This window comes from Malus sylvestris, chromosome 9 (assembly GCF_916048215.2).
Source record: "Malus sylvestris chromosome 9, drMalSylv7.2, whole genome shotgun sequence".
In the NCBI taxonomy this organism is placed as follows: Eukaryota; Viridiplantae; Streptophyta; class Magnoliopsida; order Rosales; family Rosaceae; genus Malus; species Malus sylvestris.
This window is the reverse complement of record NC_062268.1, coordinates 16,221,977-16,291,240: the sequence shown is the minus strand read 5'-3', so window position 1 is coordinate 16,291,240 and position 69,264 is coordinate 16,221,977. Positions and strand designations below refer to the sequence as shown.

The 69,264-nt window shown below is 38.4% G+C and overlaps 8 protein-coding genes, 1 long non-coding RNA gene and 1 other non-coding gene across 20 annotated transcripts; 5 read left to right on the top strand and 5 right to left on the bottom strand.

Moving 5' to 3' along the window:
• Positions 1-7,159: 7,159 nt before the first annotated feature.
• LOC126581911 (probable inactive 2-oxoglutarate-dependent dioxygenase AOP2) lies at positions 7,160-9,844 on the bottom strand. Of its 6 annotated transcripts, none has more exons than XM_050245852.1 (5): positions 9,747-9,844; positions 8,827-8,929; positions 8,246-8,711; positions 7,818-8,142; positions 7,160-7,710 (listed from the first exon to the last, which is right to left on the bottom strand). In XM_050245852.1, the coding sequence occupies exons 3-5, from the start codon at positions 8,614-8,616 to the stop codon at positions 7,474-7,476; spliced, it is 933 nt and encodes a 310-aa protein (XP_050101809.1). In that variant the 5' UTR covers positions 8,617-8,711; positions 8,827-8,929; positions 9,747-9,844; the 3' UTR covers positions 7,160-7,473. The 6 variants fall into 6 exon arrangements, with proteins under 6 accessions (XP_050101809.1, XP_050101811.1, XP_050101808.1 ...); XM_050245854.1 differs by having other exon boundaries at positions 8,246-8,707; XM_050245851.1 differs by having other exon boundaries at positions 8,246-8,929.
• Positions 9,845-19,608: 9,764 nt separating this feature from the next.
• On the top strand, positions 19,609-20,184 carry LOC126633839 (uncharacterized mitochondrial protein AtMg00810-like). The gene has a single exon (XM_050304387.1). The coding sequence runs from the start codon at positions 19,609-19,611 to the stop codon at positions 20,182-20,184; it is 576 nt and encodes a 191-aa protein (XP_050160344.1).
• A 4,555-nt stretch (positions 20,185-24,739) lies between these two features.
• LOC126633838 (probable LRR receptor-like serine/threonine-protein kinase At3g47570) lies at positions 24,740-25,516 on the top strand. The gene is made up of 3 exons (XM_050304386.1): positions 24,740-24,830; positions 24,915-24,996; positions 25,117-25,516. Exons 1-3 carry the CDS (start codon positions 24,740-24,742, stop codon positions 25,514-25,516), a joined length of 573 nt encoding a protein of 190 aa, XP_050160343.1.
• Positions 25,517-29,651: 4,135 nt separating this feature from the next.
• Positions 29,652-34,119, bottom strand: LOC126581902 (U-box domain-containing protein 52-like). 2 transcript variants are annotated; one of them, XM_050245835.1, is made up of 10 exons: positions 34,043-34,119; positions 33,753-33,946; positions 33,042-33,139; positions 32,592-32,713; positions 32,244-32,501; positions 31,840-32,113; positions 31,614-31,715; positions 31,095-31,523; positions 30,174-30,944; positions 29,652-29,985 (listed from the first exon to the last, which is right to left on the bottom strand). In XM_050245835.1, exons 2-10 carry the CDS (start codon positions 33,922-33,924, stop codon positions 29,761-29,763), a joined length of 2,451 nt encoding a protein of 816 aa, XP_050101792.1. In that variant the 5' UTR covers positions 33,925-33,946; positions 34,043-34,119; the 3' UTR covers positions 29,652-29,760. The 2 variants fall into 2 exon arrangements, with proteins under 2 accessions (XP_050101792.1, XP_050101793.1); XM_050245836.1 differs by having other exon boundaries at positions 29,847-30,032; positions 33,753-34,105.
• An 8,775-nt stretch (positions 34,120-42,894) lies between these two features.
• On the top strand, positions 42,895-43,674 carry LOC126633837 (protein disulfide isomerase-like 1-4). Its single transcript, XM_050304385.1, has one exon. It carries the CDS (start codon positions 42,895-42,897, stop codon positions 43,672-43,674), a length of 780 nt encoding a protein of 259 aa, XP_050160342.1.
• A 3,062-nt stretch (positions 43,675-46,736) lies between these two features.
• On the top strand, positions 46,737-50,404 carry LOC126581906 (protein phosphatase 2C 7-like). 5 transcript variants are annotated; one of them, XM_050245842.1, is made up of 5 exons: positions 46,737-46,919; positions 47,025-48,473; positions 48,813-49,172; positions 49,288-49,393; positions 49,885-50,404. In XM_050245842.1, exons 2-5 carry the CDS (start codon positions 47,640-47,642, stop codon positions 50,217-50,219), a joined length of 1,635 nt encoding a protein of 544 aa, XP_050101799.1. In that variant the 5' UTR covers positions 46,737-46,919; positions 47,025-47,639; the 3' UTR covers positions 50,220-50,404. The 5 variants fall into 5 exon arrangements, with proteins under 5 accessions (XP_050101799.1, XP_050101800.1, XP_050101798.1 ...); XM_050245843.1 differs by having other exon boundaries at positions 47,005-48,473; XM_050245841.1 differs by having other exon boundaries at positions 46,996-48,473.
• A 1,972-nt stretch (positions 50,405-52,376) lies between these two features.
• LOC126581908 (DNA-directed RNA polymerase I subunit rpa49-like) lies at positions 52,377-56,374 on the bottom strand. The gene is made up of 4 exons (XM_050245847.1): positions 55,714-56,374; positions 55,077-55,226; positions 53,123-53,437; positions 52,377-53,022 (listed from the first exon to the last, which is right to left on the bottom strand). Exons 1-4 carry the CDS (start codon positions 56,137-56,139, stop codon positions 52,597-52,599), a joined length of 1,317 nt encoding a protein of 438 aa, XP_050101804.1. The 5' UTR covers positions 56,140-56,374; the 3' UTR covers positions 52,377-52,596.
• A 2,744-nt stretch (positions 56,375-59,118) lies between these two features.
• TRNAL-AAG (transfer RNA leucine (anticodon AAG)) lies at positions 59,119-59,199 on the bottom strand. The gene has a single exon. It is a non-coding gene; the product is annotated as a tRNA-Leu (tRNA).
• A 650-nt stretch (positions 59,200-59,849) lies between these two features.
• On the top strand, positions 59,850-63,613 carry LOC126581916 (60S ribosomal protein L18a-like protein). Its single transcript, XM_050245859.1, has 5 exons — positions 59,850-60,108; positions 61,688-61,746; positions 62,351-62,477; positions 62,562-62,679; positions 63,296-63,613. The coding sequence occupies exons 2-5, from the start codon at positions 61,737-61,739 to the stop codon at positions 63,362-63,364; spliced, it is 324 nt and encodes a 107-aa protein (XP_050101816.1). The 5' UTR covers positions 59,850-60,108; positions 61,688-61,736; the 3' UTR covers positions 63,365-63,613.
• Positions 63,614-66,301: 2,688 nt separating this feature from the next.
• LOC126581921 (uncharacterized) lies at positions 66,302-67,742 on the bottom strand. The gene is made up of 2 exons (XR_007609197.1): positions 66,834-67,742; positions 66,302-66,625 (listed from the first exon to the last, which is right to left on the bottom strand). It is a non-coding gene; the product is annotated as an uncharacterized LOC126581921 (long non-coding RNA).
• Between the last annotated feature and the right edge of the window lie 1,522 nt (positions 67,743-69,264).

Genomic DNA, 69,264 nt, shown 5'->3' with positions numbered 1-69,264 from the left:
GAATCTTCCCTGGAAACATAAGATGTTGAAGATGAGTACTCGAGAGCAATGCCAGGTAAGTAATCAGGTAAGGGGTTCCAGGCAGTCAGTTCCTGGCTGGAAGCTTGATCCAAGTGCTGACTGATTGCTCTCTTTCTCCTTGTCTTGCAGGTAAAAACAAGGCCAAAGGAAAAGACAGGGAAAAAGCATGATATGGGATACTCTTGCTTTTAACCCTGATGATATGAGATATTCTTGCTCTAGTATAGCTTGTTTGCAGAGGTATTATCGGGGGGAAAGAAAGCTGAATATTTCGAAAGGCTTCGTTGGGAGTGCCCTCTCAGATATGATGAAGGGTTGAGCATTTTTGCAGGTCTGCCTGTCCGTTGGGGATGGAGGTCGACATATATAGGAGTCTCCCTAACAACAGGTAGTAATGCTATTCATTTACCCTGCTTGGTCATAGCACGGTAGTGGGAGCTGCCAGTTTTACATGTTTTAACTCTGTCAGAGCACTTTGAAAAAGTGGTCTGTGGTATCTGGCTCTCGAGATTCGGAGAACGATGCCTCTTCGATTTTTGAGAAAGCAATCATGCTGGGGGTCTGGCTCTCGAGATTCGTAGAGCAGTGTCTCTTCGATTTTTGAGGAAGTAATCATGTTGGGAGTCTGGCTCTCGAGATTCGGAGGGCGGTGCCTCTTCGATTTTGGAGCAAGCAATCCTGTTGGGAGTGTTGTCTCGAATGTGAGTAAAGGTTGGGCATGTTTGCTAGTCTACCTTGCCACGAAGCACAAAGGTTGACACACAGAGACTTTCCAATTATCCAGCAATGGTACTGTTCCTTTACCCTCTCTTCGCTTTTGAGAAAGTAGTCATGTTGGAAGTCTGGCTCTCGAGATTCGGAGGACGGTGCCTCTTCGATTTTGGAGCAAGCAATCTTGTTGGGAGTGTTTTCTCGAAAGTGAGTAAAGGTTGGGCATGTTTGCTAGTCTACCTTGCCACGAAGCACAGAGGTTGACACACAGGGACTTTCCAATTATCCAGCAGTGGTACTGTTCCTTTACCCTTATGGGTAATAATATGGTAGCTAGACCTTCAAAATTTATGTGTCTAAACTTTGTTAGTGATGTTTCTTTGCTATTCTTTTACCTTTCTTGGTCAGAGCGATGTAGTGGGAGCTGCAAGCTTCACGTGCTCAACTTTGGCAGAGAACTTTGGCAAAGTTATCTGTGGTACCCATGAGCTATTGTTGCGTGTGGGAAGTGGGTGATTGAACAGTAAGATTCATGTGCTTTCTACTTCACCAGAAGTCTTCGACAGAATGCCCATAATTTCTGCAAAGCTGAGTGTGCGTGTGACAGGTGCTGACAAGGCTAGAAAAGTAGGTGCCTCTTCAATTTCTGAGATCGGCCCTCGTGGTCTCTGAGCAGCCCAGCTTTTGAGAAAGCGAGCGCCTCTTCGATTGATTCGGAGAACGATGCCTCATCGATTTTTGAGAAAGCAATCATGCTGGGGGTCTGGCTCTCGAAGATTCGGGGAGCAGTGTCTCTTCGATTTTTGAGAAAGTAATCACGTTGGGAGTCTGGCTCTCGAGATTCGGAGGGCGGTGCCTCTTCGATTTTGGAGCAAGCAATCTTGTTGGGAGTGTTTTCTCGAATGTGAGTAAAGGTTGGGCATGTTTGCTAGTCTACCTTGCCACGAAGCACAGAGGTTGACACACAGGGACTTTCCAATTATCCAGCAATGGTACTGTTCCTTTACCCTCTCTTCGATTTTTAAGAAAGTAGTCATGTTGGGAGTCTGGCTCTCGAGATTCGGAGGACGGTGCCTCTTCGATTTTGGAGCAAGCAATCTTATTGGGAGTGTTTTCTCGAATGTGAGTAAAGGTTGGGCATGTTTGCTAGTCTACCTTGCCACGAAGCACAGAGGTTGACACACAGGGACTTTCCAATTATCCAGCAGTGGTACTGTTCCTTTACCCTTGTGGGTAATAATATGGTAGCTAGACCTTCAAAATTTATGGGTCTAAACTTTGTTAGTGCTGTTTCTTTGCTATTCTTTTACCCTTCTTGGTCAGAGCGATGTAGTGGGAGCTGCAAGCTTCACGTGCTCAACTTTGGCAGAGAACTTTGGCAAAGTTATCTGTGGTACCCATGAGCTATTGTTGCGTGTGGGAAGTGGGTGATTGAACAGTAAGATTCATGTGTTTTCTACTTCCCCAGAAGTCTTCGACAGAATGCCCATAATTTCTGCAAAGCTGAGTGTGCGTGTGACGGGTGCTGACAAGGCTGGAAAAGTAGGTGCCTCTTCGATTTCTGAGATCGGCCCTCGTGGTCTCTGGGGAGCCCAGCTTTTGAGAAAGCGAGCGCCTCTTCGATTTCTGAGATCGGCCTTCGTGGTCTTTGAGCAGCCCAACTTTTGAGAAAGCAAACGCCTCTTCGATTTCTGAGATCAACCCTCGTGATCTCTAAGCAGCCCAGCTTTTGAGAAAGCAAACGCCTCTTCGATTTCTGAGCAGGCGCCTATTCGATTTCCAAAGCTCCGTCGAGTGCAGATTTTTATAGAGGCTGACATTAAGTTCCAAAGCACACTTGAATCTCCACCAGTAGAAGCTTCATTCTTGCACTTCTAAGATCTTGATTTGTCCGACCTCTTCTCTCTTCAACACCTTTGAAAATGTTTGGCCCCTCCGACCGTCGTTTTGACTTGAACCTTGTTGAAGAGGCAGCCCCGCCTTCTCCAGACAACATATGGCGCCCATCCTTCGTCTCCCCTACTGGTCCTCTTACCGTTGGGGATTCCGTGATGAAGAATGATATGACCGCTGCGGTGGTGGCCAGGAACCTTCTCACTCCCAAAGATAACAGACTACTTTCCAAACAGTCTGATGAGTTAGCTGTTAAGGATTCGCTGGCTCTCAGTGTTCAGTGTGCAGGTTCTGTGTCTAATATGGCCCAACGCCTATTTGCTCGAACCCGCCAAGTTGAATCCTTGGCGGCTGAAGTGATGAGTCTCAAACAGGAGATTAGAGGGCTCAAGCATGAGAATAAACAGTTGCACCGGCTCGCACATGACTATGCTACAAACATGAAGAGGAAGCTTGACCAGATGAAGGAAACTGATGGTCAGGTTTTACTTGATCATCAGAGATTTGTGGGTTTGTTCCAAAGGCATTTATTGCCTTCGTCTTCTGGGGCTGTACCGCGTAATGAAGCTCCGAATGATCAACCTCTGATGCCTCCTCCTTCTAGGGTTCTGTCCAGTACTGAGGCTCCAAATGATCCCCCTCCGGTGCCTTCTCTTTCTGGGGCTCTACCGACTGCTGAGACTTCTCCTAAGCAACCTTTGTGAAGGCTCCGTCTTGTGTGTTTATTTTGACTCATGTATATGTACATATTTGTAGCTTATCGGGGATATCAATAAATAAGCTTTCCTTCATTTCAACGTATTGTGTTAAATACACCAAAGCCTTCTTCGCTAAGTTCTTTGAATTTTCTTTTGTTGAAGCTTGTATGTTGAAGCTTTCTGAGTGGAGCATGTAGGTTGGGGTAGTGTTCCCTTAATTTCCCGAGTGAGGAAAACTTCTCGATTGGAGACTTGGAAAATCCAAGTCACTGAGTGGGATCGGCTATATGAATCTTAGAACGCCATTGTGCTCGATCCTGTGTCATGTCCTCCGTTAGATCCAAGTACTCTAAGTCTTTTCTTAGAGTCTCTTCCAAAGTTTTCCTAGGTCTTCCTCTACCCCTTCGGCCCTGAACCTCTGTCCCATAGTCGCATCTTCTAATCGGAGCGTCAGTAGGCCTTCTTTGCACATGTCCAAACCACCGTAACCGATTTTCTCTCATCTTTCCTTCAATTTCGGCTACTCCTACTTTACCCCGGATATCCTCATTCCTAATCTTATCCTTTCTCGTGTGCCCACACATCCAACGAAGCATCCTCATCTCCGCTACACCCATTTTGTGTACGTGTTGATGTTTCACCGCCCAACATTCTGTGCCATACAACATCGCCGGCCTTATTGCCGTCCTATAAAATTTTCCCTTGAGCTTCAATGGCATACGGCGGTCACACAACACACCGGATGCACTCTTCCACTTCATCCATCCAGCTTGTATTCTATGGTTGAGATCTCCATCTAATTCTCCGTTCTTTTGCAAGATAGATCCTAGGTAACGAAAACGGTCGCTTTTTGGTATTTCTTGATCTCCGATCCTCACCCCTAACTCGTTTTGGCCTCCATTTGCACTGAACTTGCACTCCATATATTCTGTCTTTGATTGGCTTAGGCGAAGACCTTTAGATTCCAAAACTTCTCTCCAAAGGTTAAGCTTTGCATTTACCCCTTCCTGAGTTTCATCTATCAACACTATATCGTCTGCGAAAAGCATACACCAAGGAATATCATCTTGAATATGTCCTGTTAACTCATCCATTACCAACGCAGTATAAGGATCCAACACTTGGTGAAAAACCATAGTCACAATCAGAATAAAAATGGAAGTTTTCTAGGGAGGTCTGGGTTGTTGGTTCAAATCCAGTTCGTAACATGGTGGTGGGGGGTTGGGTGCTTCAAATTGAGGGAGAAATAAGAGCTTAGGGGAAAAGAGCAAGGGAAGTAAAGAGTAGCGGAAAGAGAGAAAAGACGCGAAACTCATTTGGCCGTTGAATTAGTATCAACGGATGAGATTAATCCGTTAGAAGGATCCCTATGGAAATAATCCGGAGAGGATCTGAGTTGCAAGGAAGGGGGGTCAGGGAAGATGGGTTGCATGGTGGGTGTGAGGGTAGGTGCGGAGGAGGAGGTGGAGGATGGGTGCGCGGTGGGTTTGGGAAAGACCATAGTCACGATCAGAATAAAAATGGAACTTTTTTGGGGAAGTTTGGGTTGCTGGTTCAAATCCAATTTGTAACATGGTGGCACGGGGTCGAGTGCTTCAAATTGAGGGAGAAAGAGGAGCTGAAGGGAAGAGAGCAAGGGAAGTAGAGAGTAACGGAAGGAGAGAAAAGACGCGAAACTCATTTGGTCGTTGAATTAGTATCAACGAATGAGATTAATCCATTAGAAGGATCCCCCACGTAAATAATCCGGAGAGGATCTGAGTTGCAAGGAAGGGGGTAGGGGAAGATGGGTTGCAGGGTGGGTGCGAGGGTGGGTGCGGATGAGGTGTAGGATGGGTGTGCGGTGGGTTTGGGGAAGACGGGATGGGGTCGGGGAAGATGATGATTTTTTTTAAGGGTAAATTAATATTTTAATAATTTTTTAATAGAAAGTGGGCCCGTCTCAAAACCACGTCATCATTTAACATAGGAATTGACAGACAACTGACAAAAGGTATGACATTGCAACAAATTCGAAGATAAGGTATGACATTGGATTTTTTTAAAGATGAGGTATGAAACTATTAATGACCCAATAATTGAGGTAGTTTTATGTAATTTACCTAATTTTATTTGAATTCATCTAACCTCTTTCTACACCTAACGTACTCTTTCCACCCATTTGATTTTTAACTAAACTATTATTATCTCTTGAAACCCAAATTTACTACCTTAGATGCCCTCATAAACTCAATTCAATATGTAAATTTATCTTTACACCCATTTTATTTTTAACTCTATTAATGACAGTAAATTGTATTGGAGTGGTTCATCCTCAAGTTTCCTTAAGTCTCAAAGCTCAATTTTCTTCTCTTTTCTAGATTTCACCATAAGATGGTGGAATGCAATTGCAGAGACGGGTCCCTTATGACACAAAGTAGAGGAGCAGAGCTTATAGGCTTCCATATGAAAACTGCACCAAGTAATTGGCTCAAGGACTAGGATTCTCTCTCAACCTCTCACATTCTTTATTTTGTCTTTCTCTTTCTATAAAAAATTAATATAAGATATTGACGTGACCTAAATCCTAAACTAGCAACAACCCCATTATAGGGGTTCACCTGCACTGCACATCAGTACAGCCTATGGTTGTCCTGTAACTACCTACCATCTCACCCATTATCACATCCGGATAATGAAACTGCCCAGAAATTTAGGAGGAGGGAGGAGGGAAATGATGGCAGCAGCAGAGAAAAATAATAAAAATATAAAATATAAAATGCATGAAATTTGACCAAACGAAGAAGGAAATGGAATCGAAAGTCCTTGCAATGTCTGCAAGTCCTTTTAGTGTTTTGGGGTGTAGAGAGAGACCGAGAGAGTATTTGCAACAATTTGATGTTGCAGAAAGTTTAACAAACTATGCGGAATTGATGAAAAAAAAAATTGAAACTCAAATACTCATCTTCTAAACTCTAAAAAAATTGAAATCAAACGAACAAAAAATTCATAAATTGAGTCATACTTTAGTTAGAAGATTCAAAACTTCAAAATCACCATCCGTCAATAAAATAAAAAGAGTATTTTTCTCTATAATACCTATTAGGGTTTTAGCTGAAATGAAAGTAGGATAAACAATGAATTATGGTAGGGTATAATTATAGTTTGGGTTTATATACTAATTTGAGTTTTATTATTAATTTCATTTATACTTAATAATAATTGTGTAATATGATAAAAAAAAGACAATTAACTTTTAAATTTAAGTTGGATGTAAAAAAAATGTTACATGGATTTAAATAAAAATTTCCTATTATTAAATTCGTTTTTTATCGGCGACCTATTTTTTTTGGGTGGAGGGTTAAAAACTCTTTATTTGATTCGGATAAATAGAGTTTATTACACATTTTCCCATTATTTTAGTCCTCGTTCCACTTTGGTCCTCAAACTTTTTTTTTCTTTTTGCATTGCTTCCTCATAAATGGAGTTTCTTTCTAAATATATAAATCTTGTAGTGCACATGAGATTGTTTGTTTGTACAAACGATATTATATACATTAAAAAGAAATGACAACCTCATAATGGATTAGCAATGACAGGAAGCTGTTTAGGAGGGCATTCAATGTATCCATCAACGTACCCCATCAAGTCACGACTTTTGAGGATTGGGAGAATCTAAGCCAAATATAAAGGATAGTTGGTTCGATTCAGCTTTATGTTGACGACAATAGTCTTGGATGAGAAGGGGTTCATGGAAGGAATTGTAGGATAGAGTTTGAAACATAGCTAACTCTTCCTGGATGAGAGTTTAGATGAATCACAAACGGTTGAAAGTAAATAAACGAACAAATAGAATATAACTATAAACATTTTTTTTATTAAACGAGATTGTCGAGATGGCTACAACCGAATGATTACATCTTGATTGACTTTTACAAACACTTGAATACTAATGTTTTTCAACACCTGATGCCGTTACAACTAAAACCATACAACTAAAACCAAGTTATAACTTGGTCCAACACACATAGGGCAACAATAACGATTTTGATGCTAAAAAACATTGAGAAATCAAGTAATAAGACATCACCGTATCCCGAGACAAGGAAAAAAACGTAAATACATTTCAATTTAAAGGGAAGTAATATTACGAAAAGTAAACTAAAAATAATCAAACTCCGCAGAATGCCTCCGGTGTGGACTCAATTCCATTTTTCCTTTGTGCTTCGATATACTCCACTTGGTCTAGTGACTTGTAACGTAAGGGGTGTTCTTCGTCCACAAGCTCCTTGGGTACGGTTGTTACCCCTATCTTTAGAGAGAAAAAACCAACCGAGTATCTTGCCTCGTCATTTTCTCTTACGTTGACTCTGTGTCTACAAGCCCGTATTCTGCCGTTACTCCATACCTATATTAACCGAAGAAAATATTAATTAGACCATGGAAACTTCCTCTAAGTAATGCATGTTGCAATATTAATTGTGTTTGTCAATTCAAAAGTTGTCATGTACATACCTTAAACACATCACCAGCTATGAAAAGGAAGGATGAAGGTAGATGTGGATCGAACATCATCCACTCGTCATCGTCAGTGTTTATCTCCAGACCGTTGACATGATTTTGATGAAGAATTGTGTTGAAGTTCTTGTCAGTGTGACTCACTATACCCACATCGCTTCCAGCTTTTCTGGGTTCTTTGTATTTAGCAAACTGGATAAAGTGAGAAGTAGATCGAATGTGTTCGTCGTGGTACTTCTCCATACCGTAGTTTTCGAATACCATTCTTGTTACAACACGATCAAGCTCCATCATCACCTTTGCATATGAATCTACACTATCACTGGCCAAAAAAATAAATTAAGTAAATAAGTATTAATTAAGAAAATGATTAAGAGTAGCAAGAACTGTAATTCATGAAACGAAAAAACTCGTACAATACATACCGGAATTGATCATTTTGGTTAGGCCAGAAAAGATGTGTGAATTTCTGAGTTTCTTCTGAGTTTGTGGGATTCTGAATCCCCAAGCTCTCATGCACAGAATTATATATGAAATGGCCACAAAATGGATTCTCTTCGTATCGGTTTTTGGCTTTGAGTTCGGCAGGGAACTCAAACAAGTCCTTCAGTGCACCAAAGATAGTTTGGTGGAGCTCAGCAAAAACTTTGTCGGGCATTATTGCCATGAAACCACCGAGCTCTTCCAGTGCACGGCAAACCTCCCGGCGGACGGAGAGCCAAGATCTTGTCCCTGGCTTCAAGCAGTCCTCTTTGGAGAAATCTATCACCGGAAGAAATCCATCCCTGGTACCCATGCAACCCTTTTGTACCTTTTCTTCTGATTGGCCGCAAGGTTTTGAGGGATCTAATGGATTATTCTTCTCACTACGTTGAATACTGTTGTATCTGCCTATGGCAAGAAATGAAATTTATAGGGGTTTCTTGCACAAGGGGGATTAAATTTATAGGGGTTTCATGTTCAATTTTGTAGATTTGCAATGGCAACGGACAATAATAATACATACCTCTAGAAATTAAATCGATCTAGAAAGAGATTTTGCAAGTCAGTGAAAAGATTGAGGAGGTTGGGCTGGCTCTGTCAAGTGTCAATGCCAAGAGTTGTAGATGCTGCATAATGACACCAAGAGAGTTACAGATACTGTAATTTTGTATACTTTCATCCAATGGAAGTGAATATAATTATATAATAATATGTATTACAATTATATAATAATATGTATTACATGCATGCATATATACATAAAAGTGTTGAATATTTTTAAAAATATATATATAATATATATATATATATATATATATATATATATATATATAATATATATATATATATATATGGGGATGTTTGACGGGAAGTTGGGTCATTGACCCAACAATTATATCTTTTCAAATTAGCATTATAACCTTTTGCTGATACCCAACGGTTGCTGCATGTTTTACAACATATATGATCTTTGGGTAATTGGTGTTTGTATTAGATATGTCCATTGGACATAATGATGCAATGTGTTGTATCCCATGGTGAAAAGACATACTCAAATCAAAGGATGTGTCTAAAGGGTGTAATTCTCTCTATATATAGTGGTAACATTAGTAGAAAAGAATCATTCAGAAATTTGTTGTCTACATAATTTTTTTGCTCTCTTTTCTCTCTTCATCACATTCATACAATTTTTTTCTAGTTATTTCTAAGGGAATATAATTCGGTTTTGCTAATCGAATATTCCATACTTTGTTGTATCCTGGAAGTGATTTGCCAAGAACCCTTTAGCAAACTCATTCGAGTGGGGGCAAATAACACTTTAAGGAAACGATTCAAGTCGTACCTCAAAGTCATTATTCGGATTATTCTCCATATTTCTATATTTAATCTAACAAAAAGATCTTGTAATCATTTTGAAGTTGCAGTCAAGAAAGTTTGAAATACTTGATGAAGCCAGAACTTTCTTTTCTTCTTTGCCTTTCATTCACATTGCCTTCACCACTCGAATAAATTATTAAGATCTATAAGTTCGTATGTTCTAGCTTTATCAGAGCACCCAATTATTTGAGTCAAATCCCACTAAATATGGGTCACTGTGTCCTAACTTTTGATGTAGGGTAGATTAGTTGAGTTGTGGTGTATATATTGGACCGGCTTCTCTGCCATCCAGTTCCCTTACATTTTCATTTTCTTTTATTTATACGATTACGGTTAAGCTATATTAACATTTTATATTAATTTTTTTTATAACGATAATAAGATAAAAAATAATAGTAATATAAAATGTTGATATGATTTAATCGTAATCACACAAATAAGAAAGATTAAGAATGTATGAGAATTGGAAGGGCAGAGAAAGCCAGGTCCATATATATTGTACAACAATGAGAGATACGAAATATTCAATCTGCCATTCTCATAGCCTTTACAGTGTTCAATCATTTTAACATGGTATCAAAGTATAAAGTTCTGGTGCCTGATTGCCCACTTTTGCAACTCTCACCCTATTTCCCAAACATCATGTCAGACACACTTGCTCAACCACCACCACAGAAAAATCACAATAATAGCAATGTCGGCATGGATTTATCAAGTCCATACTATGTTCATCATTTAGATAAGGGAGGCATATGATATGCCCTCTTGTTACCGTGCCATTTCTATCATTTTTTATTTGTGTTGTCATAGTTAAGTCACGTCAACATTTTATATTCTTATTACTTTTTGTCTTATTATCTTTATTAAAAAATCAATATAAAATGTTGACGTGACTTAATCGTGACCGCGTAAATAAGAGAGAATAGGAAGAACACAGTAAGAGAAGAGCAAACAATCTACCTCCTAGATAACCCCAGTCACATGATCGTTTCAGAAAAATTGAATAGACCCAATTATCCATCTTGGAGTAAATCCATAATACATGCTCTCACAGCCAAGAACAAAATTGGCTTCATCGATGGCTCCATTCAGCCCTCCTCAACAACAGACCAACCAAAAGAACGTGCTCTCTGCAATCAATGCAACAATATGATTTTGTCATGGCTTGCTCAATCAGTTGAATCTGATCCATCTTTTTCTACTTCATTGATTAAAATTTTATTCTTTTTCAATTTTTTATCAAGGTCATTAATTATTTCAATAATAAAATATTTTTTATTTCTAAATATATTCATTTAGTGTTATGTTACAATTAGTATATTTATATTTATGGCTAAATTTTTTATCATATATTTTTATTTTTAGTTTGTACCCATTTTTAATTTGCAACCATTTTTTTATTTGTACTAATTTTCTTTTCAATTTTAATTAGTACTCATATATTAATTTCTTTTTGTGCCCATATTTTAAAAAGTTTTATTTGTATTTGTACCCATATTTTTTTACTTATTTGTACTCATTTTTAATTTTGCTAAATGTACCCATTCATGTAATTTTTCAAATTTTTAATCTTAAAATGTACTCATTCTTAAATATACCAATTTGTTATATGCAAAATGTACCATTTTTTATATATAAAATCTATTCAATTTTTTTTTTCTAATCTATTTTTAAACTTATATGGGTACATTCTTTTTTCTTTGATTTGAGAATGTATCTATGTCAAATTTAATCAAAGAAATTTACTTATGTTATTAAGCCTAATATCTTTTCATTCTTTTTTGGTGATTTTGAAGAATGTACCCCTGTTTTGGTACAATAATTTGTTGGTTAATATTGATAAATGTACCCATGTTTATATATATATATATAGACACACACACACACACAATGGTATATTTATATTTTAATATTTTTAATCCCACAAATTATGGTTTTTTTATATTTAAAATCTCATTAATATAAACAACTATTGTCACAGCCCGTCCCGGAATTTCATATTCGTTGATATGAAATGACGGAAGTGCCCTTGACGGTTGCTAAGGTACGTGTGGCGTTATTTGAATAAATGCCGACTCTCCTAAAATCTTGGAAAATAATTTGAGTTGGATTAAAAGTTTGGTATGCATGTTTTGTGTGGTTAGGGATTTAAAGAATTGGTTGGTGATTGTTTTGGTTGGACCACACGAGACACCTTCTCTCTCTCTTCCCCCGAGCCCTCTCTCTTTCCTCCTTCTCTATTCACTCTCTCTCTCTCTCTCAACCGTACGGACAAGAACCAAGGACCCTCAAATCTTCACAGATCGAAGGTTCTAAGGTAAGAATCGAACTCCTCTTGAGTCCCTGAGTTCAAATATACTAATTTTAGAACTTAAGACCTTCGATATCACCGTGAAATCGTAACCCCGAAAATGTGCCTTGTTCATGCACACGTAAAACATTGTGTTTCAGGGAATTTTAAGCTCACATTGAGCTTAAGGAGGTCCTCACGAGCTTCGGGGTACGTCGTTGGTAGAATTTGGACGTCGGAGGACTGAGAACGGAACTTTTCAAATTCGGCCGGAACTTTCGAGGCTTTTTCCGGTGAATCCCCGGCGAGTTGGGGGTCGAGGCAGGTATGGATGTGTTCATCTCGTCAAGATCTTCATTTTGATATATTATACGTAAGAAATGGTGGAGGAATGACGAAGAACAAGGAGATTGAAAAATCTTCAGTTTTCCGGCGACCGGCAAAACTAGTCCGGCGACTGGAGGAAGATGGTGATGCGCATGGGGGCGCGTGGGTCCGTGCCCCTCCCGGCGCGTGGGGGCGCGTGTGGCCTTGAAATTTTTTTCTAAAAATACCTCGATATCCGTGACGTCGAGTAGGTCACTGTGGTATATTCGTATACCCAAATTGAGCATCGTATGAGAAGTTATTACGAATTGTCAGTTATGTGCTTTAAATAACGTTGTTTTAGTTGTTTCGCATATAGGTGATACCTATCCCGAGGACAAGCGCATTCAAGGACGTCACGGGGGCTACGACCCTTCGACTTATCAGTGAGTGAACAGTTATTTTCTGTTATTACCTATATACTACTGAATTTCCCAGAAATTGAATTTAAATGAAAGTATGTTTTTAAAATGCCATACATGCATATTATGAATTATATGAATTAGTAATTGATGCATATATATGTGAAATGGTGTTGTGGATGCATATGTGAGTATCAGGTGAGTTTATGTTATTCATGTGAACTATTGATGATGTGAATTGTGTTGAGAGCTCATAACCTGAACCCATGGTGTTAGTGCTTATATTATTCACCCCGCACCACACGTTCACCTTGGATCCAAGTAGGTGCATGTTGTACAGACCATGAGAGGGTTCCGACATGTCGTACAGACCATAGAGTGGTTCCGACTGTAGGTAATTTTAGATTATTATACAGCTGTTGATGAGAGAAGCACTAAAGCATATTCTTACACCATTCTTATCGTACATACTACTTCAGGTAGTTCCGATTTATGTGCAGAGTAGTGCCGTATAGGTCACTGTGGTGACTCCGGTTGGTTTGGATATTGAGCTATGGAATTAACCGTACATGACCAACTGTAGGGTCTCCGGTTGATTCATTATTTCACCTGTTATATTGATGCATTCTTAATCTGTTATTGACATTTATTGCATGGCATACTTTCTGGTTTTGATAAAGATTGGTGATTTGAGATATTTGAAGAAATATATGCATATTATGTTATTTTCTGGGAAAGTATACAGGTTTTACAGCGAGGGGTTAGAATGTTATTATTTGAAATGTTTTCAAAAAGCTTTGTTTTACTGACCCACTCAATTTTGTTTTGCGCCCCTCCAGGTTCTAGTTAGCAGAGTTGGTGGCCCACGAGGATTCCCACGGCATTCTGACAGACTACTCATGTAAGACTCACCTTCGGGTGTTGTAATTTAGTTATAGTCCTACTTGACTGCACCTAGTTTTTATGCTCTGAATATGTGTGTTTCGTACTTAAACTTACTCTAGCATGCTAGTCGGATATTATTGCTAGTATTTGGTTTTTATTTCCTCGTATTTCTCTTATCTATTGCTTCCGCGTCGCACTTTTGGTTACGTCACACTCACGTGACGGCCAGCACGCCTTGATTCTAGGATCGGGGTGTGTCAACTATAAATTTAAAAAAATATAGTAACATACATAGAAATAATTATCACATTAATTTCAGGGACTTCGATCAAAAATTGAAAACCAACAAGGTTTCAGTCAAAGAATATTCATAGCTAGGGATCGCATCCAAAGTCTCCCTTTATCTAAAGAAGTTGTTCATGCCAAAAATGCCCAAAAGGTGTGGGAACATTTCAAAGATCAATTTTCACAAAAGAATGCACCAACAATCTATCAAATTCAGAAGTCAATCGCATCTCTCTCACAAGGCTCTATGACAGTCTCGACTTATTTTACAAAACTTAAAGGCCTTTGGGATGAATTAGAGACATATTGGCCTCTTCTTATCTGTGATCAGACAAAGGCACATAATGAGCAAATAGAAGAAGATCGGATGATGCAATTTCTTATGGGTCTTAATGATGTCTATAATGGAGTTCGCAGTAATATCCTTATGATGACACCATTGCCTAAAGTTCATCAAGCGTATTCACTTGTCATTCAAGATAAAACACAATGACAAATGACATCGGGATCAACCGAAAATTTCTCAATTGCTGCTGCAGTCCAAAGTCAATCGAACCATTCCTCTGACAGTTTCAAAAATCTTCATTGTGAATACTATGATAAAGATGGGCACACAATTGAAAACAGATGTCAAATAAAAAATGAGATCGAGGGCTCCGGTTATGGGGGAAACCAAGACAAGAAACACATGAACAAGTCACACTCTCGTGGGTCCCATAGCAGCAATTCATGTGCTGCCTTTCCTGCTGCAAATGCAGCTGCTATGTCCTCCCCTCTTGCTGCAAACGCATCACATGGCTCTAATCTTGCTGCCAATACATCAGTTGCCCCATCTCAACCACACATTTCTCAATCAAATGCTCTGCAAAGACTTTCAGTAGAACAACTTCAATAGTTGGCCCAAGCTGTATCCATGATAAATTTAAACCATGCTCCTAGTAATAACAGTGCTTATGCAAATGCTGCAGGTTTGTCCCCGTTTACTATTGCTTCTGTTAATTCCATATTTACAAAGCCTTGGATTTTGGATAGCGGGGCCACCAATCACATCACCTCAGACTCCTCACTTTTCAATAAAACCGAACCTTCACCAATATCTACTGTTAAATAACCCACCTGCTCTTCGGCCATCATCACTTCCTCTGGCACCATACCGTTCAATTCCAATATCACATTAGATAATGTTTTGTGTGTTCCTTCTTTTCACTTAAATCTCATGTCTGCTAGCCAAGTCACTAATTCTCTAACACACCTCGACCGAGATCGAGGCATGCTGGCCGTCATGTGAAGGTGACGTTGCCATGTGCACAGTGCGGAATTAATAAGGATAAGAAATATACGAATAAATAAAAACCGAAAGCTACTAATGTGCACTAATAACCAGGAAGTGCTAGGAGTGAGATACAAGTGTAAATACTCCTAATTAGAGCATAGAAAGTCTTGGTGTTGTCCAGTAGGACAAGTACTAGTTATACAGTACCGAAAAATATCCTACAAATATTATATTTTGTCAGAACAGCCGAGATCCTCGTACGCCACCAACAGCAAGTCTACCTAAACTCTGGAGGGGTGCAAAACAGAAAATGTGAGTGGGCAAAAACAAAGCTTTTCAAAACCATTTCATTTATCAAACGCTATAACCCCTTGCCGTAAAACATGTATAATTTTCCCAGAAATAGAATATAAACATATGCATCTATATATATATATATATATATATATATATCAATTCAAATCATGATTCAACTATTCATAATCATAAGTATGTCATGCCAAAATATAAATAGGATAAGTAACCCAGGTGAAAATAAAGTTCATGGAAAATAACACATTAGCCGGAACTCCTGCAGAAGTCTGTACGGCTGAATTCATAGCTCATTAGTCAATCTAGCTGGAGTCATTACAAATGACCTATACGACACTGCACTGCACACAAGTCAGAACCACTGAAAGGTCTGTACGACAAGACTGGGTGTAATATAGTCATGCTCATCACTACACTCTAATAATAGCTGTGCGATAAATCACCAGTCACATACGAGTTGGAACCACCTATAATGATCTATATGACAAGACTGTGCATCTAAATTGGATCCAATGTGAGCATATGGTGCGTGATGTGACATTACATACAGGCCCGTGCCATATCTCTGGCTAATTACTAACACCAGAGTGTAGGTTTATGAGCTCAATGTTTCTCAATTAATCACAACCATTCAATACACATTCACAATTCATAAACTCACCTGGAACTTACTTGAGCGCCCACAGCACCAAATCGCATTTATGCATACAATTCTAACTCATGGTTTAAGCATAAATCAATAGGCATGGCATTTTCAAAGCATAACTCATTTAAATGCATTTTCTGGGAAAATATCAAGCATATACGTATAGCTTAAAACCAAAAGCCCACTCACAGGTATGTCAAAGGGTCATAGCCCCCGAGTCGCCATTGACTGCGCTCGTCCTTGGGATAAGTCTCCCCTATATGTGAAACAACTATAAAAATGTTAATTTAAAGCACATAACCAATACTAGCTAATAACTTCTCATACATTGCTCAAATGAGATGTTTGAATATACCAACATGATCTACCCAACCTCACGAACATCCCTATATTTTAAAAATAATTTTTGGAGCCTTCACGCGCCGTCACGTGCCAGCAAGGGCACGGCCTTACGCGAGGCCACGCGCAGGGACCCGAACGGAATCCTTTAACCCCGTTAGGAATATTCCGTTAAATAGTAACGGAATCCGTTAAACTAACCAACGCCGTTAGGAATATTTCGTCAAAGTTGACAGAATATTCCGTCATCCCCTACCTTTGAACTCCGACGATCGTCGTCGTTGCTGAAAACTGCAAAGTTTTTCAAACCTTCATTTCTCGTCCGATTCTCAACCAAATTTCACGAATTATATACCAAAATGAAGCTTAAGACAAGTAGAACAAACCCTTACTAGTTTTAAGACCTAAAATTCACGGGATCTCGGTGGAAAAATCCACGATAATCTGGCCAAACTTAAAACTCGCAAATCTCAGGTTCCCGACATCCAATTTACTTGGTTTTTGTCCTCCGAGCTTCGTAGGAACGTCCTTAAGCTTCCTACGAGCTTAAAATCCCTTGAAACATCCATAATTACGACCACATGAACATTACTCAAATTGGGGGTAATGGTTTCTCGAGTTTTTAAGGGTTTCACGATTTAAAAATGACATATATGAACTCATTGACTTGCAAGGAGTTCGAATCTTACCTTCTTGACGTCGATTCGTGCGTGAAATGTGAGTTTGGCGTTCGTCCGTACAAGGTTGACGGAAAAAGAAGAAAATCGAGAGGGATGAGAGAGAGGGAGTTGGAATGTGTGTGTGGTCCAAAATTGTCCACGCCAACCAACCAAAACAATAAAACAACTTAATTCCAATTAGTTCCATATACTTAGGAAAATAACTTGGACCTAAACCTAAGTCATGTACGCACACCACTACCCACGTTTAAGGGTAAAACCGTCCTTTCACACCATCGATAAAATTATCCCAGGACGGGCTGTGACATACTCACCTTAAGTTAGTATTTCCCTCATTATTCTCGAATAATATTTCTTCTGATAATAATTGTAACGTTTGTCCCATAGCCAAACAAACTAGACTTCCGTTTCCTTTAAGTTTAATATCAACTCATAATCCATTTGATTTACTTCATTGTGATATTTGGGGACCTCATAAAATTCCCACGCATTCAAGGGCTCGATTCTTTCTCACCATTGTGGATGATTTTACTAGATGCACATGGATATTTTTTATGAAATATAAATCTAAAAGTCAAGACCTTTTAAAATCATTTATTACCTTTGCTCATACTCAATTTCATGCCAAAATCAAAGCCATAAGAGTCGACAATAGGTCTGAGTTTTTGTCCATGAAAGATTTTTTTTTCAAACCAATGGCATTGACTATCAACGCACATGTATCTACACCCCGCAACAAAATGGGGTTGTCGAACGTAAGCATAGGCACATCCTCACGGTTGCATGTAGCTGACTATTCCAATCCCATTTACCCCTTTCTTTTTGGGGCGAATGTGTTTCCACCGCTATCTACCTCATTAATCGATTACCATCCCATTTCTTATCCAATAGATCCCCTTTTGAATTATTATACAAACGTTCACCGTCTTTTGATCACTTGAAAGATTTTGGTTGTTTGTGCTTCTCCACTGTTATTCACCCCTCACACAAATTTGACCCGCGTGCTAGGCGTTGTATTTTTGTTGGCTACCCAACTGATCAAAAAGGTTACAAACTTTATGATTTAGAGACTAAAACCTTCTTTGTCAGTCGTGATGTTAAATTTTTTGAAAACACCTTTCCTTTCCACTCTGTGTCCTCTTCACCCTCCCCACCTCATGAGGACATCCCTGCCATAACTGAAACTTTCTCCATACTATCCATTCCTAACTTAAATGATACCCATGACTCCTCCCACATGTTACCCAATATCCCCTTCCTTCCACCACCTACAAACCCCACCCACATCAATACCTTACCTCTTATAAATTCACCCACCCCATCTTATCCTGAAATAAGTCTGCCACCTCCAGCTGTCCCATCTTTCACTGGACCCCACCCCTCAATTAGTCATCATTCACCCCCACATCACTTTTCTACCCCCTCATCATATTATCTCCCTACCCATACCGAACCTACCCACCTTTCATTCTCCATCATGTCAAACACCTCTCATCATCTCGCCACATTATCATCTCCACCCCCACGACAGTCCCATCGTCCTAAGCAACCTCCGGTTTGGCATAAAGACTATCACGTGACTAACCAAGTCAGTCATTCTCCTTCGCAACCTCGTCCTTCCTCAAGTACTCGGTATCCTCTTTCTAATTTTCTTTCATACTCACTTTTTTCTACTACCCACTATGCTTTTCTAGCTAACATTACAGGTCTCATCGAACCCATTCCTATGCTCAAGCTATCCTTGATCCTAATTGGCGACATGCTATGCATTTAGAATTAGAGGCTTTACAATACAATAATACATGGAGCATGGTTCCCCTACCTGCTAGTCACAAACCCATTGGATGCAAATGGGTTTATTAAATCAAATACAAGTCTGATGGTACCATTAAACGATACAAGACTCTTCTTGTTACAAAATGATATACTCAAGTTGAGGGCATCGACTATCAGGAAACTTTTTCTCCTACATCCAAACTCACCACTCTCCGCTGTCTCCTTACGATCGTTGCTGCCCGTCATTGGTTCATTCATCAATTAGACGTTCAAAATACCTTTTTACATGGTGATTTGCATGAGGTTGTATTCATGGAACCTTCTTCTGGTCTTCGCCGACAGGGGGAGAACATTGTGTGTCGGCTCAACAAATCTCTCTATGGACTCAATTAGGCTTCTAGAAATTGGTTTTCCACTTTTTCAAATACCGTTCAGAAAGCTGGCTATCAACAATCAAAAGTTGATTATTCTTTTCTTACCAAGGCTCAAGGCACTTTATTCACTGGTATCCTTATCTATGTAGATGACATACTTCTTACATGAAATGATCTTCAAGAAATGGAACGACTCAAAACATTTATTCTCACACGCTTCCACATCAAAGACCTTGGTGATTTAAAATACTTTTTGGGTATTGAATTCTCTCGTTCTAAGAAAGGTATTTTCATGTCTCAAATAAAATATGCACTAGATATTTTGCAAGATTCTGGACTTATGGGGGAACGTCTAGCCAAGTTTCCAATGGAACAAAATTTTAAACTCACTCCCATTGACGGAGCATTGTTAGATGATCCCACTAAGTACAGAAGACTAGTCGGACGATTGATTTATCTTACTGTCACCAGGCCTAACATAGTCTTTTCAGTTCGCACATTGAGTCAATTTATGCATGAGCCGCGCAAACCTCATTGGAATGCAGCTTTACGAATTCTTAGGTACATCAAAGGCATTCCTGGCCAAGGCTTGTTATTCCTTGCCTCCGATAATCTTGAGTTAAAGGCCTTTTGTGACTTCAATTGGGGAGGTTGTCGTGCCACTAGAAGGTTAGTTACATGGTATTGTGTTTTTCTTGGAAATTTTATCATCTCATGGAAATCCAAGAAACAAGACAATGGTTCTCGATCGTCTGCAGAAGCCGAATATCGGGCTATGGCGAACACATGCTTAGAATTGACTTGGTTGCGCTATATATTGCAAGATTTGAAAGTTCCGCAAAAGGCTCCCACACGATTATTTTGCGACAATCAAGCCGCCCTGTATATTGCAACTAATCCCGTTTTACATGAGTGAATGAAACATATTGAAATTGATTGTCACATTGTTCGAGAAAAACTACAAGCTGGAATGATTAGTCCTTCACATATACCTACACGTTTCTAGTTAGTAGATTTATTTACTGAGGCCTTGGGGAAAGATCACTTTGTGACACTACGCGACAAGTTGGGACTTCATAATATTCACTCTCGAACTTGAGGGGGAGTATTAGGAAATATTATACGGTATTATATGTAAATATCTTGTATTATAATTACCTAAATAGGTTTGAGTCAAATCCCACTAAATATGGGTCACTATTTCCTAACCTTTAATGTAGGGTAGATTAGTTGAGTTGTGGTGTATATATTGTACAACAATGAGAGATACGAAATATTCAATTTGCCATTCTCATAGCCTTTACAGTGTTCAGTCATTTTAACAATTATTACTGAAGATGCATATAAGTTGATGCAAAACATAAACTATATTTAGACCTTTTATGCAAAGGGATCTCCATTTTGTTGAAAAAAAATCTGGATTAGGTGTGGGGTTTTTGATGTCACAAGCTTCAACAAAAAGATTTGGACAAAAATACCCCTCAAACAAAAAACTTCAAAAGCAACCCAAAATAATGCATCAAATGTGGTAGGGATATTTTCGTCATTTTAACAATGTTTGTTTAATACTTAATTTTTTTTGTACAATTTTTTTTTAAAATTAGTACATCACAATAAGCTAGCAATAATGTGATTCAAACCAGCTGTTCATTAAATATTATTTTCTCTATTTGTAAACATGTTCAAAACATCTTAATAGATGTGTAATGCCGGTTATAAAAAAGGTCATTCGTACGCGGATGATAATGTGATTAAATTAGTTTGTCAAATGATTGTTTTTTTTTAACAAACAATATTATCTACACTGAGGATGAGGGGGTGTGTTTAGTCTCATATAGGCTAGCAATAATATGATTCAATCAGTTGTTTATTAAATATTATTTTCTCTATTCTTAATATAAATCTATAGAGACCGATTTTATTATGTAATTTCAGCTGCTTTAATTGATTTATAAGGGGTTTCTTTTAGCATGATCTAAGATTATTCACTTAATTCAAATATTTGACTTTTCTTTTGTCAATTTATGCATACAAATACATTTAAAACGTGTAAATCATGTATAACACGTCACGCACATGCATGAAAGCTAGTAATCTTAAAAGGAAGATTATTCACTTACCTCTAGAAATTAAATCGATCTGGAAAGAGATTTTGCCAGTCATCAGTGAAAAGATTGATTAAGTTGGGGTGACTTTGTCAAGTGTCAATACCAAGAGTTGTAGATGTTGCATGATGACACCAAGAGAGAGAGAATCGACAAGCTCAGTGGTGTGGTGGCGTCTGGTGGAAATTGGAATGCGAGAAAATAGAGGAAGATTCTCCAAAAATATCAACGATATTCTTAAATTTGTTATAAATAAGCAAAAGTTAGAGAAATAATTTTTTCCGGGACATAAGTGAATCAGGTACAAAATATCACATTATAATTTTAGTAGCTATAACACAAAAGAATGGCAGATAAAGAGAGGAAGAGAGAGATATTGATATTATTTATTTAGTTCTTTCTTTTGCAGTGTATATTTTAATAACACACAGAATACTCTATTTATAGAGCCACATCCGTGATATACAAATAGAAAAATCATTGCTCCTTTTGACAATACCACACCTCCACTATTAATTCACTATTCTAAAGTCTTCTCATCTTATGCCAAATGCATGTGGGCATTCATCCCACTAATTTTACAACAAAATTTGTTTTTATCAGGGACCTAATTATTGGGGAGTTAAAACCTCTTTATTTGTATCGCATAAACAGAGTTTATTACACATTTTCTCATTATTTTAGTCGTTGTTCCACTTTGGTCCTCAATTTTGTTTTCTTTTTGCATTACTTCCTCATAAATGGAGTTTCTTTCTAAACATATAAAGCACATGAGATTTTTTTTTAACAAACAATATTATATACATTAAGAGAAAGGGGCATGTTTAGCCTCACAATAGATTAGGAATAATGTTATTCAAATTCGCATTTGACGAGAATTGAATCTAAGACATCTTACTTACAAATGAAAAGAAATATCACTAAACTCATAATACTGAGTGACACACAATGAGATTTTTAGATTCCAATAACATCACCATTTGCATAAAAAAGTTTTAGTGTCAGAGTTTTTGTTTGTGTACTTTTGGTTGGATACTCTGCATTCTTCGATTTATGTGCTTTTGCTCAAAAGATTTAGGGTTATTATACAAAATAGTCCCTGAGATTGAAAATCAATAGAAATGGTCTCTGAGATTGTCCACCATCCATGATTTTGGTCATTCCGTTAAAAACTCTTTTGGCAATTTTCAAAGTTTGGTAACTTAATCGTTTCTTAACCAAATTCGACCCATAAAATATCAAAATGAAGATAGGAAAGTGTAGAATAAGATTATACCTATTTGGAAGCCCAATGGTTACCGGAGATGGCCGGAAAATAGCCTAAAAGGTGACTGGTCCGCGGGAAAACTAGAAAACTCGCCGGAAACTGGGTAAACTTTAAACGTTCTTAACTTCTTTAATACTCAACGAAATCGAGTGATTTAAAAACAAAAATCATACTTTTTGACGAGACAGAGAATGGTACCTTTTTCAAAGGCTAACTCGCCGTGGTTTGGTCGGACAACGGCTCGAAAGTGGCTAACCATTTTCGAGTTAGTCACTTTCGAGCAGTTTTCCGGCCAAACCACAATGAGTTAGCAGTCAAGAAAATGCCATTCTCTTCGTCTTGTTGAGAAGTATGATTTTCATTTTTGAATCACTCGATTTTGTTGAGTATTGAAGAAGTTATGAACGTTTAAAGTTTACCCAGTTTCCGGCGAGTTTTCTAGTTTTTCCGTGGACCAGTCACCTTTCAGGCTATTTTCCGACCATCTCCGACAATCATTGTCCAATCTCAGGGACCATTTCTATTGTGTTTCTGTAATTGACCAAAAAAATGAATTTTTACAGTACAATAGTATTATTATGGAACCAAAGCCTTATATCAACTAGCCTTCTTTATTTAGTTCACTATTTTGCATGATAGAGTATTTTTTACAACAGAATCACCCATATATGGAATAGAGGAAGAATTTATCTTGAAAGACAATTTTCATAGTTGCAGTTTTGAGCCATGATTATTAATTTTTGTTCAACTTCAATGTAGTAACTTAAAAAGAAGTTCAATGCTTATGATATAATTATCTATAAAAAAAAATGTGTAACTTCATTACTCTCTTTTGATTAAAATTTTCATTCCACTACAAAAAATTAAACCTTTTTTCTTCCATTAGTTATATTATTTTTTGTCAATTTCTTTCATATGGATAAGAAGCCCTTCTTAGTTTCGGTTTCTAACTCTGCCACTGTAGAGTTTAAAACTGTGTCAAGCAGCAATGGTGAAGCTAGTTACAAAAGTTGATTTTCTTTTGTTCAAACGGACAACGATTTCTACTATGTTAAGATTGATTCTTTTCACACCAACACCTTCTCACTACACGTATAAGACATAAAGAAGGCTGGAAGTTGTGTACAAAAGAGAAGGAAACTAGGATTCTAGATTGGTAAATTGCTTTACGAACCACTGTAACTACCAATATTGAGACAAGGTAAAAAACAATATGTAAATCATATTATTTGGGTCATGTCACTTATAAATAGTAAAAACTAGTTTTTTTTCACGGAAATGGATCCTCTCCAGACCCATTTTCACCTAATCCATCTAGTTTGGGATCCGAGCCATTCAAATTTGATCCAACGGCTACAAACAGGAGGCCCCCTTTAAAAAATGATAATAATTGTCGCCGTTATATCAAATTTGAACTGACCGGATCTCGGACTAGGTGGAAATGGATCCGGAGAGGATCCATTTCCTTTTTTCACGGCCAAATTTGGCTTTTTAACCATAATAATCATTGAGATTTCCGTAACTCCTCATTTTGGTTCGCGATAGAATTGGTCCCTGAGATTGTCCATCATCAATCATTTTGGTCATTCCATGAAAAATGTCCATTAAATAATAATAAAATGACAAAAATATCCTCAATTTTTGTTAACTCATTTTGGCCTATTGTTCATTGAATTGATGGTATTTTTATTATTTTGATCCTTATTTAATATAATGTTTCACAGAATGACCTAAATGATTGATGGTACATAATCTCAGGGATCACTTCTATTGATTTCAAATCTCAAAGACCAAAGTGATTAGTTACACAAATGTCAGAGACCATTTTGGTTAAAAAACCGTCAAATTTTTATCAAACAACCATTTATCTGGGTAATATACCGAGCACAATTGCGGGTCTTCAAGATCTGGTTGCTCTTCCTTGGCAGATAATAAACTACAAAGCCTTATTTCTAGTTCATTTAGCAAATTGCCAAGCTTGCAAGTTTTGAATTTACCTCGATCCAATTTATCTGGACTAATTCCAAATCTTTAGAAGATATCTTGCATCTCAGGTATTTGGATTTATCATTCAACAAACCAAGGAGAAATTCCAAACGATGGACGTTTCGAAACCTTCTCTGCTGAATCATTTTGTTTCAAATGCTGGACTATGTGGTGCAGCTCGACTCCATGTTCCGCCATGCAAAAGTAGTAAACCAAATTCAAGGAAAGCTATATATATTATAATAGGGATCACATCAGCAATACTATGTTGATGTTTATACTGTGCAGGAAAAGGAACGTGGAAGTTGCGACAGAGACTGCCATGTTATTACCTCAACTACAAGGGCAAAGAGTTTCATAGTTGGAACTTGTTAGGGCGACAAACAGATTCGATGAAAGCAACTTACTTGGCAGTGGGGGCTTTGGCTCCGTATATAAAGGAACACGTTCAGATGGGACAGATGTTGCTGTGAAGGTCTTCAATTTACAGATTGTTTGATAAAATGCGACACAATATTCGTCATCAAAATCTTATCAAGACCGTCAGTTGTTGCAGCGAAGTTGATTTTAAAGTCTTCGTACTGCAATGCATGCCCAATGGGAGCCTTGAGAAGCGGCTGCATTCTCAGAAGCATTCTTGGAGCATCCTAGAGAGGTTGAATATAATGATAGATGTTGCATCGGTGTTGGAATACCTTCATTATGGTTACTCCATACCTATTGTCCAATGTGATGTGAAGCCGAGCAACATAATCCTAGACAATAAAATTTTGGCAAATGTTGCTCATTTCAGCATTGCAAAAGTCTTGGGGCAAATGCGATTCTATGACCTGAACTATGACCCCTGGCCACAATTAGGCCATCTCCAACTGAAGGGTCTAGAGGGCTAGAGAGCCAAAAATAGTCCGAAAACTATCTCCAACCGAGGGCTAGGCCAGAGGGTTGTGAAATCTGAGAGGGCCCCATGGAATCGGAGAGGGCTGGAGGGCTGGCCAGAAAAATCATCTTTCCTGTCGGTTATAATCAACATGAATGCTTAAGAAAATAATTCAAATGCAACGGCTAGCTGACGTCAGCTAGCCGTTGCATTTGAATTATTATTATTTTTTTACAGTTTTATTATTATTTTTTATTTACAAAATTTTTCCTATAACTTCTATTTTTCATATTTTTTTTAAATTCTATTTTTTTTTCCTATAACTTTTATTTTACAAAATTTATTTCATTTTTTTTTAAATTCCATTTTTTCCTATAACTTCTATTTCACAAAATTTGTTTTATTTTATTTTAAATTAAATTTTTCCTATAACTTCTATTTCACAAAATTTGTTTCATATGTTTTTTTAAATTATATTTTTTTCTTATAACTTCTATTTTACAAAATTTGTTTCATATTTTTTTTTAAATTATATTTTTTTTCCTATAACTTCCTACGCCATTATACAACATTAAATTAAATTAAGTAACATGAAAACAACATTAAATAACATTAACCAACATACAAATTATACAACATAAAAAAAAAACATTTAACAACATGAAAAACTTAAACAACATTTTTAAAAACATTTAACAACATAAAACTTAAACGCCTATACTCCATGCTTCTTTTGGCCCAAAGATGTGCAACAAGATCCTGTTGTAGGTACTTGTTTGTGGCACGAGAATGTATTATTTTATAGCGCCTCATGTACTCATTTATAGAGATACTACCAATTCTTGGATTGAAAGGCAAATTAGGCCCATCGTATATTTTTGCACGAGCCCTTCTTGACCTATTTGGAGAATCTTGGTCGTCATCGGACTTTCCATCAATATATCCATCTCGCTCATCCTCCACTATTATATTGTGTAATATGATGCAAGACATCATGATGGAGTCCAAATTTTCTCGACTCCACCCTCTTGCCGGTTCACTGATGATCTTTCATCGTGCTTGTAGAATACCGAAAGCTCTCTCAACATCTTTCTGGTATGCCTCTTAGTGTAAGGTAAACAACTTTTCTGCGTCATTCCTAGGGTTTGGAATTGCTTGGACAAGTGTTGCCCACTTTGGGTAGATGTCATCTGCCAAGTAATACCCCATATTGTATTGACGGTCGTTGATGTAGTAGTCAAGTTAAGGTGTTTTACCTTCCGTTAAGTTATTGAAGAAGGGAGAACACCCAAGAACTGTAATGTCATTTTGGGATCCAGGGACTCCAAAGAAAGCATGCCAGATCCATGTGTCATATGAGGCAACCACCTCTAACACAACAATTGGTTTTCTCGACCTTCCGCTAAAGCCTCCTTACCATCTGGTGGGACAATTCTTCCAATCCCAATGCATGCAGTCTAATGACCCTATCATACCCGGAAACCCATTGTCTTCAGCTTTGTGAAGAAGCCGATTCATATTTTCTTGATTTGGCTCGCAGAGGTACTCGTATTTGTAAATCTAAACAATTGTGTCACAAAATTGTTCAAGAGTATCAAGGCATGTAGAGTCTATAGACTCAGACATACCATGGGTTTCATCCATCGAATCAGCTGGGGAGCCATAGGCCATCATTCGGAGTGCAACAGTAACCTTCTGATGAGGTGAGAAACCAGGGCGGCATGCACTGTCCTGCTTCGGAGTGCAACAGTAACCTTCTAACACACCCTGGCTGCAGCCACGGCTGCTGCTATGTTTTGTTTGTTGCGCCTTACTTGAACTTCTTCATTAGACTCCTCATCTTCTCGTCTCATTTGCACCCATTTTGCTTCTCTTTTAGAATTGGATGAGGACCCCCAGTTGGAATCCGAAGAGAATCCAAAGTTGGAATTCATTGCAAACTTGAATTGAAAGAGTTTGAATTGAAATAGATTGAATTCAAAGTTGTGTGAATTATAACCCAATATCCACCATATTTATAGCAAAAAAAAAAAAAATTCAAATCCAACGGCTAGCTGACGTCACTTAGCTATTGGATTTGAATTTAAGTTGTTGTAGTTTTTAAATTCAAGTTAATGTTGTTTTTAAATTTTATTTGTAGTTTTTAAATTTAATTCGTCGTTTTTAAAGGCTAATTATATTAGCACCCGACAAGTTGTTGAATAAACCCCACATACTTAATACATCCCACATTTACTTTTTCAATTAAAAATTATCGTAATACACCCTACTTCCTTTCCTATAATACCCTCACACCCCACATTCTTAATATACACCTTACATTTTCTACATACACCCCCACATTTCTCAAATCTTGTAACACTCATTTTTAATTTTGCCGAATGATTTCAAGCCATCTAAACGTTAGTTTGCCGAATGATTTCAAATTAAATGATTTGAAAAAAATGTTTAGGTTCATTTGAACGTTTTTCAATAACAGTAATAATGATTTCAAAGCTACCATGTTGTTTTCATTTTCTTGTGCATATTTTGGTCGAACCAAGTCGACCTGCAAGAAAGCATCTTAGAATAGTGCAAGAAAGCACCTTATGAATGTCATTGACTCAATCTGCAATCAGTTCGCATGCCATGGTTTTTGAATTATGAGATTCATAAGTGCTAATTCTTGAATTATTAGATTGAGTGAGATTAAATAATTATCGATGTCGTCGAAATCACTAAAACAAAGAAAAATATGAAGTCTTACCTCATGTAAAGCTTTCGAAACACCGATTTCATGTTCCGGTCAAAAATAATTTTTCTCAATCAACATGTTTGTAGTTTCAGTGCTTAGGGTTTTATTCAACAATGGAGGGTGTGAGGGGTTTTAATAGTTGAAGTAGATAAATAATACGTTAAAAGTGATTTGGGGTGTATTTAGAAATTTTTTATTTTTTTTAAGCCTAATAAGGTCAAAATTGTAATTGCATAGTAGGGTAAATAAGTTATTAATATTAAATTTTAATGTGGGGTACATTCAACATTTTGTGGGGTGCTAATATAAAATGCCTTTTTAAATTTAAGTTGTAGTTTTTAAATATAAGTTGTAGTTTTTGAATTTAAGTTGTTGTAGTTTTTAAATTTAAATAATAAATTATGTTTGGCATTTTGACCATCGGTTAAAGACGGTTTTTTGTGACATGGCTAAAACAAGTCCTATGGCCCTTTGGCTCTCAGTTGGAGACGGAGACAAATATGGCTCTATACTATTCATTAAAATATTAATATCTTGGAGGGTAAGAGGACTAAAATGAGCTCTATGGCCAGCCATCGGTTAGAGATGGCCTTAGGTATATGGCTCCAGGTAATGTCCTCTTGCTAGTGTAAAAAAAAAAAAAAATTATATATGTTGTCCTTAGTTATGAAAAAAGGCAAAGTTATAGTTTCCTTGTCGTGATAGCCAAAACTCACAAGTATAATTCGCGGAGTTTAGAATGGAAGGTATTGTTTCGACGAGATGGGATGTGTATAGTTTCGGCTTTGTACAGATGGAGGCATTCACAAATAGGAAGTCAACTGATGAGATTTTTGTTGGGGAATTGAATTCAAAGTAATGGGTTGCAAGTTCATTATTTCCGGATGCAATTGTCAATATTGTGGATTGCAGTTTACTTAGGACAAAAGAAGATCATGATTTCTTGACGAAGAGGAATTGTTTTATCATCCATTTTGAGTGAAGCTCTAGCTTGTTGTGCAGAATCCCCAGAAGAAAATAAAAGGATTAATATCCAAGATGCTGCAGTCACGCTCGATAAGATCAAGATCGAGTTTTTGAAGGACGGTGGAGGAGCACAGCTCCAGTTCTCGTTATTGTTGTGGTGGTTTATACCATGCACGAAAACTGCATTAATTTTTTCTTCAGATTATGTTGAAGGAATCGAACCGTGGACCTATCCTAATCCTTCCTTGTCCTACCCTCTCACGTCGGTTGGGCTAATCAAATTATCATAAGAGCTTCAGTATTGTGTATTGCGTTTCTCGTTTTCTACATATAGATCAATGATCTCCAAATTTCAAATTATGTTTACATACACAACTTTTTCTTTCGAGTTTTTTTTTTCTCCATTATAAAAACCAACTTCCCAAGATATGACCAATGGATCCGACAATAAGTAAAAATCACTTGTGCATATAAGCTAAATTTATGAACACGTACAACTGTGATCGTGTGAAATGTCTTCGACAAGGGCATGAAGAAGAATGAAGAATCCAAAATTATCACTGCGAAAATGAGTTGGACCTCCTCAAAGGAGTAGGAGTCACAGAAGAGCAATTACTTACAAACGTCCAACAACCCTCCACTTGCTTCTTGCTTAACTTTCCGACATGCCTTCCCATTGATGATGATGAAGAACAACCGCCTTTTCGAAAACTATTCTTGAAGCTCCACACTTTCGTCATAGACTCCAACCGCAGCAGCAGCCACCTCTTCTTTACATTGATCTACGTTGAATTTCCATTTCGACATTAGCATTTTCTCTCATTCCATCCTGATATTATACATAATAAAAATTACAACAGAAGTCTATTATATTTTAGAAATGTATCTAAATATCCTTAATTTGAAGGAAGCTTTGAATTTATTGTTGCCACTATAAGAAGCTGAATAACTAAAACTAGCTATGACTAACCTGACTCTGAGTTGATGTTGACGCCATCGGTGGAAGTGACCCCGTGTATGAATAATGTCCACAAGAAACTTCAGTCGCTTCATTCTTCATCCCGAGATCTCTCAGCCGGTTCAGCTCAGGCAAGATGACTGTACTGAGATCTGGTCTATCTTTCTTCCTCAGCTCACAACACTTCAAAGCTAGTTTTGCAAATGATAAAGCCTCTTCAACTGGCCAATTTGTCACTGCAGGATCAAGCATCTCAGCAAATGTACCTTTCTCGATAGCCTTCTCAACTTGGTGGGATAAACCCATTGCAGGCCTTGCGGTAATGATCTGCAATAGCATTACTCCTAAAGAATATATGTCCGATTTCACACCCAACATTCCTGTTTGTTGATACTCCGGGTCAATGTAACAAAATGTACCAGCTGCTTCTGTCATCCGGTATTGAGTGACGCTATCAGCTATAGATGGTGGAACTAGCCTAGCCAAGCCTACATCCGCAATCTTACTTACGTAGTTTTGGTTGACGAGAATGTTTCCTGGCTTGAGGTCACGATGCACCAGAGGCTCGGGTTTTGTTTGGTGAAGGAAAAGGAGGGCAGTGGCAATTTCAGCAGATATTTTGAAACGAATTGCCCATGAGATTGGAGGAGTATTGTTCTTGCAGAAGAGGCGGTCTTCTAAGCTTCCATTTTCCATGTACTCATAAACAAGGCATCCATACTCGGGGCAGGCGCCTACTAGGATAACCATGTGTGGATGCCTAATACAGCTCAAAACCTCAACCTACATTAAAAAATGGATATTGAAAATGAAGTTTTGGACAAATGATACATGAGAGTTTTTCCATTTCGCAATCTTCTACTCACTCAAATCAAAGTATGAACTTATTTTCATGCTTTAAGTTAGAAAATTGAACAAAGAACATAGTTTTACCTCCTGTTGGAATTGCCTCTGCCCCTGTGATATGTCCGGCCTCAAGACCTTGATGGCAACAGGAGTGTGATCAAGAATCGCTCTATAAACTGGTCCATATCCACCTTCTCCAATCTTGTTTGAATTGTTAAAGTAATCTGTTGCAATTTCAATCTCTTCAATGGTATATCTTCTGTACCGAACTTGATTGTTCACCAAAGCATCTATAGCTCTCCTGCTCTCTTCAGCTTCCTGCTTGGCTTTCCTTTCTGCAATTTTTCTCTTCTGTGTTTCCAGATCTGCTAGCCTTTGTGCCATCCGTGCTGCTTCCGTTGCAGCTTTGCTCTTCTGCCTTTCCATATCTGCCATTGCCAGCGCAGCCTCTTCCGCTAGCTTGGCTTCCTCCAACTTGCGCTCTTCTGACGTCCTCCATTTTTGCATCTCCCACGCCTGGACAAAAAAATACAAAATTTCGGGTTTGAAGTGGAATAAACTGCTTTCCAGATCATTGGAAAATATAACTATATTTGAATGTCTTACATTCTGTTTAGCTGTAGTAGCTTCTTTGCAAGCTGAAGTATACATGTCCATGGTTTGCTTCAGTTCGACCCTTAATCTCCTCATTTCGGCATCCAAGCCAGACTGTAACTTATGCAACATGAGCTTCAGTTATCTATATAAGTTCAAACCATAGAAATGGACATGGATTTTGATGCAAGTAATTGTCAGTATTCACTTTTATCTGTTCTTTATACGTTGAACTTACTGGGGTTTGCGAGTTGGAAGAGTTACCAGAACCTTCATTATCTGAACCATTTGATTGGAAACTAAATGGCCCTGAGAGATCACTGCAACCTGATGCGGAATTCCGATGAGACGAAGTTTCTGACGTGAAGCTTGCAACTGACTGTGTTGGTGAATTTGTTGTGCTGCCAGGCCTATACGCCGTTGGTGGCATTAACTGCTTAAACTCGGTGCTCTTATCTAAAGATACTCTGTCAGAGCTAGCACTGTTTGAGCTCCCGTCACTAAAATGTTTTCTGCAATGTAGGAAAAACTTATTTCTTGTTTCATTGATAACATTTAGCAAGGATCATTATACAGTAAAGACCCAATTATTTTAGTTATCCAACAAGAAAAGAATGCAGCTGCAAAATCGAGATTATATACCTGATGACATCTTCGAAGTCCGACACGCCATGAGTATGGTTGAAAAGCTGTGCCTGTAGAGAACTTTTCCTGGGAGTAACTGCGCTACTTCTTGGTGTAACTGCCCTACTTCTCGGTGTAACTGCATTACTCCTCGGTGTTTGAGGTCTGCTTGCTGACCCTGAAGTCTGAATTCTTCCTTTCGATATGACATATACCGCACAGGTTTCTGGTACAGATTTGAGTAAGCAAGTAGGCACATCTGAATCCTTAAGTTTTCTACATGAAAGACAAATACCACTCTAGTTGTTAAAAAGAAAAATACATAACATCTCAACTACAAAGGCCTCAGAGAGAGAGAGAGATCACCTTGTTATAACATTGCGACTGGAAGCGCCGACAACAATATTGCATATGGAGTTGTTGACAATATAATCAATGAGCGCACTTGGAACATCGATGTCGTGGATGATCACTTCCTTGGCTACAATCTGAAAAACTCATTGCCATCAATAACTGACAACCAGGTAAACTGATCTTAATCTACGACATAATATCCAATAATCCAAGTGAATATTTGGCAAGTTGTAGTTATTTAGCCATTCATATATGCACAGACCAAGTTTACGAATTTGGGGCACACCGACGGCACTGTATTAGGCTCATAAGGGAAATTGAACAACCAGGGCACGCATAAGGAGTAAAGACTAATTAAAGAACAAATTCAGGTTAAGTGTTCCTGGTGAGCTACATTACTCAGGTGAATTAGATTTTAGAGGATTTTTAGCATATGGAAATCAAATGATATTAATCACTAACCCCTTTTCGTGCGCAGAATCCTCGGTAGGGAAGAAAGAACTGTTGCAGCTCGTCTTCAGTTGGCGGGCGACCATCTTTGGAAACTAAACCAACATCCTCTGCAAAACCAAGAACACATATCTCAAACGCATACACAATGTGAAGGCTACATATTCCATGACATGACAAGGTAAATAATGATTTATTAATACCGCAAATACATGTTAACAACAAATTAATCAATGACAAAAATTTCTAACACAAGGTTAATTATTTGTGCTAAGGGGGTTAAGACATAATTTTCTAAAAGGACGACCCCAAGCCACCAAGACTCTCCGCTTTACAAGGGTCAAGGGGAACAATAGTGCGCAGTCTTACTCTTACTTTGCGCAGTCTTACTCTTACTTTGCGAGGGTCGGAAGACATAATCTTCTATTTGAACCAAAAAAAAAAATTGCTGCAGATATATGTTAGGTTAGTTGGCCAAAGCAGCGTACCAGTCCCGTTGCACAAGAGTCAGAATCCCCTTCCCCATAGATTAGAAAGGTTTAAAATAGAATATCGTTTTTGTCAAATTAAAACATAAAAATATGGATGCAACCATGATTGACATCCCAATTGATCATCATATAATGTTCTTGATGGTGATCACATCAGTAATTGTTAATTATGGTGGTGATAATTATTAGTGTTTATGGTTATGATGATGGTGATGAAGAGACGGATACCTACGAGGATGCAAGCTGCGGTTTCGAACGTGAATGAGGATGCAATGAGAGGTCCTATTGCTCAAAAGATTATCAACTGCCCATTTGACTGCCAATTGGCTGTTCTTGTCTCTGTCAATGGCGACCACGGTGGAGCCGGGGTCCCCGGCCGCTGATGATTGTCTGAAAAGTGCCATCAAAAGCCGAGCACCACCCCCGCTACCACGGAGAAGAAAGAAAATGAAAAAAGTGGTGTGTGGTTGTATGTGTTGTACTAAATTTTGATGATTAAATACATGACATGGGAAAACCAACCTTGATTAACAGACTCAAACAATTTCCGCCTGTCTTTCTAGCATTCAAGCAATCAGTTAGAAGTTGCAGTAGCCAGCCTAGGTTGTTCGTTCTCACAGGTCACCACTTCTAGAATATATAGGTACAACTGAAATCTAGTGACTGCAAATTTGAATTCGTAAAAATAATTAGAGTTTGGTCAGTTTGTTTCCTTTATTTTTTTAGAAATTTTGAATATTTGAATTTGAGTAGACATTGTTAGAGTAATTTTTTCGGGTGGCGTTACCAATTCACTCTATCGTTCGCTATAATAAATAATGTGACAGTATGACCGTGACATTTGCATCACATTCGCATCGTAAAAACTCAAACATATACGTGACCTTAGGTGCAAGGATAACTTCGCGGCCTGACCGCCATATCGATTGAAAAGGTTGTGGCCTTGTGGGTGGGTTGTTTTCAAGTAGTTTTTACCCTAATTCTAAGTCCAAAGGTGTTTCGATAACATTTCAAAACTGAAGAACCTAAGCAGAATCTGTTTCATTTGAACCAAGGCACCATATGTTGTGGCCCTTTGATGTTCTTAATTAGCAACTAATTAGCTTCAATCTTAGTTGTCACTTTTGACTACATATTCTGTCACGTCCCGGACCCAAAATCGGTGGAATAAATAATCCTACACTCGGTGCGCGAATAAAAGTGAAAATAATAAATAAAAAAATAATCATCTCTTATATTTACATCAGAACGTTACACAACAATACAGTCACACTCTAGCTTACATTCCAAAAGTCCTCTATACTCCCCATGAAAGTCAACTACTTTTTCAAATTTCTAATTCAACACCAGTCAAATAATTCATAAGGGGTGAGCTACTAGCTCAGTAGGGCAATAACCAAAATGCATTTAGCAATGAGAAAGCAGTGATGATGCATGAATGTAATGTTTCCTCTTCATTCTATCATGTTAACCTAGTTAACAGATAATCCCATTTCTTTTCATTAGTCATATTGTTAAACTCTCAGTCCCAAATCCAAAACCCAAATAGATTGTTTTATCGGACTCTAACCGAAAGGGCTTCACTCCTTTATTTCGTGCACTTTGAGTTGAACATAAATCTTGGTGCTCTGAGAGCAGACTCAACTACTTTTATTTTCATATTTCCATAAATCTCATACTTTCTCAAATTGGGACTCCAACAAATGATCATGTAATGATCATAGTTATTCAATTCCACTGATACTTTCCCAATGAGTCCACAATGCATGTCACAGACTCACAGTTATCGTTCATGATAATTATGAAACAATATTCAAATGACATTTCAAACAAATAATATTCTTCCAGAAATAAGCCAAACACATAAGCATTTGAATCATGTTATCAAATAGTCATACAATTGCACCAATTAACATATACCACATAATCATGTGTACGAAGCCAAATAATATACATATATAAAGATTCCCCCAAAGCTTAGGGATGGCAATTTAATTCGTCAAACCCGATCCCCGTAGGTAACAGACCTGAACAGTTCGGTTTCAGGTATCAAATTTCAGGTCTTTTACAGTTATGGGTAACCGTTGAGTAAATTGTTCGGTTTCAAGTTCGGTTATGGTTATAAGGGTATCCGCTCCGAACCTGTACCCGAACCCGCTCCGTTTTTATTCTTTAATAAAAAAATATAAATATTTATTATTTATATTTTTTTATAAAAAAATAAAATCTCTATTTTTTTTTTCTCCAGCAACTTTAATACTGAAGACTACAAAAGTATTGAGAGTGCAGTGCACACTTCAAAGCCTTTGAGTTCTTCCAGAAAGCACACCTCACTCTCTCTCCACGTTCCTCCCATTTTTGTGCTCTGTGCTTCTCCCTTCACCGAGCACCACACACACACCCGTACACACATGCAAAACAAGGACCACACCACCATCTTTTCTCCCTCATCCCTCACCTTTCTCTTCTTCTCGTGCTTTCTCCCTCACCTCACTTCTCTGCAACTCTCTCTTTGTCTCTCTCTCCCTCTCCTCATTACACTCTCCTCACCTCTCCTGAGCTACGCACACACGGCACCACCACCCACACCATCCCACCGTCTCTGGCGAGCCCTCAAACCACACCCTCCAGACCCCCACCAATCTCTGCAACCTCTCACTCTCTCTCCTCGTCCCTCTCGCACCATCACCTCAAACTCCCCCGAGAACCAACCACCGAGACACCACCGGCCTCCTCGTCCCTCTCACTGTTTAATCAGTTAAATTTTAGCGTGTTAACACTTGCTTAATTTTTCATAAGAAAGAAATATTATATATTCATAAGGGAAAACCGTTACCCGACGGGTTCGGTTATAGGGAATATTTGTTTGAGTTTTTTACGATTTCGGGTACGGAAAAAACAAATAGGTTCAGTTATGGGGATGACACATCTGAATCCAATCTGTCCCGTTGCCATCCCTACATTCACCACGTCACCGTCACAGTGTGTCAATGTCCTTTTGTTGCGTGACTAGAGTTCCTAGTTCAAAAAAAACAATACAAACGGTTACTAAATAATCCTCATATAGTAACTCGGTTATATTCCTTATTATAATTAGGGTCCAATACTTTTCTCGTAATCCAAATTTGGTGTCCACTAATTGGTACCTATACCCTTGTCCTAAACAGTTTCCGAGTTTACAAAATACCCCTGAACTTTTGAACATTTACACTTTGGTCCATTAACTTTCTGATAATTACAAAATGACCCATGAACAGAAACTTTTTTTTGTCTTTTTTCATTTAGGTCACTGGTATAAAGCAACGGCAACAGACTTGTTTTTCGTGAAAATTAAATCCAACTTTCAAGCCAAGATACAAAATTCATAAGTGGTACAACTCACATCTTCCATACAAATGTCCTTTAATATTCAAACAGTATCTGACGAAAACTGACCGCACAATGTACAGACAGAATTAGAGGATCTGGCCTGGATCCTATCTCCATGTCGTCTCCCCATTTCAATTCCCTTTGATTTAAGGTCCAATGGCAGCTTGCCATGTGTCAAGCAATAAGAAAATTCTAATTTCTCTCCTTCTCCTTTTCTTTGATCCCATTTATACTTCTGCATGTGTTGACATGGTAGAATGGTAGTATCATTAGAGCAGTTCCACCGTGGGAAAGGTCCCTTCAGACTATTCACTATTTAATCCACCAGTGAACAGTAACTACCCTTAATAAATAGTAACTACCTTTTGCATCTCCACACCTACACTGAATAACTCTGGCAGTAGGTAATAAAATATTATTATTTTTTTTATTTATAAAATAATACAAAATAATTTAATTTGTAATTTCGGATAAAATTTTTAATCGTTTTCATTGCGCCATGTGTCATTATCCAAAAAGACAATTATTGGTGATGGATTTTGATAAGATTTTTATGCAATGTCGTCATGCCACGTATCGTTACCTTTTTCAGAATCGTTGAGGATAGATTTCCGATAAGATTTTTAACCAATTATATTGCGCCACGTCACAATCTGTTTACAATCTTTGAGGATAGATTTCGATCAAAATTTTAACAAATGACAGCATGCCACGTAGCATTATCTACAACCTTATCCTTTCTGAATCCTCTATATAATCCACCATCCATCCTCAGAAATCTCACACCAATTTTCTGAAGATCTCTATCATTATTCATAGTTTATGCTTCTTTCTTCACCAAAATCAAAATATGTATCATTATTCATAGTTTTTGCTTCCTTCTTACAATGTCTTATTCTTTAAGGATGATGTGGGAAATCGATCAGCAAGAGGAATAATTGTTTAACCAATCAGAAGAAATGTTCAATCTCCAGGTGGCCCAAAAATGAAAGGGAAGATAATGAGGAGCGTAGAAGGAGAGATGACGAAGCAAGATTTGGCAGAGCCTCATATTCCCGTCGAGTCATCCAAGTTGTGGGTCAGATTTGCAAGCCCAGTCGTTCCGGAAACCTTGATAGAAGCATGCAGCAACGAGGTATGGAACTCTTGGACGATTGTTTTGTCCGTAATAATGCATTCCCTGATACTTACTTTAGACGTCGTTTTAGAATGAAACAACATTTGTTCAACAAAATCATGATTGATGTTTGCAACCATGATTCTTACTTTGTGCAAAATAAGGATGCTTTTGGCGCTATAAGTCTCCTTCATGAGCAAAAAAGTAATGCTGCTTTGCGGATGCTTGCATATGGAGCATCTGCAGACCAAAAATCAACCATTCTTGAGTCCCTGATGAGGTTTTGCGGAGCAATCAAATCTATCAACACCGTAGAGTACCTCCGAAGACTTACTGACATGGACTGGCAAAGGCTTCTGAAGAAGGACGAGATGCGAGGTTTTCCTGGGATGATTGGAAGCACACTTCAAAGGCCATATATGCGCAATGCTCGACAAATTGACTAGATAGAGCATCAGTGGGAATTGAAACAAGCTGAAGATACTTAAGCTCATTTAGTGTGTTTGTTTTTATTTGGTGTGTTTATTTAATTTTATTTGGTGTGTTTTTTTTTAGTTCATTTAGTGAGTTTTTTATTATTTGGTATGTTTATGTAATTTTATTTGGTGTGTTTTTTTAAGTTCATTTAGTGAGTTTTTTATTATTTGGTATGTTTATGTAATTTTATTTGGTGTGTTTATGTCATTTGAATACAGATTCTCTTAGTATAAATAAAATACCAAATTAAAGAATTTTACTCTCACTTTAAACTGGAAAATGTTGCAGTCCTATTAGATTAGGAATATGATTGTGTAAATCCTAGTGGATATGGGAATGCATCTTATATTCCTATTAGGAGTGGATTACCTATTAAATGTTGTAATCCTAAAGGGTAAGGTATTAACCTTTCCTACTAATATAAATAAAGGCACAATGGGGTGGAATAACATACACCCACAATTATACATCTTTCTTTTCTCTCTATGCCGCACTTTCCCTTTCTCTCTGGCCTCCATAATTGTTCAGTAAATTATGCCTACAACAGAAATAATATAAAGTACTCTATTCAATAAATAATAAATTACAACCCAAAGTTATTGGAAAATTATGAGCTCCGATTACAAAAAGTACTCTATTCATCATCACTTAACCAATTCGAAGATTACTACTAGCTTGTCCCAAGGCGTCTCTCTATGTACTAAATGATTGGCTAAGTAATTTCCAACAACTGAACATCGATTCTTTGGTTCTTTTCCCAACAATTTTCTTGAGAAAATTGGTATGAATAAGACTCCACATTTCTCTCAACTGCATCTCATTACCTGTAAGAGGATCATGAGTAACTTCAACCCAGCTAGTACACAACACAACATCTTCAATAAGCGTCCAATTTGTACCTGCATCAGTAGTCATTTTGTTGGAAAAAAAATTGGATTGAAACTTTGAGAGAAAGATAGGAATATAATTGAAAGTAGTTGAGAAAATATGAAATTGTGGTGTAAGGTAGAAGATAATGATAAGGTATTTATAGAAAAGTAAAATCAAATTTTTTTTTTAGGATTTTTATTAATTTTTTACATTTAAAAAAAATATTCACGTAATTAATCTCTGCCGTTGGATTAAAAAAAATTTGAATTCCAACACTCAAGATTGTGCCACGTGGCACAACTGTAAGATTTCTAATTTTTAAACTATTTTTTTATAAAGATGAATAACGTGGACCGTTGATCTCAGATCCAACGGTTGAAATTAAATAAGGTTTTAAAATTATTATTACCATTGGATTTCCAACGGTATAAAACAACTAACCGTTGAGATCCAACGGACGCTGAGGCGCCATGTGGCCTCCAACGGTCACTGACGAAGGCATGCGCACGCGGGCCCAACGACTGAAGCAAAACAGAAAAACAACGTGGCTGACGTCAGCCTTGCATCAAACCCACTCCGAGTTCTTGGGCTGGCAACTCTCCATCGGCCCCTCCCTCAGGCTTGCTCAAGCTCGCTCGCCAGCACACGCTAGGCTTCATCACTCGGGCTCTTTGGCCTTGTTACTATGCTTGTCCCTCGGGTTGGAGCACACGGTGGAAGTGCTCTTAACACCTACTCGCTGGTTATCCCACATGTTGTCACGTGGCAAGTCAACCCCACCTTGGTTGTCACTCCGCATGAAAATTAACCTAAAAATTCTTCAAGTTTTGAAAAATAATCTGAAACATTCTACAAGTTGTAATGACTCGTAATGAGGCCCACTGCCTTCATAAGAAAACCTTTTCGATAAATAAACACAAAATATTTTTCCAAACATTTGTCCTTTTCAATAATAATTTTTGGGGTTTAACAAATTCATATCTCAAATCTCGATGGCATATTTTCGATTTTGCATTTTTTCTAATGGAAATGCTAACAACCTATTTGTCTGGACGTTCATCTTTAACTTTTTTATGTATCCTTCTCATTTTACAATTTGCACAATGATCTAAACCATCTATTTAAAATTAAAAAAAAAAGTCATTAAGGATGACTAAATCCAAAATTGCTTAATCATCAATCCAAAATCGTTTAGTCATTAATCGATCTTTGATTATCTGATAAATAGACGAACCATATTATTCAGTTCAAAATTAAAATTAGGATAACATTAATCAAACTGTTAACAGATTATGTTTGGAATTTTTTTTTTTTTTGTATTTTTTATGTTTAAATTGTAACCTAAAAAAGTGACCACTCAGATTATCAAAAAACATTTCTTATAGCTTTTTCGAGCTCGAAAGAGGTGGATAACTGTGACCAGTAGCAGATCTACAGAGAGACCTGGGAGGTCTCAAGACCCCTTGGTGACCTTAAACAGCTGCTAGAAATTTTTCGAGGACCCCTCGTACTTGAACAAGAGGTTTGTGCTGTGCAGGTTGCAAGTTGCAGCGATGTTTTCTTCTCAAAGAAGATGACCGCGCGCGGAGAAGAAAGAAAATAGGACCCTTTTTAACTATTGGCCGAAAACGATAATGTTTTGGCCAATTGTTTTAATTTTTTTATAAAAAAAAATTAAACAATGGACAAAACGCTGTCATTTGTCCACATTGTTTCAAATCCCAGCCCACATATGTCCCCACAGTCCCACCATTCCCCGCTCATCTGCTTCCCCCAATGTCCAGCTTTAACATATTCACCCAAATTCCAATCCCCAACTCCCCAGATTTCAAAACCCTAAAATTCTAAATCCCACCCAATCCCATATTATAATTTTTATTACTCCAACATCATACCTCCACTTGTTTCAAATCTCCAGGCCACCACTATTTGTTCAAAACTCAAGTAAGTTTTTCGGTATTCTAATCTAATCTCAATTAAATTATAATAGGTATTGATGGAGATGTTTTAGTCTATTATTGATATGATTGTTGATATGTTTTATGTATGTATACTCATTTGATTATTGGAATTTAGATGAAATTTTTGTTTATTGGTTAATTGGTATATGTTTTGTGTTTTTTTTTTTTTTTGGTTAAATGTGTAGTTTAGAAATAAGAAATATGGAGAAAATTTTCAAGCCAAAGCCAATAGCACTATCTATTTGTTCGGGTAGTTCGAGCTCAAGACAAAATGAGTGTGACATTAATTTTAATAATCTTGAGAGATCTTGCTAAGAAAATGGTGGAGAAAAGGTTACATCAAACATTTGCATATGTATATTAGCTTGTCAGTTGGCTTTAGTTTTACCGGTTGTAATCACTTCAGTAAGGAGGACATTTTCCGCTATAAATATCATTAAGGGTCAACTTCGCAACAAAATGGGAGATCAATGGTTGAGAGACAACTTAGTTGTTTACATGAACATTTTCAGACTATGAAACCTTGTCGTTGACGCTTAAATTAGGATTTTATAGCTTGTAATGTTGTTTTGCTATGATTTTTGAATGAAATGTATTATATTTAACTTTTCAATATTGTTTTTGTCTATAATTTTTATTACCTTTATTAATGGGACCCCCCGAGTTTAAAATTCAGGATTCGCCACTAACGATGACTTGCTGTCAGTTGTTCCTCTTTTATGTAAATATAAAAATACAAAAAAAAAAGATCATTAAAAAACATTTCTAAATTAAAAAAATAATTGTGTTTGTACCATACTTAGGGCCTCCGTATTTAGACCTCGTATAAATACTTGGATGACTCAAATGTAATTATGTAATAAATGAAGAGGCAAATATGTAATAAGTGAGGAGCCCTTAGTCTATAAAAGGGACTCCTCACCCTCACAATCCTCAAGCCTCACATCCCCAAAGAGAGGCTCTTATCCTCACATACAGAGGCCACAAAGCTCATAAGCAGAGAGCTATCTCAAACTCTCTCTTTCTCTAGGGGACTCCCTCACACTTGTAATCCATACATTCATATAGAGAAGAGAAATACAATCAACATCCAATCAACATCAGTGTGGACGTAGCCCAAACATTGGGGTGAACCACGATACATCTTGTGTTCGTACTTTCTTGCAGATTCACGGTCAGAGTTACGTTGTTCCAAGACCCTTCCGGTTTTGTGCATCAACATTTGGCGTCGTCTGTGGGAATCGACACAAAAAGCTATGTTAGTTCTCTCTCAATTTTTCATCTCACCACTGTGAATTTGCAAAAACCCAAGAACCCAAAGCTTTCCCAGAAAACCCACAGAGCCACATCCTCTCTCACTCAGTCTCTCTGCAACTGCAAGACAAAATCCCATAACCTCTCTCTCTCTTCCTCTCTCCTTCATTATCTCTCTCTAAGCTGTTATTTGTGTAAGGAACGATATGGTATATTATAAGAGATACTAGCAAAAATGGCGAGTCAACTCGTTCTCGCGTTCCCACTCGGCGCTCTCCTCTTCTTCTCCCACTCGATTTTTTACAAGGAATCACACCCCATTGACGATGACAATGAGGATCTCAGCTTCCTCGAGGAGCCCACCGACCACGGCGACAACGCGCTGCACTATCCAGATCCGAATCACTACAACGAGGACAATTACGACAATCTCGAGAACTACTCCGATTTTGACTGAGGGCGGCGATCATGATTACTCGTACAAGGAGCCGGAGGTGGACGAGAAGGACGTCGCCATTTTGAAGGCGACGAATTTCAACGATATGGTGGAGAAGAACAGGTTCGTCATGGTCGAGTTCTACGCGCCGTGGTGTGAACATTACCAAGCCTTGAAACCGGAGTACTCAGCAGCAGCTACCGAGCTCAAAGGGGAATATGTAATTTTGGCCAAGGTCGACGCCATAAAGGAGAACGAGCTGTCGCAGGAGTACGGCATCGAGGGTTTCCCGACTATCTTCTTCTTCATTGATGGCGTTCACAAGCCTTACGCCGGCCAAAGGACCAAGAAGGGGATTGTAACCTGGATTAAGAAGAAGATTGGACTTGGTATCCAAAACGTGACCACATTGGAGGATGCGGAGCGCATATTGACTGCTGAAAGCAAAGTTGTTTTGGCCTACCTCAACTCTTTGGTGGGTCTTGATAGTGACGAGCTTGCTGCTGCTTCAAGACTTGAAGATGAGGTGTCATTTTACCAAAATGTAGATCCTAAGGTGGCAAAACTTTTCCATCTTGACGCTGAAGTTAAGCGCCCTGCTTTGGTCCTGCTAAAGAATGAGGCTGAGAAACTAAGTTATTTCGATATGAGAATAATAAACAGGAAGTAGAAAGCAAGCATGGCTGCCCACCCACTTCATTGTCTAAAAAGAGGGCACACTGTCGACCACCCACATGCAAAAGCAAGGAATAAGGGGAAGCTTTGCTCTGCGAGAGCACATGGGAAAGCAAAAGCAAAGCAGGAAAACAAAAGCAAAGCAGAAAAACAAAAGCAAAGCAGAAAAGCAAAAGCAAAGAAGAAAAACAAAAGCAAAAGCAGAAAGCAAAAGAAGATAAAAAAAGCAGACATAATTGCGGTAGTAATGGCATTATGGGCGTGACCCATTGAGTACAGGGTCAGATTTATTTTTGAATGATGTGATTTATTTTTCTTATCTTTCCAAGACATCTGTATAACCCCATTAGAGGGTAATCATAAAAAATAAAAAAATAAAAAAATAAAAAAAATAAATAAAAAATGGCAAGCCCAAAATAATGGGCTGGAATGTTATGTGTAGGGCGAAGGCCCATATACCCAAAAGAGCCAAGCCCTATGGCTCCAAAATTATTCGGCAACCTGCCGCTATTATCACCATCCATGTGATCAAAAGTACGTCCAGTACTCTAAAATTATTCGGCAGCCTGCCGCTATTATCACCAACCAGGTGATCAAAAGTATGTCCAGTACTCCAAAATTTTACATGAGCATCACTCATGTCAATCATACATAAACATTCATGACCATCATTCATGTCAACATTCATGAGCACCGCTCATGTCAACATCCATGAGCATCACTCATGTCAATCAACTTCGAAAGCTTCATTTACAGAGCTCTAGCTTCGAGAGCTCCAGCTTCAAAAACTTCATTTACAAAAGCTCCAGCTTCAAAGCTTCACCTACAAAACTTCAGTGCATGGTCTACAAAGACCGCATCCGAACAACCACCACTTCGGCCCATACATGGATTGAATTTGAAGTCTCCAACCAACAACCTCTATTGACTGAAAACTTGAGGGACTACACTATGTACCATATATTGGGCTTCCATAACTGGGCCTCATGAAAAATACTTGGGGGACTCTAGCCCATTATTTATGTACTGAGGAGCGAACTCTTATTCTATAAAAGGGACTCCCTCACTTTCATTAGAAAGCACCCATTATTCATGTATTGAGGAGCAAACCCTTATTTTATAAAAGGGACTCCCTCACCTTCATTAGAGAGAGACTCTTAACCCATCACTTATGTATTGAGGAGCGAGCCCTTATTCTATGAAAGAGACTCTCTCACCATCATTAGAGAGCATTGCCGCTAGCTGAGCAACCGTCTCGCCGCGAGCATCAACTCTAGCCCATCACTTATGTATTGAGGAGAGAGCCCTTATTTTATAAAAGGGACTCCCTTACTTTCATTAGAGAGCACCCATCACTTATGTATTGAGGAGCGAGCCCTTATTCTATAAAAGGGACTCCCTCACCATCATTAGAGAGCATCGTCGCCTGCTGAGCAACCGTCTTGCCGCAAGCATCACTCCTAACCCATCACTTATGTATTGAGGAGCGAGCCCTTATTCTATAAAAGGGACTCCCTCACCATCATTAGAGAGTATCGCCGCCTACTGAGCAACCGCTTCGTCGCGAGCACCAACTTTAGCCAATCATTTTTGTATTGAGGAGCGCGCCCTTATTATATAAAAATGACTCCCTCATCTTTAACGCCACAAGCCGAGCCAACCAAGGCAACATAAGCCACAAGCAGAGCAGCCTCGTAACATGTGCTACTTCTGGTTGAGCATCATTTCAGATTAGGCACCGCCTCATATCGAATATCAGTTCTAGACAACATCTAGTTACTTCGGCCCACACATAGACTGAATTTCAAGCCTCCAGCCAAAAGACTCTCTTGACTGAAGACTTGGGGGACTACTGTTTGTACCATACTTAGGGCCTTCGTATTTAGACCTTGTATAAATACTCTAGGGACTCAAATGTAATTATGTAATAAATAAAGGGGTAAATATGTAATAAATGAGGAGCCCTTAGTCTATAAAATGGACTCCTCACCCTCACAATCCTCAAGCCTCACATCCCCAAAGAGAGGCTATCATCCTCACATACAGAGGCCACAAAGCTCACAAACAGAGAGCTCTCTCAAACTCTCTCTTTCTCTGGGGGACTCACTCACACTTGTAATCCATACATTCATACAGAGAAGAGAAATACAATCAACATCCAATCAACATCAGTGTGGACGTAGCCTAAACATTGGGGTGAACCACGATACATCTTGTGTTTGTACTTTCTTGCAGATTCACGGTCGAAGTTACGTTGTTCCAAGACCCCTCCAGTTTTGTGCATCAACAAATTGAAAAAAAATAGTAAAACAAAATTTAAATGAGAAAGTTGCTATCATTTTTTTTTCTAATAGAGAGACACGAAAAATAATGTTATTTTTATATATTAAAATATTTAGAGTGTCACTTGAATATCGGGTGCTTGAAAAAATCTTCCAACCAAACTTAACATGAATACTTGAGGTAGACAGACATTATTGGCCCTATAATCTAAATGAAGATCCTTTCTGAATCTCACAGTTCAGAGCCAGATCAAGAAATTTGAAACAATCATTTAAATCCTATTGTTACCATTGGCTCAATTTGCACAAATCAAGAATTTGGATATCTCTCTCCCTCTTATGAACAGTCCGGCATTTCAATCCGTTGGATTCAGATTAGGATCTGAATTCCCCTAATCAGACTGTCGTTTCATGTCCACGGACACGTGTCGTTCACCGAAGTACAAAATGAAAAGTCCAATGTGGGTAGTTGTCATTGCAGAAAAATTTTTAGTTATGGCGGGAATAAAGATTGTACACTACGTGTTTTTATGTAAGTAGTGAAAAATTTTAATTTTTAAGTTATTAATATTTTAACACACATAACCCACTATTTTTATAAGAACGTGATGTACCATCTCGTATTATGGTCAGATCAAAAAATCTCTCGTCATCGCGTCAGCAGTGTCCTCACCTCTCGGCATTTTCTGTCGCACAGGGACCTCCCTGTGTGATGTAACATTATACGTGTCACCATTTGGAGTGCGTTGGTAAAAAGCAAAAAGCATTTTCCACAACAACACAAGAATCTCTCCCCTCCTTTGTCTCTCTCTCTCTCTCTCTCTGTGAGTCAGCCGCCCGATGCCCCAAGAACCAGAGAGAAAGAACAAATTTAGCTGAGGGAGAGAACAGGGTTCTTCAATCCTCACTCACTGACCATCTTTCTCGGAATTATTCGAAGTCTCATCAGCTTCAGCTGGTAAGAATCTAGTATTTTTTTTCTTCCATTTTTTGTGAATTTTGGTTAGGAACTGATTAAGATCATGTATTATTAGCAAACCCAGATAATGTTATGTCTCTGTAGAATCTGCTGTGATGGTTCTTGATGATTTGGGGTTGCCTGTGTGTCCTGGAAGAAGGAGGAGGAGGAGGAGAAGAAGAAATGTAAAGCAGACAACCTCAAAATTTTTAGATAAGGCTGAGCTGTCTGAGATCCAGGAATGCCCAAGTTACGTGTAAAAAAAGGTTTCACCTTTGTCTGGTTTTCTTGTGATCTTGTAGGGTTAGTTTTCTTTTTCCTAAGTTGTTTCTCATGAACCCTTTTGCTTTCTCTTGTTGGATTTATAGAAAAAGGTGAGATTGCAGTTGTTTTCATTTGCTTATGTGTATATCTAAAGGTTGGTGTTGAGGATAGGGTTTTGGTTTTATGTGGCTGATTTTCTGCCAGAAGGAAGAGTTTGGTGAGCTAAGAACCCTATATAAGAAACTCGATTCACTGGTTAAATCATAAAGTTTTAGTCACTTGGAGGTTATAGATCCATTGTTTCCCACGAAATCTGATTACCCCATTGTATTCTGCTCATTTGAGAGAATTGGTGGGTGGATCAGTTGTATAATTTGCGGAAGTGGGGATATTGACCGAATTAAGAACTTACCTCCGGTTCGTTGCTAGAAATTTTCCCCCGTTGATCGAAGGTAAATGTCAAATGTTACAAAGATAAGGAGATTGATGGAAGACATGTCTCCAGCAGTTGCAGTGACTCTTGGTTTAGGTAATGCTATATGTGATAGTGCCGGAATTGGAGCCAATGTGGAGTTCACATGGCTAAAGCTTGTAACAGACTTGGGAAACTTGTCTTCAGATTCCTTTAAGGTGATTACTTTAGAGTCAGTCGCTTGCAGTAAAGGAAGTTCCGATGATATTGAAAGCAAAGTTAGTGTGGTTCCCGTGCCATCACAAGACGATGATGGTGGAAACACTTCTGTTGCTAATAATGTCATGGTTCAAGAAAGTGAGGAAGAGCAAATCTTAGCCTCTAGATATGATACTAATGGAATTGTTAGTGAGGAATTGCTGAAGTTAGAGATGGGGTCTGCAATAAGCTTGCCAGATGATGTGGAGATTGGAAAAATTAGTGAAGGGAAGATTGTTGCAAAAGCTATTGTCTTGGTAGAATCGGCTGTTGGTAAAATGGCTTCTGGGGTTGTTGCAGCAGTAAGCCCCGCTTCTGAGTTATCAGATAAATCTGAATTATCAACCTCTACGGTACTTATCCACGCAAATGGTGAGAAGATTGTCAGTAAAGCAGGCAACCGGAGTGTTTTTGAGCAAAACTGTATTCCCCTCTGGGGTTCTGTATCAATTTGTGGAAGACGACCGGAAATGGAAGATGCATTTGCTGCTGTTCCTCGGTGTATCAATATTCCAATCAAAATGCTTGTTGGTAATCAAGTGTATAATGGAATGAGCCAAAGTTTGACCCACCTAACCAGTCACTTTTTTGGCATTTACGATGGCCACGGCGGCCCTCAGGTACATGCCTTCTCTGTATATTTATTTAACTCATTCAAGTTAAGGTTTATTCTGATGCAACGTACTGTTTTAGGAAATATTTTATTCTGATTTTATATTGTACCATTGAACGATTTCACATTGTTATTGTGCTGAAATAATGGTAATTAACAAACTGTAACTGTAAGCTAAATTAAATAGCATTGTGGTGGCAGCACATGATTCTTTACGTCAATTTGTTTGATCTTTTTCCAGTATTCAGATTAGTTCATGAATGTTTTCTTGCATTTCCGCAACAGAGTACAAACATATGGCTTGTTTCCTCGTGGAAAATGATTTAAGTTCTGTCTCCTTGTGCAGGTTGCTAACTTTTGTAGTGAGCGGCTCCATTTGGCTTTGGCCGAAGAGCTTGGAGTCATTAAGGATGACTCTGGTGATGGGATTACGGGAGAAACTCAGCAGTTGCATTGGGAGAAAGCATTCACTAATTGTTTTCAAAGGGTTGATGATGAGATTGGAGGAAAAGTAAGCAGAGGCATCATTGAAAGCAACGCAGATGCTTCTGAAGTTAGTTTTGAGCCTATTGCCCCAGAAACTGTTGGGTCTACAGCTGTGGTTGCATTAGTTTCATCATCCCATATTATAGTTGCAAATTGTGGTGATTCAAGAGCAGTTCTATGTCGTGGCAAACAAGCAATACCATTATCTGTCGATCATAAAGTAAGCATGTGTTTATGGTGTACACAATTACATGTTTAGTACTGAAACTTTCTCTTTTTGTAGAAACCAATCTCCTATTATTTATTTACATTTTCATTTTCATTATCGTTCCCAGCCAAACAGAGAAGACGAATATGAAAGGATTGAGGCATCTGGCGGCAAGGTAATACAATGGAATGGGCACCGTGTTTTTGGAGTTCTTGCAATGTCAAGGTCCATTGGTACGTCTATACTTACCCTGATTCTGTTGACTTTTCTCATATTTGTCCACTCGAAAAGATAAAATACAAAGTTCTTTCACGTTTCCACTCTTTTAATTACTTATGAGATTTGTTAAGTAGGCTTGTGTTAGTTGTCTGCTAACAGAACGCAGCAGTGAGGGGCAACCCGCCCATACGACTAACTATGATCATTTCCTCCCACTAGCTCAAGAGCTTTTAATGCGCATTTAGCGAGCAGTTCAGGTGTTTGGCCATGAGACCATGACAAAGCAGTTTGTCCACTTTTTCCTTGCGCCTCCATCCTTGGAAACAAGTGACTCTTAAAATAATGTAACGATTTACCATGAGTGTTCGCAGTATGTATGAACATTCAGTTGCTTGTCTAGTCTTGTCAGAACAAATGGATTACAGTTTTTTATTAGCATTTCCCATCTATATGTTAAACTCAATAAGGAGCTTAACATCGTTTTACTCTTCTTATCAATCTACAGGGGATAGATATTTGAAACCGTGGATAATTCCAGAACCAGAAGTCATGGTTGTCCCTCGAGCTAGAGATGACGAATGCCTTATTTTAGCTAGTGATGGTCTATGGGATGTTATGACGAATGAGGAAGCTTGTGATGTGGCTCGAAAACGCATTCTGCTATGGCACAAAAAGAACGGGGCTACACCTCTTGCGGAAAGGGGAACGGGAGTTGATCCTGCGGCTGGGGAAGCTGCTGCCTACCTTGCAACCCTTGCCCTCCAGAAGGGAAGCAAGGACAACATCTCTGTGGTTGTGGTGGACTTGAAAGCTCAAAGGAAGTTCAAGAGCAAATCCTAAAATTCGGAGGGGAACTATTCACCCGCATCGGATGGTTTTGGCTATCTCCTTACTATCTGAAAAATAATTGAAGAGCGTGGTTCGTTCATTTTCTCGTCGGCTCAATGTGTGTACAAGCATAAAAATCTGTGTTTACTATGTACTGTAGAAACTGTAATGCAATGCCATATGTGTTTATTCTTGTTTGTGCCGGAGTTCTAGATACGGGTTGTATGAAAATGAGTTTACTTGTGCTTTAGATGGAGAGCCACTCGTAACTCGTTTGTATTTTGCGCACGTTTTCGGATTTCTTTCTGTTCTGTGGCCTCTGCCCTTTCTTTTAGGGTAATCCAATTTTGGACCTATCTTTTTTTGTTATAAAAAATTCTGGACCTATACAACAACAACAAAGCCTTTTTCCACTACGTGGGATCGGTTGTATGAATTTTAGAACGTTATTGCACTCAGTTTTGTTCCATGTCTTCTGTTAGATCCAAGAACTCTTAAGTCTTTTTTTAGAGTCTCCTTCAAAGCCTTCCTCTACCCCTTCGACTTTGAACGTCTGTCCCGTAATCGCATCTTCTGATTGGAGCGATAGTAGGCTTTTGTTTCGCAAGTCTAGACCACCGTAACCAATTTTCTCTCATCTTTTCTTCAATTTCAGCTACTCTTGCTTTACTTCGGATATCCTAATTCTCAATCTTATCCTTTCTCGTGGGCCCATACATCCAACAAAGCATTCTCATCTCCGCTACATCCATTTTATGTACGTGTTGATATTTCACCGCCCAACACTCCATGCCATAAAGTATTGTTGTCCTTATTGCCGTCCCATAAAAATTTTCCTTGAGCTTTAATGGCATACAATGGTCACATAACACACTCGATGCACTCTTCCACTTCATCCATTCAGCTTGTATTCTATGATTGAAGTTTCCATCCAACTCTCCGTTCTTTTGCAAGATAGATCCTAGGTAGCGGAAGCAGTCACTTTTTGGTACTTTTGGATCCCCAATCCTTACCCCTAACTCATTTGAGTGTCTTCGTTCGCACTAAACTTGCATTCCATATACTTTGTCTTTGACCGACTTAGGCGAAGACCTTTAGATTCCAACACTTCTCTCCAAAGGTTAAGTTTTGCATTTACTCCTTCCTGAGTTTCATCTATCAACACTATATCGTCTGCGAAAAGCATACACCAAATAATATCATCTTAAATATGTCATGTTAACTCTTCCATTACCAATGCAAACAGGTAAGGACTTAAAGTGAGCCTTGATGTAACCCTACAGTTATGAGGAAGCTTTCGGCTTGTCCTTCATGCGTTTTTACGGCAGTCCTTGCTTCATCATACATATCCTTTATAACTTGGATATATGCTACTCGTACTCATCTCTTCTCTAAAATCCACCAATAAATGTCTCTTGGGACCCTATCATACATTTTTTCCAAATTTATAAAGAGCATGTGCAAATCTTTTTTTCATATCTCTATATCTTTTCCATCGATCTTCGTAAGAGATAGATTGCCTCCATGAACCTATCTTAATTTTAAATTATTAACTCTCCCTTGTCACTTAGGCTCCATTTGGTGGGCTGCCTCAGATTAGCGGTGATCAATTAAAATGGACTTGAGTGAGACAAACAGGACTGACCAGAATGAGTTATGAATCCACAATAGAATGAGTTGTCTTACTAAGTCTATGCCAATCCAATCCTTTGACTCCTGGCTACATCAAAGACAATATGCATTAGTCCCTAGAATTTGGTCATTGGAGCTTTGGTCTTTGAAATAAAAGTTTAATAGTTTCTGAATTTTATTTTATTTTATTTTTTAACAAATAATATTTTCTCCAATAAAGAGGTGGGGGAGTGGGCTAAGCCTCACAATGAGCTAGCAATGGTGTTGTTCAAATTCACCTTTGCCAAAAATCGAACCTAAAACATCTTACTTGCAAGAAAAAAAAAATATCACTAGACCGTAGTATTAAGTTGAATACCACTAGTATTAGTTTTTGAATTTGTCACAACATGGAGTAATGGTCTCTTCCTTTTGAGTGTAACCGTCAGAAATTAGATACAAAATAAAGGGTTTACAGTGTGACAAGAAATGGACAGAACCAAAAAGACCCTTGATGCACATTGTAATGGATGGAAACAAAAAGACCATTGCTCCAAGTAATAAAATTCTGGATAATACTCTGATAATTTGAGATTTTAGTTCAAGACCATTGCTCCATTTAACTATCACGCCTAAAGGAGCACACTGCAATAGGATTCAATAATTAATGTCTTGCCATAAAAACAAAAGGCCAAACTTTGTAAAATTATAGCCAGACAAGCACAGTGAAATCAAAGTGTGCAGTAGAAACAAAAGAACACAGATACAACGAAGAAAATCATCTCTTGCCCTTCTTCCGCCTCCGTTGCTCTTGTGGAAATTTTAGAGGGACAGGAAGGGTCGCGACTGGTTTTCCCCTTTGTTTAGTTAACTTGCAACCCAAGTTCTCGTAATGGTCCTTCACATTTGCTTCACCCATTCTCAGATCCTTCGCTATATCTGTCAACTCTGTCTGGAACTCGTCCACATGAAGAGTGAGCACCAAGACATAACTAATGAGGAGATTCGTTTTCTCTCTTGATAGTGTTTGCCTTCTTGAACCTGCCGCCGGATCAAACATGTTGAGGAACTTATTGCGTAGATTGCTTGGGATTCTGTGGCCCTTCGCAGAGGAAACACCATCCATGGTATACTGATCTTTGAACTTTATAAGATGTGTAATGTATGTGCATATGCAAGCAAGCTTAAACTTCTCCTCCTCAACCTACAAGCATAGAAAACGCTCAAGGAAGATTATTATTCTGTTTTCTCACCATGAAAATGAAGTGAGAAAAGAAGGAACAACATAATTTTTGCATTCTTACCCGAATATCCTTCAATTTCTGGATTCTATTGAGCACAAAATTTGGGTAAGCATCCCATTTAACATCATTTCCGCCTTGCAGTTTATTATAAATATCTTGGACATCATCCCACTCTCCTGTGATGATGATCTTGTCTAGAGGATAAGCCTCCTGTGGAGTGGTGGCAGATTCATTGAATGGTGGGATATGGCGAGAGCTTTGGGCTTCAGCGCTTTCAAGAGCCTCCTTGTTTACCACAATCTGTTTCATTTTGGCATCCAAATCCTTTAGAGAATCAGGACCGTCTGCTTGCTTCAAGGACTGCATTTTCTTACTCTGCAATATCATAGAAAATTCAATTAACATGCTATGCTTTAGAAAAAGATACTATATTCAACTTGATATATAGTGTTAGAAACTCCCAGACACTCTCAGTTGCAACTTGCAAGTATCTCGAACCATACATAGCCCAAGCTACTACCTCTACCATGTCCTTTGCTGAACTTAAGCATCAACATTTTCTACTTTTGATAAAGGGAATGAATTAAGTGAAGGAGAGAGGCACCCTCGCCAAAATTATAGCTACCCAATGGTTGTTTCTAGTCATTATATAGAATTCTTATTCATTCCTCTTCAACCCTTGATCTTTTATGTATAAACCTCAATACTCGCTTGTGGCCTTTAACATCGCAAGGAAGCTATCCCTTATTGAATATAAAAAAATCACAAAGCAGTGAAAACACTCAGTAATATGGGAACTTAACACAAATAAAAATATTGCTCATACATATGCAGCAAAAACCCTAGTTATTCTAATATTTCATATGTTTTCTCAATAATATTTCATGTTAATTGATTTATAGGGGTATTGAGTTAATGAGTCATACAATGAGGCTTTGGGACAGAGTAATTGAGCAGAAACTCAGGCAAGAGAAATGGGTCTTCGTTCATGCCAGTGCGCTCGACTACAAAGGCAACGATGGAACGATATAGAGATATGGAAAAGGATGTGCACATGATTTTTATAGATTTGAAGATCTCAACCATAGAATACAAGTTGGATGGATGGAGTGGAAGAGTGCATTGGGTGTGTTGTGTGACCATCGTACGCCACTAAATCTCACGGGAAAACATTATAGGAAGGCAACAGGCCATCAATGCTTTATGGCACAGAATGTTGGGCTGTTAGGCATCAATACATGCAAAAAAATAAGTGTAGCAAAGATGAGAATGCTTCGCTAGATGAGTGAGCACACGAGAAAGAACATGATTAAGAACAAGGATCTGAGGTAAAGTAGGAGTGACCGCAATTGAAGATAAGATGATAGAAAATCGGTTAAGATGGTTTGGAAATGTGAAACTAAGACCTACAGATGCCCCAATTAGAAAATGCAATTGTAAGACAGAGGTTCAAGGGAAAAGGAAAGGGATAGAAGAAGACATAGGAAGATTTGGAAAGAGATTTTAAGAAAAGACATGGAGTACTTGGAGCTAAGGACTTGGCACAAAACCGAGCACAGTGGCGTTCTAGGATCCATACAACCGACCCCACTTAGTGAGACAAGGCTTTTTTGTTGTTGTTCTATATGTTTTTTCAAAACAAGCAGATTGGTTACTGCAAAATGCATTAACTTTTGAAAACAAATTTTTTGAAGAATAAAGCCGAAATGAATTTGATGAACTATTAGAATCATTAAGCGACTTCTATGTTAGTTATGTACATGTGCACAAATTCTAATGTATTCTTACAAGATTCAAGGACAAGTTCTAATGTATTCTTACTATATTCAAGGATTCAACCACACATCCACAAACACACACACACCACACCCCACACTTCCCTTTTACCTGCATAAACTTCAAATTTTAACAGACACGCTCAGACAAGACATATGACTGGAGAAAATGTTAGTGATGATGCCTTACATATAAGCTCAAAAATAAATAAACAAATGAATAATGAAATGGGTCTTACCTCCCTAATAGACTTCTTTGTTCCATATAGATTATGTAGCTGCATCTGCTTCTCTGCCTTCTCTTGTGCAGTAAGTTCTCCCATTGCTGAACTTGCAGGTTCCTTATCAGAGTAGTTATACCCTCTAACTTTAGGTTCTAATCTAAATATCTGAAAATTCACATCCCAAGTAAGCTTATCAGTATTCCTTGGAAAGCAGAAGCAATGATAAATATATGCACACGCGCTCACCTTATTCCATTGGACCAGAGCGTAAATATGAGATTATACACATTCATATAAACATATATAACAATTATGAACAATACCCGAGATTTCAAATCAACTCTTTTCAATTTTGATAACCACAGTTGAAATTTAAAAGAGCATCCAGTATAGAATCCAATAAGTATGCATGTTATACTCAAAACAATAATAAAGTCAGCAACTTACTTCACCAAATCCAAACCACAGCAAAAACAAAAGCAACACCGGAGAAACAAACACAATACAAATGTAAACTTCGTGCCAATGCTTTTAAAGCAATACATCACCCAAATCAAACAAATGAAACGAAAACAAAGACGAAACAAACTATTAAAATTGAGTAGCCGCCGGAAATAAACCCCACAAAAACGAACAGTCCCAAAACAATTACCTTGTTAGAAACAATGGGCGTAATCTTCAAAGTCTGGGTGGCCTTATCTAGAACACCAAGTGCATAATTGCAGTACTGGTCACTGGTGGCCGCACCAGTATAGCTAGTTCCAACAAAATCGACACTGGTCCCATCCGGGTGCACCACAAGCTCCACTCGTTTGGCTCGGTTGGCGTTCCGAAAGAGTCCGATTTTGGTCGAATTAGGGTCTGGGTTCTTGGCGGGGTCGAACCCAGATGAGAAATGGGCCACTATAGGTGGGGTTTTTTCTGGGTGTTCCGGGAAAACTTGGACGGCGGCTTGGAATGTTGGAATGGTTGGGACGGCGGTTTTCTTCGTCTTCCTCTTCTTGTGTTTGTGCTTTGGTGTCGATGGGTCTTGGTTTTGGGTCAATTGAGACTTGGTGTCTTCTGCGTCGGATTCCATCGGTTCAGAGAGAGAGAGAGCTCTGTTAGCTTTGGAGGTGGCTGCTGGTTGGAGGTGGGTGGCTGAGGGCAATTGCAGACTTGGACACTGTTCTGAGACGGAGCAGAGATGAAAGAAGAGGGCGCTCGCGGGGGGCGGCGGGGGTGCTGTGGGAAGTCGTCGTTTGGACAGATTTACGGGTTTATAAGTGAGGGTTTTGGTAGGGCTTTTAATTTTTTAGAGTAAATTAATATATTAATATATGATGCTAGAAAAATCATCTACTTAAATTATATGGAGTATTTTTGCTCACCACCATAATTATGATGTTTGCTTACCATGCACCTAATCATTTGTCATATGTTATTTTACCCAATTTTAGTTAATTTTTATATTAAATGTTACTTTTTTTCATTTTGAAAAAAATAATTAAGATTAAGTAAAAAGACACCTGATAGCTGATTGGATGTACGATGAACATACATCAAAGTTAAACTTTGATTGTGAGTAAAAATGCTCCTTAAACAAAATTACAAACCAAATAATGTGTCGCTTAATGGTTGGACGCCTTCACACTGATGCAATCTCAGATTCAGCAATAACCCCCAGCGATGTACCAACCGACCATCTGAAAATCAGATTTGACCAACCACCGCAATTCGCCATGGCAAGCCAAGGTAGATACAAGATTTCACCAAACTCACGGCTAAACCTTCTCCTTCTCTCAACAGACTTGTCTTCTCCCTCGAATGGTAAATAGGATGAAAGAATGGACAAATCCGTTAAGAGAAAAAGGAGAGCAAGCCATGAGTTTAGTCAAATCTCACACCAACCCTCGCTCATCATGGCCGAGTGCGGTGGTTTGTCAAATCTGATTTTTAGATGGCCGGTTGGTGCATTGATGGGTTATTGCTAGATTTGAGATTGCATCTGTTTGAAATTCCCACCCACCAGCAAAAATTTCAAAGGATTCCGAAATTTGTTTAATTTTCTGGCTTTGCGGATTGAAATACTAAGTAATTAAAAAAATCTAAAACTATATCTTCCTCACCTACAGGGTCGCAGACACCCCATTCTCCATCATCATTGACCTTTCTCTCTCGTTGGGGGGGGGGCTCGTGACGTTCAAATAGGCAAATAACGAAGAAACTACTAGAAATTGAGACAGATGTATGACACAAGTTAGCAGCCATGTCAACACAAATGTGGAATCATTGTTACCACGTTATCACTTAACAACTAATTTAACAGATTTTCTAATGGTTGTATGAAATTGAAATGAAATAATAACTAAATATATGATATTGAAATGTTTAAAGATCTTGTATGATGTTGTAAATGCACCAAAACTTGAGGGAAAAAATGTAATTTATTCAAATTTTTAGAGTTGACTTTTAGACAATGATGATAAAAAGAATGAACTTTTTTAGGCTAAATGCCAAATTACCCCTTCCCCAAACACTCTCCAACCCATGTTAAAATTTTAGGCTAAATGCCAAATGTTATTTCTGGGCCAAATACTCCCCAGCTTTCCTCCCGAGCTAAATACAAAATGTTTATCGGAATTTAAATTTTTTTAGATTAAAATGTTCATAAAATTAATTTACAATAATCTAAATATTTATTTTAAAAAAATTGATTTAAGAAAAAAATAGCCTAAGTTCATTCTTTAATAATTCCGGGCTAAAATTTTAGGCTAGAAGGGTTAGAGCAGAAAAGATGTTTATGGACTAAAAGCCAAATTTTCCGGGCTAAAAAATTTGGCTTTGAGCCCAAGGGTTAGAGATGGTCTTATGGGGGAGAAAAGGGTGTTTGATAAAGAAAAGGGTGTTTGATAATGAGTTTGGAGTTAACTGACATGTTTACTTATTATTGTGATGCAAAAGATGAATATAAATAGTACTTATTCTTGTACTTATTCTAAACCAAAAGCAAACGTACACAAAATTATCATCTTGTACGTATTCTTTATAAAACTATACCAGAGAAAATATACATAGAAAGCTTTAGACAATGAATGAGGTTCCTCTCTGGAGGCTCTTTGTGAGGATTCCGAAAATTTTTAAATCATGTCCGTTTATTGTACATCGTACTGTCAGAAATCATTTTAAATACTTTTATTTAAAATTAAATATAAATAGTACTTGACAAAAACTGGTCCTACTATGTACGATAAACGAACATAATTTAAAGATTCCTAAGATCCTCACAAAGATTCTTAGACGATAATAACCCGTATAAATATTCTTGTTAAAGTGGTTAATATGTTATCTTGTACAAAATTCTTGTTAGACCATCTCCAACTCTTGGGTTAAAACATAAAAAATTTAGTTCATAAACAACTTTTTTGCTCCAACCATTTTGACCTAAATTTTTTAGCCTGAGATTATTAAAGAATACATTTAGGCTAATTTTTTCTTTTAAAGTAATTTAAAAAAAAAATTATGTACACTATCATAATTTAATTTTATGAACATTTTAACCTTAAAATATTTAAATTTCTATAAATATTGAAAAATCACTAAATTTGGATGAATTTTGAGTTAAATTAGTTTAGTCGTTGGATTTAAATTTGGGCCGTTAGATCATTTTTTTACCGTTAGATTTGATTATATTCAATCTCAGTAGTTGGATTCAATAAATCCTGGGAGACATGCCTACGTGGGTGTGGTCTCGCTGGTGGTACCCACATCATTTTCTGGGCTAAATCCTGGGAAGAATCTGACTTTTAGATTTAGCCCACACATTTAACATGGGTTAGGTTGGTTTGGGTTTGGAGAAGAAATAAAACCTCAAAAATAGCATTTAGCCCGCGGTTGTGTTTGGTCTTAAAATGGTAAAGTTCAAAGCCAATACGAAATAACAATTCTAAACCTAAGAAATTAGATTACTATAATGATTACAAACTTTAGAGTCAATATAAAGTAAAGAATTATTTGTTGATTTGACAAAAAAGTAAACGAGAAAACATGAATAAAAAAATAAAAAATAAAACAAATTTGTTGACAGTGGGATTTGAACCCACGCCCTTTCGGACCAGAACCTTAATCTGGCGCCTTAGACCAACTCGGCCATATCAACTTTGTTGTCCTTCATTTCTTTTCGGTTAACATGATACTATACCAATAATAACACGACATGCCGTTCAGCACCTTACCTATGATAAATCAAAGAGAAAATTGTAGCAATGACTTTTAACTCTAACTCAATTGATGTAATAGTTCCCAAATTGATATGAAAAATTGGGTTAAAATTATGGTCATTTTCGTCAACTTCATCAGAATTGCTTCCAAAAGAATCATGTTGGAAGGACCATTGCTACAATTGGATTAAAGTTGAGGGACCATTGCTCCAATTAGATTCAAGTTGATGGAGAATGTCTCTAATTAGTTTAAAATTGAGGGACCATTGTTATAATTTTTCTCATTTCGGTTTTCATACTTACCCCTTGATTCAGCCCCATGTGTGTGACACGTGACTCATTCTGAGAGAAGTCTAATGAAGTTAATGAAAAAAATCATAACTATACGTTTTGATGAATTAAAAGACCAATATCAAAAAAATTTAGTTGAGAGAAATTTGCTCCAATTAAATTAAAATTGAGAGCAAAGCAATTTCCTCTAAATCAAATAATCAAATTCCTTTCTTGAAAATAATAATAATAATAATAATAATAATAATAATAATAATAATAAAATTCCTTATCTTTTATTTTCTTTGCTTAAAAAATTGTAAAAACGTAAAGAAACAGGGGGTCGATGTGAGGCTTTCCTTCTCAGTTTCTCTATATTCCTTGTCGACGCTCTCCGTTGATTTCTTCGTTAATGGAGGAACGTCCTCACGTTTGAAGAGAGCAATTAAGGCAAATTCTTGTAAGAAAAAAAAACCCAATTATCCATTTCATCAGCCGCTGCTTTTGCAAAACCCATTTATTCTCCACGGAAAGCTGCTTTCTGCTGATTTCAGCTATCCGTTGCTGATTCTTCAGAGGTAAAGATTTCCACACTTTCTCTCTCTCTTTGAAATCCACTGTATTTCTTTGGCTCTTTTTTCTTGGTGAGAATTGGAGTTGTCGAGTTGGGTTGATTTCTATCACTTCATGGTTGGATCGTTTCAGTTTTTTGATAGTCTTGGCAAAAATTTATGTGTTTAGAGTAATTATTCCACATTAAAATCCTCTGCTCTAACATGGGTTTTGTTGGGTTTTGGAATTCTTGATTGATTTTGGTCTTAATTTTCATAGAACACCTCGCTGAAGTTGCTAGCTGTTGTTTTGGTTTTCATATATTGGGATTTGCGATGCCATTTGATTAAGGAAGGGTTTTGTGGGGTGGTTGCCCACAAATTATGTTTAGGCCAAATTTTGATTAAAGCTAGAAGAACTGCGGGTTTGCTTTCAATTAGTTTCCTTCTATTGAGTACATACGCCTTGCTAATATACTTGGATTGATTCTAAAGTTAATATCTTTGCTTGGTTTGTTTTATACAACAGCAATTCCCCCTTCCTTTTGATCGATATTTTCGTGTCTTTTACTTGGAGCAATTTAAACGAAGGAAAACGAGAACATCTTTCACGGGGTTTGCTAGTTTCCATCTTAAATCACCATTTCTCTGGCACTTCTGGAGAAGACACGATTAAATCCAACTGGCTTTTGAATTTCATTTTGGCATATTGCATGTAGATTCAAACAAAAGTAGAAGAGTTGGCATGAAAAAGTCCACTTGTAAGCATCTACCATATTATTACTAGGGTTCTGTTTGTTCCAAAAGTCTTTTACCTGTGGGAAATGCAAATGTCATTAAGAATGTAGGGTTGCATGAATGCCGGTTGGTCAAATGTGACCGGGTTCATATTAGAGTGGCAATACGATGGAAATTTATAAATTCTTTGTTAAGTCGAAGATGGCGATGAATTTACTCCACCACTGCAATATGGCTAGTAGGCCTTGAAATCAAATGATGCAAAATCTGTGCAGGGTGATAATTTCCCTTCTGCCACTATTATCTAGTTAGTTAGGCATCCAGAGTGATTGTTCTTTATATTATCCATTTAGGATGCACTACTGAGAATCTGGGAAGGCCATTTGTGCGTGTCTTTCATTTGGAGGGCATTTTCCTTCCTGCTGAATTTTTTATAGTGTTTTCAGGTTTCGGTATGAACTGGAACCGGTAACACTCTTAGGAGAAAATACTGCATAATTGATAGATGTCTATGGTTTCCGTATCGAGTATTGTGGCCACTCTTGAGTAGTTAGGATTATCTAGTAATGAAATGATATGTTTCACATGAGGTGAATTATCAACCTAGTGCAATCATATGGTGGTGTGGCGAATAAGTCCTTCAAGTCCTGACCTGTTAAATAACTATATTCTCTTTGTGGGACTATCCATTCGCTGGCATATTAGGTTTTGTTCCCTGTTCATATTCATTTGAGTGTCTCATGCAGTTTATACCTTATTAACTATATTCTCACTTGCACATCTTCATTCGTCAAAGTTTAACCTATCGTTAGTTGTTTAACAGAATAAATTTTCGCATAACAGCTTATTTTCTTATATAAAAATACAGTTACTTTCAAGACAGAGAGCAGAACTGAAGGTGACTGTCTTTCAGGCACATGGATCAGAGTATGCAACTTCTTCTGCATCGTATTTTTAATTATTTTTCCATATAAAATGGGACTCTGCGAATGTCTGTAGCAGGAAAATGCGGGGTTGCACAATGCTGCATTCTATGCCAAAAAATTATGTTTGCACATGCAATGGCCAACTTCATGTATTATTGTTACTGTAATTTCTTATGGTTTTATGATAAGAATTAGTACTTGCTCTTACTTCGTTTTTCATGCGCATGTGGGATGCTACTTAATGATTAGTTTTTGAGATTCAACATCAGTTGGTAAAGGCTGGATCTTTATTAAATCAATGATCCGGCACATGTTTAGTCTAGTGAGACCTCCATACCTATTGTTAGTCCTTTGTCACTGAAAAGTCTGCTTTACACATCACATGCCACTGAGTAAAATTGATTTCTGAAGTACTAGTAAAAGTCCTTAACATCTGGGGCACATTGAAATCTGTTATACCAATGCAGAAGTCATTTTCCCACTTGTATCATTGGTGGTTAAGCTTATACAAGCTATGCGTTTAATTTATTAATCGGCTACTTTTTGTTAAATTTTATGATAAGATGTTATTGGATTACCTTATGAAAGTGGTTGGGTGAGCACAGGGATCTCAACAGATGTAGTGAACCATAGAAATGGTGACTATGCTCCCATCCGTGATCAAGAGGACCCGAAATTGGGAATGTTTGACAAACGTCTTCCTTGCTTTGGCTGTGGAATTGGATGGTTTTCGTGAGTATTCTTGGCTATTCTCTCTCCCTCTACAGTCCACCCCACCCCTACATATACACTAATGGATGCGCCTTTTTCTATCAGCCTTCTGCTTGGATTTGTATTTCCAGTGATGTGGTACTATGCTGCATTTCTTTACTTGGCGAAGCATTATCAGAAAGACCCAAGGGAACGAATTGGACTTGAAGCATCGGCAGTAGCAGTAAGTTTTATGCTAAAAAATTAAACAGCTCAGCGATCATTTTAGCCTTATTTATAGAAGAAAGTTAATTCCATTCTCCTCTCTAACCCTATTTATTTTCTTCTTGTCTCAACTATTTGATAAATTTTAACAGATAAAAACTTTAGAAACAGGTGCGGGTAAAATGGGTTAATTCTGATTTTGTTTTGGGAATGGGTTGTAATGAGTAAAAATAACACTACAAATAGAAGCACCTATAAATTAGTTGTGTATGGATTTCAGTTATTATACCTTGCATTCTCGAACCTCTGTTATTTCTTGCTAATTAAAAGCTTCTGTTACAATGTTTTGGTTAGTTTTGATTTCAGTGTGATAAAGCAGCTCTTTTTTCACGCCCCCCACCACTTACCACTTACTAGTCAGAATACTAGGACACATTGGGAGATCTTATGAGAAGCATGCCTTAGGAACTAAACAATTTCTTCTTTTTCGGGTGGTAACCATGTTGTAGTTGTTAACGTTTGAAAAATATCTGTAAAGTACAGATATGTGTTTGTACATAATTTCAACTAGTAGTGATGAAAGGATTTGTGGCCTTTATCATCTTTCATTGATCAGAAATGTTGTGCTTTTGCAGGCTTTGATATGTACAGTTGCGGTGCTAATAACGATTGGCGTCTTTGTTATCAAGGCTTTGTTTCACTAGCTTATGCTGGCTTCATAAAAAAAATTCCTATGTCGGCCATGGGTTAGCTCCAGCGTTTTTCCTGTAATTACATCAGGCGCAAGAAAGGAAAATGTTGGCACCACGGTATGTCCACCTACAGATACCTGAAACGGTTTGAGATTTATCTGTAACAGTGTGCAACATAGAAACTGTGTATATAGCAGAAAATCTATGTACAGAAAACATTGTTGAAAGGTAGTGTGTTTACAAATTACACGCAAATTATCATCTTGCATGCTTGCATCGGTGAATCAACTCAAGGTCAAGTGATAGAGGATGCAATCAGGTTTCATCCATGTTTGAGTGAAAAGTCTTAGGTTCGATTCTCGGCAAAGGCAAAGTTGAACCACACTATTATGGCAAGCCCATTATAAGGCTTAGCCCACTCTCCCACATCTTAATGTAGATACTATCGTTTGTTTCAAAAAAAAAAAAAAAAAAAACCTAATTTGTCATTATACCTAACCCCTTTTCCTAAACCACCAACTTCACTTGTGCCCAGTCGTTCATTTAATACGATTCTTGGTCGATTTAACACCTTTTTCTTTCTTGGATGGGCAAGATCAAGACCACTTTCAGTCTTTCACCATCAGGGGATCAAAAATAATTTCAAGTACCCGGTACACAAGCCAGTACTCATAATACAAGTGGACGTCAACGGACTCTCTACCACGTGGATTACCGATCTGTGTACTGGATTACCAGTGCTATAAATAAATGAAAATGTTTGGGTAAGTTGCCCGCATCTACTAGTACGTGGGTGACTCCGAGCCATGGTATCTAGTCGGCCACTGAAAATAATTGTGAGTCTGACTGCATGAATGGTTTGGAGTCATCCACGCGGCTCTGGTGGGCAACTGTCCCCAAAGCTTAATAAATAGATTGCCATTGCCCATTGGAGTTGTTCAAAACAGTGACACATTTTTCTTGAATCCAACCAAGTAAGAATATACACACAAAACAAAACAAATCTGCATTACCAAAGAGAGATAATTAAGTCAAACAACAACAACAACAACAAAGCCTTTTCCCACTAAGTGGGGTCGGCTATATGAATCCTAGAACGCCATTGCGCTCGGTTTTGTGTCATGTCCTCCGTTAGATCCAAGTACTCTAAGTCTTTTCTTAGAGTCTCTTCCAAAGTTGTCCTAGGTCTTCCTCTACCCCTTCGGCCCTGAACCTTTGTCCCGTAGTCACATCTTCGAACCGGAGCGTCAGTCGGTCTTCTTTGCACATGTTCAAAATCACCGGAGCCGATTTTCTCTCATATTTCCTACAATTTCGGCTACTCCTACTTTACCTCGGATATCCTCATTCCCAATCTTATCCTTTCTCGTGTGCCCACACATCCCACGAAGCACCCTCATCTCCGCTACACCCATTTTGTGTACGTGTTGATGCTTCACCACCCAACATTCTGTGCCATACAACATCGCTAGCCTTATTGCCGTCCTATAAAATTTTCCCTTGAGCTTCAGTGGCCTACGACGGTCACACAACACGCCGGATGCACTCTTTCCATCCAGCTCGTATTCTATGGTTGAGATCTCCATCTAATTCTCCGTTCTCTTGCAAGATAGATCCTAGGTAGCGAAAACGATCGCTTTTTGTGATCTTCGCTAGATTGCTCCGGTCATTAGTGTGGATAAGTATATAAATGGATAGAGATAGGAAAGCAAACACAAGATGTACGTGGTTCACCCAGATTGGCTACGTCCACGGAATAGAAGAGTTCTCATTAATTGTGAAGGGTTTACACAAGTACATAGGTTCAAGCTCTCATTTAGTGAGTACAAGTGAATGATTTAGTACAAATGACATTAGGAAATATTGTGGGAGAATGATCTCGTAATCACGAAACTTCTAAGTATCGGAGTGTGGTGTCGTCTTGACTTGCCTTATCTGTCTCATAGGTAGATGTGGCATCTTCTCTAGAAGTACTCTTCCTCCATCCAGGGGTGGTATCTTTAACTGGTGGAGATGCACAAGGTAATGTATCAATTTCACTTGAAGCTTACTTGTAGTTTCAGGCTTGGTCAAGCGCGATACAAACCATGTAGTAGGAGTCCCCCAAGTCGCCGAGCTAGGGGGTCTGCTGAAAGAGGTGACAGACAAGGTAAGCAATCAGAGCTCCGACTGATTGTTCACCTTCTCCCCATCTTGCAGCAGCATGAAGGATAAAGAGAAGAAAAATGAGAAGAGATGATATGAGATACTTTTGCTTTTGAAGAAGTAACTTTCCACAGGCTTATTCTTGAACTGAGCTGGAGGGTTTTCTGGTTTCCTCCAGAGTATAAGGCCGACTGAAGAATTTGAGGGTCAAAACAAGTCCATCAAATCTAGAGTACGTTCCACCCTGCTGATATGGGATACTTTTGCTTTTGACAGAGTAATGAATGTATCGGCACGTGTGCTGTTACGCTTGTCTCCACATGCTTCCTTGTATCCTTCGCACTTGCCCTATCTGTTCCTCAAGCAGATGCGGAATCTTCCCTGGAAACATAAGATGTTGAAGATGAGTACTCGAGAGCAATGCCAGGTAAGTAATCAGGTAAGGGGTTCCAGGCAGTCAGTTCCTGGCTGGAAGCTTGATTCCAAGTGCTGACTGATTGCTCTCTTTCTCCTTGTCTTGCAGGTAAAAACAAGGCCAAAAGAAAAGACAGGGAAAAAGCATGATATGGGATACTCTTGCTTTTAACCCTGATGATATGAGATATTCTTGCTCTAGTATAGCTTGTTTGCAGAGGTATTATCGGGGGGAAAGAAAGCTGAGTATTTCGAAAGGCTTCGTTGGGAGTGCCCTCTCAGATATGATGAAGGGTTGAGCATTTTTGCAGGTCTGCCTGTCCGTTGCGGATGAAGGTCGACATATATAGGAGTCTCCCTAACAACAAGTAGTAATGCTATTCCTTTACCTTGCTTGGTCATAGCACGGTAGTGGGAGCTGCCAGTTTCACATGTTTTAACTCTGTCAGAGCACTTTGAAAAAGTGGTCTGTGGTATCTGGCTCTCGAGATTCGGAGAACGATGCCTCTTCGATTTTTGAGAAAGCAATCATGCTGGGGGTATGACTCTCGAGATTCGGAGAGCAGTGTCTCTTCGATTTTTGAGGAAGTAATCATGTTGGGAGTCTGGCTCTCGAGATTCGGAGGGCGGTGCTTCTTCGATTTTGGAGCAAGCAATCTTGTTGGGAGTGTTGTCTCGAATGTGAGTAAAGGTTGGGCATGTTTGCTAGTCTACCTTGCCACGAAGCACAAAGGTTGACACATAGGGACTTTCCAATTATCCAGCAATGGTACTGTTCCTTTACCCTCTCTTCGATTTTGAGAAAGTAGTCATGTTGGGAGTCTGGCTCTCGAGATTCGGAGGACGGTGCCTCTTCGTTTTTAATCTTATTGGGAGTGTTTTCTCGAATGTGAGTAAAGGTTGGGCATGTTTGCTAGTCTACCTTGCCACGAAGCACAGAGGTTGACACACAGGGACTTTCCAATTATCCAGCAGTGGTACTGTTCCTTTACAGTTGTGGGTAATAATATGGTAGCTAGACCTTCAAAATTTATGTGTCTAAACTTTTGTTAGTGCTGTTTCTTTACTATTCTTTTACCTTTCTTGGTCAGAGCGATGTAGTGGGAGCTGCAAGCTTCACGTGCTCAACTTTGGCAGAGAACTTTGGCAAAGTTATTTGTGGTACCCATGAGCTATTGTTGCGTGTGGGAAGTGGGTGATTGAACAGTAAGATTCATGTGCTTTCTACTTCACCAGAAGTCTTCGACAGAATGCCCATAATTTCTGCAAAGCTGAGTGTGCGTGTGACAGGTGCTGACAAGGCTAGAAAAGTAGGTGCCTCTTCGATTTCTGAGATCGGCCCTCGTGGTCTCTGAGCAGCCCAGCTTTTGAGAAAGCGAGCGCCTCTTCGATTGATTCGGAGAACGATGCCTCATCGATTTTTGAGAAAGCAATCATGCTGGGGGTCTGGCTCTCGAGATTCGGGGAGCAGTGTCTCTTCGATTTTTGAGAAAGTAATCATGTTGGGAGTCTGGCTCTCGAGATTCGGAGGGCGGTGCCTCTTCGATTTTGGAGCAAGCAATCTTGTTGGGAGTGTTTTCTCGAATGTGAGTAAAGGTTGGGCATGTTTGCTAGTCTACCTTGCCACGAAGCACAGAGGTTGACACACAGGGACTTTCCAATTATCCAGCAATGGTACTGTTCCTTTACCCTCTCTTCGATTTTTAAGAAAGTAGTCATGTTGGGAGTCTGGCTCTCGAGATTCGGAGGACGGTGCCTCTTCGATTTTGGAGCAAGCAATCTTATTGGGAGTGTTTTCTCGAATGTGAGTAAAGGTTGGGCATGTTTGCTAGTCTACCTTGCCACGAAGCACAGAGGTTGACACACAGGGACTTTCCAATTATCCAGCAGTGGTACTGTTCCTTTACCCTTGTGGGTAATAATATGGTAGCTAGACCTTCAAAATTTATGGGTCTAAACTTTGTTAGTGCTGTTTCTTTGCTATTCTTTTACCCTTCTTGGTCAGAGCGATGTAGTGGGAGCTGCAAGCTTCACGTGCTCAACTTTGGCAGAGAACTTTGGCAAAGTTATCTGTGGTACCCATGAGCTATTGTTGCGTGTGGGAAGTGGGTGATTGAACAGTAAGATTCATGTGTTTTCTACTTCCCCAGAAGTCTTTGACAGAATGCCCATAATTTCCGCAAAACTGAGTGTGCGTGTGACAGGTGCTGACAAGGCTGGAAAAGGCTGGAAAAGTAGGTGCCTCTTCGATTTCTGAGATCGGCCCTCGTGGTCTCTGGGGAGCCCAGCTTTTGAAAAAGCGAGCGCCTCTTCGATTTTTGAGATCGGCCTTCGTGGTCTTTGAGCAGCCCAACTTTTGAGAAAGCAAACGCCTCTTCGATTTCTGAGATCAACCCTCGTGATCTCTAAGCAGCCCAGCTTTTGAGAAAGCAAACGCCTCTTCGATTTCTGAGCAGGCGCCTCTTCGATTTCTGAAGCTTCGTCGAGTGCAGATTTTTATAGGGGCTGGCATTAAGTTCCAAAGCACACTTGAATCTCCACCAGTAGAAGCTTCATTCTTGCACTTCTAAGATCTTGATTTGTCCGACCTCTTCTCTCTTCAACACCTTTAAAAATGTCTGGCCCCTCCGACCGTCGTTTTGACTTGAACCTTGTTGAAGAGGCAGCCCCGCCTTCTCCAGACAACATATGGCGCCCATCCTTCGTCTCCCCTACTGGTCCTCTTACCGTTGGGGATTCCGTGATGAAGAATGATATGACCGCTGCGGTGGTGGCCAGGAACCTTCTCACTCCCAAAGATAACAGACTACTTTCCAAACGGTCTGATGAGTTAGCTGTTAAGGATTCGCTGGCTCTCAGTGTTCAGTGTGCAGGTTCTGTGTCTAATATGGCCCAACGCCTATTTGCTCGAACCCGCCAAGTTGAATCATTGGCGGCTGAAGTGATGAGTCTCAAACAGGAGATTAGAGGGCTCAAGCATGAGAATAAACAGTTGCACCGGCTCGCACATGACTATGCTACAAACATGAAGAGGAAGCTTGACCAGATGAAGGAAACTGATGGTCAGGTTTTACTTGATCATCAGAGATTTGTGGGTTTGTTCCAAAGGCATTTATTGCCTTCGTCTTCTGGGGCTGTACCGCGTAATGAAGCTCCAAATGATCAACCTCTGATGCCTCCTCCTTCTAGGGTTCTGTCCAGTACTGAGGCTCCAAATAATCCCCCTCCGGTGCCTTCTCTTTCTGGGGCTCTACCGACTGCTGAGACTTCTCCTAAGCAACCTTTGTGAAGGCTCCCTCTTGTGTGCTTATTTTGACTCATGTATATGTACATATTTGTAGCTTATCGGGGAT

Bases quoted from the DNA above. Each gene is read 5' to 3' on its own strand.
- LOC126633837 (XM_050304385.1), top strand. From the start codon at position 42,895: ATGACAATGAGGATCTCAGCTTCCTCGAGGAGCCCACCGACCACGGCG.
- LOC126581902 (XM_050245835.1), bottom strand. From the start codon at position 33,924: ATGGCACTTTTCAGACAATCATCAGCGGCCGGGGACCCCGGCTCCACC. The intron at 32,714-33,041 runs GTTAGTGATTAA...TGAGTTTTTCAG, and splicing joins GATTCTGCGCACGAAAAGGG to ATTGTAGCCAAGGAAGTGAT. The intron at 31,716-31,839 runs GTAAGTTCAACG...CATAAGTTACAG, and splicing joins CTTCCAACTCGCAAACCCCA to TCTGGCTTGGATGCCGAAAT.
- LOC126581911 (XM_050245851.1), bottom strand. From the start codon at position 8,616: ATGGGTACCAGGGATGGATTTCTTCCGGTGATAGATTTCTCCAAAGAG. The intron at 8,143-8,245 runs GTATGTATTGTA...TTTTTTGGCCAG, and splicing joins AACCAAAATGATCAATTCCG to TGATAGTGTAGATTCATATG. The intron at 7,711-7,817 runs GTATGTACATGA...CGGTTAATATAG, and splicing joins TAGCTGGTGATGTGTTTAAG to GTATGGAGTAACGGCAGAAT.
- LOC126633838 (XM_050304386.1), top strand. From the start codon at position 24,740: ATGGACGTTTCGAAACCTTCTCTGCTGAATCATTTTGTTTCAAATGCT. The intron at 24,831-24,914 runs GTAGTAAACCAA...TATACTGTGCAG, and splicing joins CCATGTTCCGCCATGCAAAA to GAAAAGGAACGTGGAAGTTG. The intron at 24,997-25,116 runs GTTAGGGCGACA...TTCAATTTACAG, and splicing joins GAGTTTCATAGTTGGAACTT to ATTGTTTGATAAAATGCGAC.
- LOC126581908 (XM_050245847.1), bottom strand. From the start codon at position 56,139: ATGGAATCCGACGCAGAAGACACCAAGTCTCAATTGACCCAAAACCAA. The intron at 55,227-55,713 runs GTAATTGTTTTG...GTGAATTTTCAG, and splicing joins CGCCCATTGTTTCTAACAAG to ATATTTAGATTAGAACCTAA. The intron at 53,438-55,076 runs GTAAGACCCATT...ATGATATTGCAG, and splicing joins CAAAGAAGTCTATTAGGGAG to AGTAAGAAAATGCAGTCCTT.
- LOC126581916 (XM_050245859.1), top strand. The intron at 62,478-62,561 runs GTGAGTATTCTT...TTTTTCTATCAG, and splicing joins TGTGGAATTGGATGGTTTTC to CCTTCTGCTTGGATTTGTAT. The intron at 62,680-63,295 runs GTAAGTTTTATG...GTGCTTTTGCAG, and splicing joins TTGAAGCATCGGCAGTAGCA to GCTTTGATATGTACAGTTGC.
- LOC126581906 (XM_050245842.1), top strand. From the start codon at position 47,640: ATGTCAAATGTTACAAAGATAAGGAGATTGATGGAAGACATGTCTCCA. The intron at 48,474-48,812 runs GTACATGCCTTC...CTCCTTGTGCAG, and splicing joins ATGGCCACGGCGGCCCTCAG to GTTGCTAACTTTTGTAGTGA. The intron at 49,394-49,884 runs GTACGTCTATAC...ATCAATCTACAG, and splicing joins TGCAATGTCAAGGTCCATTG to GGGATAGATATTTGAAACCG.
- LOC126633839 (XM_050304387.1), top strand. From the start codon at position 19,609: ATGGGGGAACGTCTAGCCAAGTTTCCAATGGAACAAAATTTTAAACTC.